Genomic DNA, 72,089 nt, shown 5'->3' on the forward strand with positions numbered 1-72,089 from the left:
TTCAAGAACAAATTGTGCAGGGTCAAACAATTTGATAAGTAATGCAAACAGATCCCAATCTTGGAGATTAAAATATTAGTTCTATAGTAGAGAAACCGATTAAGTATTGTTTTCCTAGTGTTTCTTAAACTTATTGGAATACACACACATACACACATACACACATACACATAAATATATAAACGTGCATATATATAAAAGAATATAGATTAATAACTTGAAAACAGATTTGGAAAGTGTTGGAAAAGGGATTCATTTCTTTACTTATTATTTAAAGTTTACATTATCATAATGCTATTGTTTGAATGTGTCCCTCAAAGCTTACTTGTTGGAAACTTAATCCCCAGTTAACAGTGTTGAGAGGTGGGACCTCGAAGAGGTGATTAGGTCATGAGAGCTAAGCCTCATGAATGCATTAATGCCATTATTGCTGGAGAAGGTCACTTATCTGAAGAGTGCATTTTTGATAAAAGGATGCTTTCATTCACTTTCTTCCCTTCCTCATCCAATGCTCTCTTACCCTCATGGCTTCTGCCATGGTATCCTGCAAGATGGCCTTTGCTAGATGTGGCCCCTTCAACCTAGGACTACCTAGCCCCCAGAAATGTAAGAAATCTCTGTTGTTTACAAATTACCAAGTCTGTGGTATTCTGTTACAGCAGTTGGACTAAGAAACAGAGCATTTAATAAGATTTATGATTTCTGCTAGGCCATATGATTTTGAAATATGACTGCAACAATTAAATTAGACATTTAAAATATAAATGAAACAGAGATTCAAAGTACAATAGAAAGTCCTTGATTTTCTGCACACAATTTTGCTTTTATGATGTTATTCTGCTTTTCCAAAGAGCCTTCAGAGTATGAATTCACTAACTTAAATCCTCCTTAAGTCCTCCGCCATGTGGGCCCATCTGCTTTCTCAACTTGCTTCTTCATCACGTGATCACATTTTAGAATAATCTCTCTCCTTCTTCTTTGATGCGATCTGAATTCTTTTAGAGGTACCTCCACTGGGGTTCTTGTGTCCACCAGACCCTCAAGTGTCCAAAGGCAGGGCCCAAAGCAGCCCCATGTTCCTGCTAACTTAAGACTTGAAAGTCCAGCCATCATGCACCTCCAAAAGGCAGCTGTTTGATGGAAAGGCTGTCTTTGCTCATTATCCTGAGCATGGCTGACTCATGGTGTTCCATGCATTGTTCCCTGGCTTTTGTTCCTTGGCCTGTGACTCACCTCCTCCATGCTTTCTCCACCTTCAGCTTCATTTCTCCCAGCTGTGACCTGTGTTCCTGGTTTCATTGCTGGTTTCCAAGTCAGGTTTTTTTTTTTTTAAGACTTTTTCCATTTTCCTGCTTCTGACTTATTGCTGATACATCTTTCATGCTTTGCCCTCTGTCTTTGGCCATGACTCTGATTAACTGGAAATTGCTGATCAAAGGCTAGTGACCACCACGTTGAGCCTCTGACTATTACAGCCCCTGTACCATGATGACCTCATTTGTGCTGCTACAGCACTAACATTTTCCTTTTCTGGATTACTACTGCATGCGTGCCCTGTTCTCATTACTTGCTATTTATCAAATTGTGCTTTCTATGGTGAACAAGTCCTCTATAATATAAAAATAAATAAATAAATAAATAATAAATAAATAAGGTTTAAGGGATTTTGCTGAAAGAAAACTCAGATATGCACAAACATTGTTACTAACAGTGAATGCTGGGTTGTTTCCAAATATTCTTGGGTCCTTTGTTAAATTACATCACCAGTCACTCATAGTCTCTGGTGTAGGTGTTACTGGTCCCAGGTGGGCAGATTATAAGATATTAGAAGATAAGAGGTGAATATTTATCGTAAGGGAGTAGGAATTGCTGGTATTGCAAAATGGTTATGTTGGCCAAGGTGTAGTAAAGGAGAATGATGACAAGAGATGGAAAAATGCAAATAAGAAAGGACATGTCTCTCCTTCCTTGTATATTTTTTTCTTTTTTCCTTTCAATACTACACAGTTTAAATGAGCAAAAACAGGATAAAGATACTTAGGTGAGAAATGAACAAGTAATACCTCCAGGAAATTTTCTTGTTTGCTTCATGTGCTGTGTATGTTATGAGATAATGGACAGGGAAAGGTAAGAAAGGGTATTTATTAATAAGTTAATTTACATTAAATCAATCCAAGGAAATCGCGAGCACATCTGTGTTTCTCCACTATAAATAGTGGAGCTAGATCTACGTAGGGAAGGAGAGCAGAAAGCTGAAGGTGAAGACTAAAGCTGTGATTGTTCTAAGCTCTGTCTTCACTGATCTTTCTCTTGATGTTCTCCTCCTGACCCTCGGGTGGGAAAGAACCTGTGGCCTGCAACCATACATCTCAAACTATGTTCTTCTGTGAAATTATACAAAGCTTTTGAGCAGAGAAAAGTCTTGTAAGCTTTTGTAGTTGCTGATCTCTGAAAGTCTAATGCAATAAAAACAGAGCAGGATCTCTAGTTCACAAAGGGTAAGAGGCAGGCATAGTTTATATGCCAGACTGTGGTGGAAACAAACTAGAGCAAAAACATATATAATCCTTCCTATAGAAGTGATTTATACAAGAACAGACAGATCACGCCATTATACTTAGCCCATTTTATCCCTGAAATCATTGTTCAATCTTTCTATTTTCTGCCACTTTCTAGACTTTTGTGTAGTGGACATGATGTGAGTCAAATGGTCTAATGCATAATGTTTCATTTCATGAAATATTTATCTAGCATAATAGCTTTCAGACTTTGGTTCTAGTGGGCTGTCTTCTTAGAACACCTTCTTATTCCTTCTGGTCATGGACCATGACAAGCTCATTCTGCCTGTCTCTCACTCTCCTGTAGGTCCCCTGTCTACCTGCCATGCAGACCTTGCCAGAAAAAATATTAGTACAGGAGTTTCCATATGTCCCAAGTAGGGCCAACCGGAGTAATTTTTTTCAGTTAACATATCAACATGGGCCAGGCACGGTGGCTCATGCCTGTAATCCCAGCACTTTGGGAGGCCAATGTGGGTGGATCACTTGAGGTCAGGGGTTCGAAACCACCCTGGCCAACATGGCGAAACCCCGTCTTCACTAAAACTACAAAAAAATTAACCGGGCGTGGTGGCAGGCAACTGTAATCCCAGCTACTCAGGAGGCTGAGGCAGGAGAATCGCTTGAACCCGGGAGGTGGAGGTTGTAGTGAGCTGAGATCGTGCCACTGCACTCCAGCCTGGACGACAGAGCAAGACTCCATTTCAAAACAAAACAAAACAAAAAACATATCAACATGTGGAGAGAAAGATGTTTCTTTTATTTGGGAGGATGCAAAACTTAGTTGCTGGCAAACATGTTTCCTGCTAGGTGGAGAGAAGCCTCCCACAGAAAGAAGCCAGTTGAATAGAGAGCTGGGAGGTGGATAATGACCAGAATATTGGTTCCCATAGCTTTTCCTTCCATCTCATGAGTTATACCAATACTATTCCCAGCGCCATGAGTTACAGATTTCCTTTTAAAACTGTTAATTCAAACAGGACTTCCATTACTCACAATATATATAATTTAAAGCTTTTTAGTAGTTACATTTGTGAGATAATTTTTTAAAAAATTGGTAAAATTAATTTTAATAATAAAATTTATTCATCTAATTATTGAAGATATGATTATTTTAGTATTTAATATAAAATTATCAATAAGATATTTTATATTCATTTTTCACATTAAGTCTTTGAAATCTGGCATGCACTATAGCATATCTCTTCTCTCACTGGGACCAGCCATATTTCAAGCATTTACTAGTTGCATGTGTTAGTGGCTACCATGTTGGACAGCTCAGGTATAGACCATAAATATTAAAAATTATTTTTCCCACTAGTAAAGCATAACCACTATTAACATATTGATTATATATTTCTAAGCTTTTTAATAGAGATGCATATCTCCATTAAACATGTGTAATATTATTTTTAAACCAAACGTTCATATTATAAGACATATTTTGAGCTTGCCTTTTTCATTTCATCTTGTCAGTACATCACAAATGTCTTATTTTTATTCAGTTCCTCAATTGATGAAATAGTTTTTCAGTTTTTTTGTAGGGGGAGATCACATGGGTAGTATTATTCCTGCATGTGTAAGAATACTGTTCAGTTTCCCTAGCAGTTAAATCTTAGGTTGATTGGGCATGAAGGTATTGAAGCTCAAAGTCTAGCAATTTTGCTCTGCTATCTTCTGAAATTTGATATTTGTGGAAAAGAAACACATTCGCTTTTCCCCCATCTATTATCTCCTCTTTATAAAAATATTTAAATATTTTCCAGTATAATTATGTTTCTACTACCATAACATGTTTTTAACATTTAATGTTTCTTCAGTTCAGAGAAATTCTCAACTATTATTTTATTGATTATTATCTCTCCTTTGTCTATTATATCTCCTTCTGAAATTTCTAATATATTGTTTTGAGAATTAGGCTATTTTTTAGATTGCTTCTCTTTTTGTCTAGTATTTTCGCCTCCTTGCTCTTCATGTTCTAAATTTTAAGAGAACTTCTTGAAACAACCTTCAGTGGAGCTATAGCATACAGTGAGTCTGTAGTATACAATTTTTGGTAACTTCTTAGTATTTGAAAATTTTATAGTCTTACTTTAATCTTAAAGCAATATTTTATGTTGTTAGATTATTACCACATGATAGTTACCACACAATGGCATATATAAATGCTAAACTGAGAGTGAATCTGTTTTTTTTTTTTTTTTGGTGTTGTTTAATGGAATAAGTAAGCATGTTAAGTCTAATTTTCTATCTTCTAGTTCAGTTACATAATCACCTAACATTTGACAGGAATACCTAAATCATATTTGGGGAAACTTGGTTTTATATGAGCAGAATAATTTCCCAAAGATGTATCATTCATGGTAACTTTTACAGGTTTTCTTCTTGTGTCAGAGATTTTAATTGCACCCATTATCCATATTTCCCATATTCCTTAGTAAAAGAATCCTGATGTTATTCCAGGCAACAATGTACTCATTTCCTTGCCTTTCCTGCTATGTGAGGCTATGTCACTAAGTTCTGTTCAGTGAAATGTAAGCAAAAATTGAATCTCAGAAATAGCAAATGGCTTGGCTCAGGTTATCTTTATTGCAGTGGTTAGAAATCATGACTCACTTTTTTTCCTAATGACTATTTTTCCTAATGACTTTTAGCTGCATAAGAATAAAGCCATGTCTTAGAATGATGTTCAATAAATAGTTGCTCACTGCCTAACTAATCAATAAATGTTAGCGTGCTGGGCAGGGAAAGGAAAGAGAAGAATTAGGTTGATGTAATTCATTTATTATCTGGAAGCTCAATAGGGAATGTGACATGAATGAATTTAAGCAAGTCTGGGCATATTGGGAGACAATTCTCCATGTATGTCTTGCAAATAAAGGCATCGATGATGATCACTCTATCTTTTCGAGGATGTTGGTAGAGCAAACAGCTTTTGAAGATGGAGATGATTTCTCTCTCTGAAGCAAAAGGTGTTTGTCTACTTTCCAGTCTAATAAATACAATGTCTTCATCTGGGGCAGACGTTGGGTTTCTTTTCTGCAGTTCTTTATTAGAAACTAGGGTTTTGCCAGCAAGGGGTTGCTCATCTATGATGCAAACCCACTGTGTGTGCTGCGTCCACCTGGAAAAATATGAAGATAAGAATGCTCATTGTGCCTTCAGTAATAAAGTCTTTTCTCTTTCATCTAGGAGTCCAGTATCTTCAGCCCATCCCCTTGAAGCTGTGGGGGCTAATATGTTAGCTTGCAAGTAGGTTAATATCTCATAGTCTTCATTCTTTATAAAGCTTCCCTAGTTTCTCATGGGAGAAGAGCCTACTGGGATTATGGAGTCAGAGAAAGTGATGCACAGAGTTAGTCATTGGAAGCTGTACACATTCTAAATCCAGCAATCACTGTCCTGAGTGAACAAGAAGTTCTGCAATTACTAGTGATCACAAAGGTCCTCAAAGCTAACAGTACTCATGAGCATGGTGTCAGTTACATTGGCTGACAAGCTCCAGCCATGGACACAATTCCTTCTAGAAGTAAAATTTATCTCTAGACTCCTCCTGTGTTTTAATTTAGCCACTTTTCTAGGGCCTACAATTTTAGATTTCCACAGGGCTCTTGAAACTTCTTGAACCTCATCAGTAACATGTCCATTAGTGGCATGACCCAAGAGTTCTAGAACATCCATTCAGCAAGTGTGTATCTGGTAAGTGAATATTCCTTCTCTGTGTTCCTTTTTGCATCAAACTACACACTGTCATTCCTCCTTTATCTCCAAAAGCTTGAAAATTCCTCACTGTATCCCATTCTTCCTTTCTTAGAAAACTGATCACCTCTGATGAATTAGAACAGAATGACCAAGCTTTGGGAGAGGCAAAAGAATCTCGGTGTTAAAGACTCAGAGTTTAAGAAGCAACAGAAAGATTATACAGATGTGAATATGTGACCTTCCTCCACCAGGGCACATTGCCTTGGAGTAAGACAGTCTAAGCACACACTGCATAGCCTGAGAACAATTTTGGAAGTCTTTGCTTTATGGATATTTACATAAAGCAAATATGGATATTGACATAAAGGCTGGACCAAGGCCTAATTCCTGTAGAGCCCCTTGATCATGAGCACCATTCCTGTCATGATTCTCAAGATCTTCCTGCTGTTCTCATTAGCACCATTTTCAATTTGCTGTGCTGTGGCCTTTTTCGGTGGTACAACTGCTGTTTTTGCTACAGGCTTTAAAATAATAAGAGTTTTTCTCCTTGAGAAACATTACATCTTACCCCACCTGTCTTAAGAAATTTAGCCCAGGTTTTTCTTTACTGGATGGGAGGACATTTAGGTAGTACCACATAGAGCCACACTGAAAGCCAGGGTGGGTACCCTATGTCCTATGGGTCGAATACAGCTCACTGTTTTTGTATGGCTCACACACCAGAGACAGTTTTTACCTTTGAATCTCATTAGGTGACACATTATCCACCCTATAAAGAATTCAGCTTTTCTCATTAGTAGACCTATATTACAAAAAAAGTACTCAATTATCATTGTATTTTGAATTTCATCAACGAAAACATTCTGAGAATTTGTTTTCTCACTTGTTTTAAAAGTATATAGTATAACTTGTTTCTTGTCCCTAGAAACTAAAAATTTTTTCTGTCTTTTTACAGAAAAAATTTGCCTGCTCTGCCCAGGACCATCACTCTGCCTGCCTGGGTTGGAACTCGATATTTTCCCCCGGATTCTCTTCTTGTTGGGAGTGAGTGCAATGCCTTCCATCTATCCCTGGCTACAAGCTGAAAGGCTGGGCACAGTTGAAAGGTTCTGCTTTGCTTCAGGGTGTAAATCTGGGTCTATACAGGTGAGAAATTTTATTCTGCTTCTCTGAACAAAATATTCACCTAAAAATATTTCCCTCATCAGCCATTTTCACTTTCTCCCTATGGTATCATAGGTGAGTTGTTGAAGATTCTTGGGCTGAATTCAGTTCTCTCACTTGCACAATGTCCAGGTGGTATAAATTCTCTAAGAGTCCATGAATATATGTATTAGCTACTCTGTTCTAAGAAAGAGTAGAGTTGAAATAACATAATCCAGCAGGTTGAACTACAATATCACTATTTAAAATATGATTATTGGGCCAGGTGTGGTGGCTCACGCCTGTAATCCCAGCACTTTGGGAGGCCGAGGCAGGCGGGTCATGAAGTCAGGAGTTCAAGACCAGCCTGGCCAACATAGTGAAACCCTGTCTCTACTAAAAATACAAAAATTAGCTGGGCATGGTGGCATGTGCCTGTAGTCCCAGCTACTTGGGAGGCTGAGGGAGGAGAATCACTTGAACCCAGGAGCTAGAGGTTGTAGTGAGCTGAGATTGCACCACTGCACTCCAGGCTGGGCAACAGAGCGAGACTCTGTCTCAAAAAAAAAAAATCATTACCAAAATATGAAGTTATTGTAATATATAATTTTAAAAGCCCCCACTTTCACTTTTTCTTTCCTTCGGGGCCATTTTTTTTAGGTGATATAGTGATACAGAAGAACCTGTAAACACTGTGGGTAGAAGAAGGTGACTTTGGCATGTTTTTATTAAAACTACTCTAACATTTACTTAAACATTTTTTAAAAGCCCAAACATTGGAGCTTGGAAAATGAAGAGTTGTATATATTATTCTTTCCAGGAAGTTAAATAATTATAAAGACACTAAAAATAGCAGCTGTTTTAAAAGAATAGCTTGCCCATAATTTGTCCTAAATTTCCTGGAATTAAGAATTATGATATGGTTTCATCCTGCTGTGACTGCAGTAAGAGAAAAAACGAAGCTCCTTTTACGTCAAGGAAAGTGTTTTTGAGGGAAATGAAGACTTTTGTTTCTCCTGCTTCTCTGTTGACTGTTGTGATTTCCCAAAAATGGGTCTTTTACTGGGAATAAGAAAATACTCATCCCCAAGGTAGTTTGCTTTCCCTATTTCATAAATACAAATTACTCTCTTTTATTTCCCCACTACATTTGGTGTTAGCAGAACTGGCTGGTACTGTTCTCTGGAATATCCTTGCTAAATTTGCATTTTTTCTTGGCAAATTGATGTTTAGCTTTTGTTATAGTCACTTCCTCAACTCTAAAGAGAAGAGGCCATTGTCTTCCTTCTTACTCTCATCCAAAGTCCGTATAGATTGATCCAGGAAAAATGTTACGTATACATTATTTAAATTGTGTATTACTCTGTTCTTACACGACTAATAATGACCTATCTGAGACTGGGTAATTTATAAAGAAATGAAGCTTTATTGGCACACAGTTCCACATGGTTGGCTAGGCCTCTCAACTATGGTGGAAGGTGAATGAGAGCAAAGTCACGTCTTACATGGCAGCAGGCAAGAGAGCTTGTGCAGGGGAACACCCACTTATAAAACCATCAGATACCATGAGACTTATTCAGTACCACAAGAACAATATGGGGGAAACCACCCTCATGATTCAATTATCTCCACCTGGCCCTGCCCTTGACACATAGGGATTATTATAGTTCAATGTGAGATTTGGGTGAGGACACAGCCAAACCATATCAAATGGCATCACATATAAAACAGACTATTGACAAATCTTGTTAGTATAAACAGCCAAAACAGTTTGGCTGTTGTTAGTGATTTCTACAAATAGCATATATTTTTTTTTCCCAATGTACAGCATTATATCAGGGAATGAAGGTTGTAGGTATTTAGTCTTGGTCAGGGAGGCCCAGAGACCAGCTCAGGGTCCTTGCATGTCCTGTTTATTTGCCTGAGCACTTTTGTTTTTTCACTGTGTTTGACATTGCTATCTCATTTTCAGATTCATGTCTCCTCACATCTCTTCCTATGGAGAGCTTCTCCTATTTTATCATCCTTAATTATCATGTTATTTGTGCTTCTTGCTTGCCATCTTCTTCACCTCTGAGATGTAGGTTTCCTGAAAGTGTGACTTTGTCTCATTCTGTTATATCCATTTATCCTCCTAATCCCTTACCCCATTATTGACACTATGAGGCACTACTCTTTTAGAGAATTTCAAAAGAAGATGTTTTAAGAACTGCTTCCCCCTAGAAACATCACAGTCAGGCTGCTTGGAGATGAACATGTCCACTGTTTTTAACTCTCCTTCTGTCCTCTCCAGTACTATGAGAGGGATTACAAGTGCAGAAAAGACACTGTCACCTTCAAATTCCAAATGATTTATTGCAACTCCCTGTTATAGTCAACTTTTCTTGAACTCTCCCTGCACTTGGTCCAGATGATATGAAGCTGTTGCTTCTCAAGATGTACAGTAAGTACACTGAAGGGAGCCAGCTTGTGTAGGCAAATACATGATTTAAAGGGAGACCTGGTTAATTCTTGTCCATTATTAAAATGATTGGGATTTCCTTATTGTATATAATGTTTTGGTGTTGAAATGTATGTGTCAGAAAATGATAACATTCATGATGTGTTAATGTAAAAATATATGACAAATTTATTACTTAACATGGATGAGTTTATTGGGCATTTTTTTTCTGTGAGTCAATTTGAACAAGAAGTTAGGAATCATAAGGACCTCAGACATTCTGGACATTCCTAAGGAGGGGAAAAAAAGAGGTAAAGGTGTTTGAGATGAGCATTTTCTGCTTTCCAGCCCCACTTGGGACTCTAGGGTTACATTTTTGGCAAGTTATTTCTGGAGACAATGTTTTTTTTTTTATTTTCAGTGTTTTATGCATTAATTATCTCTCTAGCTTTTAATATAAGCATTGTGGATTTTAACAAGTGGGATATATGTTCTGTAAATTTCATGCATGCAATGCAGAAAAAAGTGCATTGCTTGAGAGGGAAATGTTGGCTAGGAAAGTTAGTGTAGAATAAGAGACAGAATGCTTCTTTGGGGGCCATAGCTTTAGCAAATTATGAACCCAAGAGATAGCAGATTTGGAAAATGGTAATGGAAGTTGCAATTGGTTATAATAATCAATGAAAAGAACCCACAAACTTTGTATATGGTCCTTTTCAGTCACTGATGCTATTTTCTAATTTTAGAAATCAACCATGTTTTTCTTTGGTACTTGCCATCGTCTTTCCTGTGCATCCTGTGTCTACTCCCTCCTCTCCTGCAGGCCTCATTTCCCAGAGCCCCCTTGCCATACATACTTGCTTGTTAAGAAAGGTCTTACAAAATGCTTCTGCTTTTACTCTTCCTTTATGGTAATGAAAATATATCTACTTGTATCCAAATCTCTGAGAATTTAGATGGTTGAAAGTGGTGAAAGGTGATAAGCTAATTAGGGTAGCTAATGTGTTTTCTACCCAGACAAGTTAATTCCCTAAATAGATTAATATGATTTTACCACTTTTCTGAAGCCTTTGGAGGAATGACCTCCAATGAAATATTATAAAATATAGACCACTTGGAGAAATGCTTTGTATCGGAAGTAGTTTTGTGACACTCTTAAATTAGCTTTCAGAAAGTGACTCCTTTTTTAGGTCTATGAATGGGGCTGATTTTCTGCCTCAAACTCATTTTTGAGATCTATACTGCTATAAACATGTTCTTAGAGGACATCTCTACATGGATGGCCCTCTAACATCTTTAAAGCAACACATAAAAAGTTTAACTCGGCCGGGCGCAGTGGCTTATGCCTGTAATCCTGGCACTTTGGGAGGCCAAGGTGGGTGGATCACAAGGTCAGGAGTTCAAAACCAGCCTGGCCAAGATGGTGAAACCCCATCTCTACTAAAAATATAAAAATTAGCTTGGCATGGTGGCAGGTGCCTGTAATCCCAGCTACTTGGGAGGCTGAGGCAGAGAATTGCTTGAACCCGGGAGGTGGAGGTTGCAGTGAGCCGAGATTGCACCACTGCACTCCAGCCTGGGCGACAGAGTGAGACTCCATCCCCACTGCCAAAAAAAAAAAGTTAACTCATCAGCCTCCTACAAACCTGCTCCTTTCTCTGTATTAAAGGAATCTTCACCTGCCCACGTTTCCATAGAAGAGGCCACCAATTATCTTACACCCTGTGCCCTATTTCAGCCTATACTTTTAGTCCATTGTCCAAACTTGTGAATTATTACAATTTACTCTGGCTCCAATTCCCTTCTGAATAAAATCCAAGCTTGTAGGCATCACAAGTAAAGTGGCACTTCCTGTCTGCCTCTCCAGGGATTTTCTACTTGCCACCCTTTTTTAAATGTATTGAACTATTTTCAGTTCAAATGTATTGAACTATTTTCAGTTCCTCAAATACAATTTACTTCTTAACACTATGTTTTGATCATGATGCTATCATTGTATCCAATGACGACTCTCCTCCCCACATACCTAATTAACTCTTACTTACTATTCTACTTATCCTTCAAAACCAAGGTCAGATGTTATTTCTCCTCCCCAAGAACCCCCACCCAGTGGGTTAAGTACCCTTATCTATGCTTCTTTAGTATCCCATACACACATTTGTTTTATACCGCTTTTTCCACTTATTAGTGACTGTGGTTTTGCTGGTCTACCTCCCTCAAAGAGAATAAACGCTGAGGTTAGGAATTTTGTGTCATTAATCACTGAATAGTACCATTTCTTCAATGAATGTGTGAGTACATGAGTAGATGAATATTGAGAAAACACATAAAGAGTGACACTTGAAATTGCTGTTTAATGGTTCAAGATATTATTAATAGTAAAATGTCCTTTGAATAATATTATTTAGGTAAAAAAAGATTGTGTAGTCCAGAAATTCATATAAAATCCAGTGAAACTGAGCTTTATTCCCAAGGTCATGCAGTCATTGAACTTTTCAGATTTCTCTTTGCTTATCCAGATGTATATTGATTTTGTTTTTAATTGCAAAGATGAAGCAAAATGTATTTTTTTTAACTTTGCAAAGGGGACAAGCTATTTACATGGGGGAATCCTTTGACTTTGAGGATGATGTGGAATTGAAAGCACATAGATTGTCCAGAATTCCACAGGTGTGTGCCATATGAGCTCCAGTTGATTTGGTTGTGAAGTCTGGGTTGACAGTTCTGTATCCACAGTGCATTAATCTTGAGATACATAAGCATCTGTAATCAATTTAAGTAGCTTTTAGTTTTGGCTTTGGAGACAGGCAATTTCTCATATATTTCATGGAGAAGAAGAGAAGTTGGGGTAAATTCCTAGACTATGTGTCCATAGTACACAAAACAGTAGGAATTTGTTGACCATCACTCATTTGATCAATTCTGATAACCAGCATCTATTTCTTTGCCTGAATTAATAAGCTTAGTGGCCTACATTGATCAAATTTACTGGAAAATTCCTAAATTGCAATTTCAATTTTTTTGTATAAAAATGCCAATAGAAGGCACAATTAAAACAGATCTTCACATAATTAACAAAATAGGCCTTCATCAATTACTTGTGAATTTGGGGCAGAGTAAGCAACCAATGCTGAAATTTAAAAACCTTGTAAATAAGTCTCTCATGTGTCTTTCATTAGAGAGGAACAGAAAACTATATTAGGCATGTGACCTTTTAATATATATTAAATATGTGTTCTGCTTTTAAAAACATTTGAAATGAAAAGTTATTTATATAACTATGTATATACTTATTTATATGTATCTATATATTTCTATGATGAGCTGTATAAGAAAAAATATAAATTGGTTGAGTTTCCCATTTCTATTTCTTCGTTAAAAAAAAAGCCCATGTAGAAATTGTAATTATTGAAGGGCTTTTATATAGGTAGATCTGTGCATATAGATTCTGGCTAACGCACATAGATTTGGAAAGTCAAGTGGTTTAATGAGCTAGAGGCTTCTTGGGAGCCTCAGACTCTTTTTCAGACAATTTAAAAATTAAATCTTCTATGAGGCTCAAGTGGGTCCAATAAAGAGAACTGTATTAAACTGCCTAAGTTCTGAACCAAGTAAGAAGATAAAAGATAAAAAAGAAGTGGAGCAAATTACTACATTTTTTTTAACCTAGTAAATCTGCTTTTGGAGAGTATGATCGCCAATTACAGCAGTCCTTGAAAACTACAAGTTTCCTCAACAGAGACAAGATCCTTTACAACATGGAGCAAAATGGCACATATGAAAATTCATGCTACTTGCAAGCCTTACACTTCCTAGGTTAAGGAACTAGGAAGAGGCTGGGAAACATTTGTTCAGTTTCCCCTTCCAAACTCAATACTCAGTTTGTGCCCTGCTACTCCTTGAGGAATGAGTGCGGACACCGCAGAGCCCCTGCACTGAAGTGAGCATTACTGGTGCCCCCTTCAAATGTAAAAGGACTAGAGTAGTCATTTACCCTTTACTGTGATAGGTTTAGTTAAATTTACTCATTAAGTATATTGTGGTACATAAAATAAGATTAGTTGTCTTAGTAGTGTGTTAGTACTTATACAATGATAAGTTTTTGGCTATGTTGAATTACTCAAATGTCTTTTCCAAATCCTCTTCTTTTTGCAAACATACTCAATTGCAACAGACAAGACACATTTCTCAGGGTTTCTGTGCTAAATATTTTCCTAAAGGGATAGTAACATTATCAAAATTATTATTCACAACTCAGGGCACATAGTTAAGAAAACTAAGATCATGGTTTTTATGGAAAACTTCCAAATGAAAACTAAAAACACCAATATACAGATATGTTTGTATATGCAGACACTCAGTATTTTGGGAATTAAAGATCCAGATATTTGGGACAGGGCACAGTGGCACATGCCTGTAATCCTAGCACTTTGGGAGGCTGAGGTGGATCACGCGAGCCCCTGAGTTTGAGACCAGCCTGAGCAACATAGTGAGACCTCGTGTCTACAAAAAATAAAAAAAAATTAGCTGTGTATGGTGATACAAGTCTGTAGTCCCAGCTACTTGGGAGGTTCAGGTGGGAGGACCACGTGAGCCCAGAAGATCAAGGCTGCAGTGAGCTATGATTGCACCACTGCACTCCAGCCTGGACAACAGAGCAAGACCCTGTTTAAAAAAATGAGTATTTGCTAAATTTTTCTAGCTTTTGTCTGTGTGCATACCATGAGAACTTGACTATTTACATCATGTGTCTTAAATGAATAAGTATCTTCACCAATATCTATGTGCATTTTATCAAGACTTTGTAAATTAGTTTTGTTTATGAGGCACTTTTATATTTAAATTGAATATATAAGGAGTTACACTGTGAGCATAACACCTAAGTCTCCTTCTGTGTATGTGTTCTCTGATTGCAGACTTAGAAGCTAGGAGATTTGGAGGGTCATAAGTGAGTGGCTCATGAAGGCCAAAGGTACATTACTGAATCAACTTGCAAACTGTGAGAAAAGCTCGTTAGTTTAGAAGTAGTTTTAAAGATAAAACACTAATGATTAGCCACATGATTTTTGTTAATAAGACTTGCCCTTTTGAATTTCCACCAAACAAATAATTCTAGGATTAAGATTTTATCTTAAACATGCTTTCAGCTAATAAGCATTTATCAATTGACCTTTCTAGATACATTTTATTTCCTTGGTGCACAGGATAGATAAGAAAATCCAAAGAAGTATGAATGAAAACAGTTACTGATTACATTTCAAAATGAAGAAATTAAATTGTGTTTAATTTCTTTTATCCTTTGCCACTATTTTCATAGCTTTCATTATTTAAAGGGCCCAGCAAAAAATACTGCTTGTATGAATTAGCAGTAAACTTTATCACTTGTTCACTGGCTATAGCTTTAAGCAATACATGTTTAATCAGAAACAGGCTAATTCTTTTTCAGATTTGTGTTGTGGTCTCTTGGCTTCCCGAGGAGGCATAAATAAAACCACTAAGCCACATCATAAAATACTTTATTTGCTTTGAGGTATCGGTTATTATTATTATGAGTGATATACATTCAGAAGAATGGACACACTAAAAGACAACTGCCTCTTATGTTTCTTAACTGAGTGTAAATTTCTGGTTGTCCTACAGAACAATAAACTTTTGAAGACTGAGTTTATGCAGTTTCAAGGCAAAAGTTAGACATCTAAGTCGAGTTGAATGGTATAGAGGTCAAGTAGTGGAGACATGGGAGTATTATTCTGGGGTGATTTGGGGCTGTCTTTCTGAATATATGTGAATTGAGTCATTAGCTGTTATTTGAACTTGAAACCAAAATCTGAATGCATGGTACTTAGGATTGATGTGACCTCAATTTCCTTTTAAAAGTGTTGAAACTGGGGCCTCTGGTCATCAGACTTTGTCATCTTCTATCTATACCCAACTTGAATGTGTAAATAAAGCAATGAATATGACTTTGTGCCTCTATTGTTGATATAGGTGTTTATACACTCACAACTTCCTCTTGTTGAAGAGGTTGAAAAATTATTTGTACACTCACAACTTTCCTCTAGTTGAAGAGTTTGAAAAATTATTAATTATATTTCCCGGATATGCTTGCAGCCGTGGTTTAGAAGAAATGACAATCCACCAATTAGACTGATTTCCATGAAATCTGAAAGGCGGGTGTGAGGGAGAAGTCATCCTTTTGTAGCTTTTAGCTGTTGCTGCTGGCCAGTAAGATCATGAAGATAGGAGGTCTCCTTAATTCAGCGCTCCACTGTCCATTCTCAAGCTTCCATGGTGTCAGGAAGCAGGGGCAGAGGTGCTGGCGTTATGATCTGGCTTTCCAGTCTCAGAATCACAGCTCCCAGTATTCATTCTCTTAGCTTTTTGGACGTGAGAAGGAGCCTGGAACCATGTCAGTGGAACGTCTCCCTTCCATCACAGCTCCAGTGACCCCCTTAGTGAGTCAGTTTTGTTTTTGAAGTCATTCCACGAGGTCCAGCATAGAAGCTGTTCTTCTAGCCTTTTCAATAATTTTGTCAGAAACAAATTTCCTATGTTAATCTGTCCCTGCTTAAAACCTTCAGTGTGGTTTCTGTGTCCTGCACTGACTTGAATTCCTTCTAACACATTAGGCAAGCAAATAAAGATGTGAGTGTTGAAAGCACAAAATTTGATTTCACTTTTAATAGGGATTGATATCATCAATGTGAAGTTATACCTCCACTTTTATTTCCATTAAATAGTGGAGGGCTGATGTGCCCAAATCCGAATTTACAAAAATCAGAGAGTAACTTTTCACAGTAAAACATGGTTTTTCATTTCATAACACTCTGGACTGTTAAGAAAAGTAAGGGTTAATTTATATTTGGCTATTTAGGATATAAGTCATTGATATTCTTAAAATGGTTTTAAAAAGCAGATACAAAATTTCAAGTTCCAGATATATTATGGTAAGAGAGGAATGTAGCTGTATTTTTAAAAAGAATAAAATAATACTAAATAAATTTAATAATAACAGTGCAATGTTGATTTTTTTCCTGTCTGGATAGACAAAGGGTTTATGAAGTCTGGATGAGCAGACAGTTCTATAGACATAAGTTCTCCATGGAAAACTCTTTGGAGCCTATTCAAAGTAAGTACTGTCTGAGCCTGGTTAAAGTGATGGCTCAAACGATAGCCAGCCATGGAGCAAAGCACTGGCCTGGATACCAAGAACGTTGACTGACACAGGGAAGGCCTCATGACAACCATTGGACCTAAAATAAAGTACACGTACTCTATCTTCGGGTTTGGTTTCCATGGAAATTTGTGTTGATGGGGAAGCCTTAGATTGTGTCTTCCTGACCAAAATATCTAGGCAGTTCAATCAGTTCAGCCATTCACAGAGTTCAGCTGGCTGGACTTTTTTGTCTTTATGGCTGGCATGAAGTGCTGATAGGATTGGTCAGATGAAAAGTCAGACTCTGTACTTTTTGCAGGCTGATGGTTAGCAAATTTGGCTCATGGTTGTTTGATGGGGTCATCCATGTCTGGAAGGGAACAGATGGTTTTAGCAATAGTTGGCATGTGCATTGAGAACTGAGTGGACTAGACAGGCCATGGGTGAATTAGGATATTTCCTAATCCAAATTTTTTATAGTTATTTAATAATACGCTTTTAATTTTTTTGTCCCCCTGAGAGAACAGGCAGATAACTCACCGGATTGGTATGGCTGTTTCATCATGTTTATGTTACATTTCTAGAGTAGAAATGAAGGACATGCAATATTGAGACTTTCTCTCTTGAGGAAGCAGTTTATAATGCATTTCCAGGGCATTTCAAATCAATTCAGTTCAATGTACAATCATTTATTGCATACCAAATCTGTATAGCTTACCATGCCAGATGTTAGACATAAGGTTCAGGACAACAGGTATCTCTGTCCTTAAGAAGCTCATGGCCTAGTGTTATGGTTCTTGATCATGGCTGTGTGGTAGAATTACCTGGGAAGCTCTTTTAAAAATATATTTTTGCTTGGGCTTCCCTGCAGACCACTTATTATGTAATCAGAGTTAAGAACAACGTTTGGTGGAATAGGTATACATACACATAGAATGTGATGAATGCTGTAATGTATAGCTACAATTAGATGGGTATAGAGCTTTTAAGCACACTAACATTTTAAAAACCATCTTTTATAAGCGTGTAGACAGAGTATGTGCCCTAAGTCCCCGGTAGCATTTGCTGCCATGGCAATTTGTATTTAGCCTTTCATAATACACATAATCACATCTGAAATGACATGTCATGCTTCATCTTCCTGGGTAGATGGAAACTCAGTGGGAGTAAAGATCTTCTTGCTCTATTATCTAACACAGTGCTGTGCACATAGTAAATGATCAACAGATAATTTTTAATTAAATGAATAAATAACTTTGCAAAAGGTAAATTACTGTACTCATGTAAATCATTATTCATTACTAATGAGATTCTCACCTATATTCTGGGGTCATGGATTTTTCCTAAACAATGCTGTCAAAAGTATAAGTCATAGATCTGCTATGAATGCTGGGATTCAGAACTACTTTTGTACATTTTGCTTCAGGCAAGCTGGCCTTTCTCCTGCACTGAGGAAACTAAGAATGTTTTTGTGCTTAGAGATTTTATTTTCTACTCTTCATTTTCACTTAAACATTTTTAATTATTCTTTTATATTTTTTCAACATCATAGTAGAAGATATTATCTCAATTATCTGCCAAGTCAAAAATGTAATTTTCTTAATTAAACTTTAATTGCTCCATTATCAAACTGCTGTTGTCATTCTTTTGGCAACATTCTATAATTTGATTTGTATTATATTAAACAACTCATCATTTCTTACTCATTGGTTAGAGGGAGACAGAATTTTGTGAGCCCTGTGACTCTTACAGCTAACAGTAAAAAACCAGCTAACTCAGAAGCGGGAAATAATCAGCCAATTCACGCATTATACTTCTGTTTAGACTTCAACTCTAAAGACTACAGGTTAACATAATGCTTTATCTTTTCATCAAAAGTGTTTCCATTAAAAAAAATGTGGTCAGAGTTTGGCTCAGTGTTCAAAATACAAAACATTCAAAATCCCAGAACTTTTCCTCCAGAAAATCAAACCAACATCTCTGTGAAGACAGAGTAATCTATTAACAAAAAAACGTGTTTGAATTTTAAACAGAAGATACTCATTTCCAGACACAAATATGCATATGTAGGACAATGGAAAAATTAAACTTATAACAATTAATAATATATACACAGATGTATAACTGGCTAAGAATAAGGAAAATCAAATTTGCCATATATATATCTATATATCTATATATAGATATCTATATATATATATATCTCCAAGCAGGCTTGACATGTGTTTGGCTTTGCCAAGTGGAATACTGGCTAATAGTAGACTACCTTCTAATAATTCAAAAAGGCTCCCAGAACAAACAGAGGTCACCATGACCAACTGTGTAGACACCTGCTCTGGAAACAAAGGGAGTTAAAATAGGGCTGACATCCAGGGAACCCACGAATGTTCTATGACTCATGGAAATCAAAGACGTGGATATTTCAGGGTGAAGGAAAAAACATTCTGTGACATTAAAATAAAAATGCTCACCCTTATGCTGCACCTTTATGTCTTTAAAGAAGATAACAAAATTGAAATTATTAAGTTGAAAATTCTAATTAAATGTTTGGTGATAGTGTAATAGGAAGAAATTAGAGTAGTTAGAAAATTCCCACCACACATAATTTTACAACTTTTAACTATTTGATTATAAAAAGACAGGTTGGAATAGTGGATAAGAATCCAGACTCCAGAGCTGGACTGTCTAGGTTCAAATCCCTCCCTGTGTCTTACCCACTTTGAGTCTGTAGACACCACACCTAACTTCTCTAGACTTCAGCTTCCCTATCTGTAAAATGGGGATAATGACAATACTCACCTTGGAGGGTACTTCTGGGGGTTAAATTAATTGATATTCACAAAGTGCTCAAAGAGTTATGGCCCATAGTAGGAGAACTATGTGTGATTATTTTATTAGATAAATAAACTGCTGGATATACACAATATGTATCTTTGCCTTAGGGAAACATCTGAAAATCCTCTTGGTTTTTTGACAGAGCCAGCTGTGTGGTCAGGCCAGGGCAGCTCACAGAGCACACAGATTCCTTCCATACTTTCCCAGAAAAAAATATTTCCTGGAAGCAAGAACTACACGGCTTGCTCTCCAGCATGACATCAATAAAAAAGCTGGGCCTTGATAAGGAGAATCCCATCACTGTGGCAAAAGTAAAGATATAAGAAATAAGACACTTCCAGACATGCCTTAGAACCTCCTATTTCTGTGTTGTTTCTTCTACCCATTGGGATTCCCATCCCTTACCTGTTCAAGTGCATCCGCAGTGAAAATCCTCCTACCCACACCTCCTTCACAGGACAGAGCCAGCGATCATCTTCTTCTGGCCCAATGCCAGCCTGAAGTTCATACCTCTGGAGACCAGATTTAACACACTGCATTAGGGTCATCTGCTGTCACTAGCTGTGAATTCAAAACGGTTCTCTTTGGAGCCTTAGTCATTCTCTCATCCCCCTATCTATAATTCCTCACGTGGTTATTGAAGCCGTCGCCACTCCATCTCCCTGTCTAGCTCTGTGTTTGCTTTCACCAGAGAATAAAGGCTATTGGAAGCAAATGTTTTTAACTTTCTGGCTTTTCTTCACACCCATCTTCTCCTGCCCCTTTGTTCACTCTGCCTCAGCAGAGAGGTGTCCATCACTATTCAAGTTCATGCCATCGTTGTGTTCTACCTCACACTTCTCTTCACCTCTTTGAAGAACTTGGTCCAGAAATTATTCTTTCTTTGTGTATCTTCTACTTTTTACTCTTCATTGATGTTATCTTCGGTCTTGGTAAAGTTTTCTTTATTCATCTTTAAGATGAAACCCTCCTAGACTCAGTTTCCCCATGGAGCTACTGTCTAGATGTCTCTATTCCTTCTCTTCTGTTGACATTAATAATCATTGTACTTTGGCCTCACACACCACTACTCTGTTAAAATTTTTCTAGCAACCATCATCGAAGCCCTTCAAGGTGTTATAACTAAAAAGAAAATTGTTCCTCTTTTTACCTGACCCTTTTTATGACATTTTATATTGTTTACCACTTTATGCTCCAACTTTCATTTTTACATGAATTCTTTTCTATTTCTCTGGCCAATTCTCAGTGTACTTTGTAGCTCTACTTCCTCCATCTATACCTTACAGATGGAGATTCTCCAGAATTTCATTCTTTTTTTTCCATTTTAAAATAACCAAGGATTATTAATGGATATGGTGAGGTTTACCCTCCAAAAGATGTGTAAAAAATTGCATGAAAGTAAAAATAAATAAAGCTGTTGTAAAGCAGCCTTGTTTACATTGTAGCTCAGAATGAAACAAACATGAACTTATTTCTTTTTTCTTGCTACTCTGCAAGGGTAATTTCATTTTCTTACTTGCCTTCATCTGCGCTCGGTTGCTGATGAGTTTCAAATTTATTTCTCCAACCAGATTCTTCCATTGCTTTTCAAATAAAAACATTGATTCCACCTGGATATCTTCACTTGTTGTTTCACTACTAAACTCATATTCTCCTCAGATTTACTCCTCTACCGTCCTCTCTGTGATCCTAGACATTATCCAAGATGCCTCCCCTCACCTTACATCCAGCACCCACTCAAACCATCATCAAGTCCTGTTAACATTGCCACCAAATATCTTCTCCACTGACTCTGTTGTAGCATCAGCTCGTCAACGCATGCCATCTCTTGCTTCAAGTGCTGTATAATTTTCTCTGCTTTTAATATCATTCTTCACCAGTCAGTTCTCTGCTTTATGCCAGAAATCTTTCTCACCAGTAAATATAAAACAGCCTCTGATTGCCCACAGGATAGAGTAAAAGATATTTAGTTGGACTATGCTAACCTGTCTATACTCATCTTTCAATATTTAATCTCCTAACACCTTCATAAACATTCCTTCATAAATACCTGCACACCTGCACACACACACACACACACACACACACACACACACACACACACACCACTGAATTACTCATATCAGCTGGGCAGGCTGCCCCCTCTATTGCTTACAGTCTGCTTCCTCTACGTAGAATGTCTATGCCCAGCAAATGCATACTTATGACTCCAGTTGCCATTTTTAAGTTCTTTTTTTCCTATGACTTCTCCCTTGAGTGAGTGTGTATGTGTGTGTGTGTGTGTGTGTGTGTGTGTGTGTGTGTGTGTGTTGGGGGGTAGATCTGGATGTTTCTCTTGTTATCTCACAGCACTTCATACAGCTTTCCATGATAGCATCTCTCTCATCACATTGTAATTTTTGTCCACACAGGTGCTCTCCACTGTATCGTAGGCTACTTGAGGGACCATGAGCTTTCTTCTCCATTTTCTCAACTTTGGCCAGAAACACAGCCAGGTAAGAGGAAGACTGGGAGAACCATTTGCAATATTTTAGAGATAGCATAAACTTTCCCTCATAGGAAAGAGAAGACAACCCTGAAAAAATTGTTATATAGAAAGCCAAAGAGTGATTTTGCCCACATAGTTCCATCCATAGCACAAGGTCAGTGATAACACATAAGAAATTTAAACCATGTAGCAGGAGAAAAAATAGAAGGGATAGGGTTTCTCTAACAAAAAGACAAAGACTGTGGTGATCATAGTGCTGGAGGTGGTTGCTGTAAATGGAGGTGCGTTGATCAATCCAGCTTTTAGAAATATGTTAAACCCAACAAGGCCATTTGTTCTGTAAGGCATAGGGATCAGGGAAAGGAAAGAAGAGGGAAAATGAATATTGGGAAAGCATGTCGTCTTAGAAACCCTTAGAGAACATGAGAACTTGATTAAGTAGTCAATCAACCAGATATTTTTAAAAAACCTAGGACATTGTTAGATACAGTGGGGATAAAATGTGGGCAAAACTAACAAGTAAACCCAAACCCAAACCAACCAACCAACCAACCAATAAAACAAAGCACCCAAACATTGCCTCTCATAGGGAAAGACTAAAATCAATTAAAAAGCATATGAAACCATAAAGCATGACTTCAATAAATGTTAGGAAAAGGAGTTCTGTGGCACTGGGAAGGCACAGGCAATGAGGACTCTGTCTGCAGCTGGTTAATACAAAACTCCATTACAAACACAGGTTCCCATGTAAACCAAAAAAAAAAAAAAAAAAAAAAAAGGGGAAACTGGTGAGGCTGAGCATATTTAATTTCTTGTAGGTTCAGGATATAATTTCCATCTGGCCCACCCTGAATTCTTTCAGCCCCTGGGCATGTGGGATTGGGAGAGTTTATTTTATGGCCAGTGTTACCACGAGTTACAAGTGATTGTTTAGGAGAGAAACTATTTTCTGGATCATTTATTGTGTATCTCCTATAGTGGGTGCTGCAGTAACTCTAGCAGTGGGAATAAATACCTTCAGAACAAAAAGTGATTGAAGCCAGTGAAGGGAGAGCTACTTATATCAAGGCCCACAACCTCAGCGAGAGAAGCACATGATGCCACCAGAAATTGATAAAATCTTGTATAACTTCTCTCCCTCAGTGGATCAAAGTATTTCATGCATCATTATTAATTCTTACACTAATAATATATGTATTAATATTGATTGTCAATGCATACTTTGAAATTCTTATTTGGGAAAAACGCAAACAGAAGATAGGTGGCTTATGGCATTGTGGGACTGACCTTACTAGGTCCGAGTTTTGGAATTTTATTTGGTAACTAGAAATGAATATGCAGATATAACCAGATTATGAAAACACTGAGGTCACAGGTGTTGAAAGTGGATGCAGTGACAAATTATAATAACATCGAACATTTATTGGGCAGTAGATATGTGTCAATCAGTTTGAAAATTTCTCTACTTATCAAAGGCATTAGTTTTGATTTCTTTTTTTAATTTTTAATTTTGTGGGTACATAGTAGGTGTATATATTTATGGGGTACATAAGATATTTTGATATAGGCGTACAATTCATACTAATCACATCAGGGCAAATGAAATATTCATTACCTCAAGCATCATTTTTCTTTTTAGTACAAACAATCCAATTTTATTCTTTAGTTATTTTAAAATGTAGAATAAATTATTGTTGATTATAGTCACCCTATTTTGCTATCAAATACTACATCTTATTCATTCCACCTAACTATGTTTTTGTCCACATTAACCATTCTCTTTCCCCTCCACCACAACCCTTCATAGCCTCTGGTAACCATCATTCTACTCTCTATCTCCATGAGTTCAATCCTTTTAATTTTTAACTCCCACAAATGACAGAGAACATACCAAGTTTGTGTTTCTGTGCCTAGCTTATTTCGTTTAACATAATGACCTTCAGTTTCATCCATATTGTTGTAAATGACAGGATCTCATTCTTATTTGTGGCTGAATAGTACTCCACTGGGTATACACACCACATTTTCTTTATCTGTTCATCTGTTTATGGACACTTAGTTGCTTCCAAATCTTGGCTATTGTGAACAGTGCTGTAATAAACATAGGAGGCTGGGTGTTGTGGCTCTGGCCTGTAATCCTAGTACTTTAGGAGGCCAAGGCAGGCAGATTGCTTGAGCCCAGGAGTTCAAGACCAACTTAGGTAATGTGGTAAGACTTCGTCTCTACTAAAAATATAAAATATTAGCTAAGTGTGGTAGTGCCAGCCTGTAGTCCCAGCTACTCAGGAGGCTGAGGTGAGAGGATCACCTGAGTCCGGGTGGTTGAGTCTGCAGTGAGCTGAGATCACACCACTGCCCTTCAACCTGGGCTATGGGAGTGAAACCCCATCTTAAACAAACAAATGAAACCCATAGGAGTGCAGGTATGTCTTCGATATACGGATTTCCTTTTTTTGGGGTATATACCTAGCAGTAGGGTAGTTCTATTTTTAGTTTCTTAAAGAAGCTACAAACTGTTCTCCGTAGTAGTTCCATGGGAACATCAACAGTATTTGAGGGTTCCCTTTTATCCACATTCTCACCGGCAGTCATTATTGCCTGTCTTTTGGATAAAAGCCATTTTTACTGGGGTGAGATGATACTTCATTGTACTTTTGACTTGCATTTCTCTGATGATCAATGATGTTGGGCATGTTTTTATATGCCTGTTAGCCATTTGTATATTTTCATTTCTTGTGCAGCCACTTCCCACTCCTATGGTATATCTGAAAAATGCCACGAACACTATCCCTGTGCATTTTATTTATATTTGCTAACTGCAAAGAGTGCAAAGTGCAACATTACACATGGATAATCTCATCTGGTTTTGAAACATGGGTTTTTCTCACTCCACTCAAAATTAACTTGTAGAGTAAAAGAGTAACATTTTAGCTAAAAAATCACTAAAGTGAAAATTAAAACATTCCAAAACAAACATAAAAACTTCTTGAAGTATATTAAGAGTCAAGAAATACTAGTTTTATTTGATAGGAGATGGAAATATTTACATGAAGTACTGGAAAATGGTAAGAATCTATCCGTATTCGTCAGCATGAAGAGCAGGTTACTTAATTCAAATGCCCCAAATGGTCTTTAGTAGAAAGAATCAGTAGCACAATTCCTCAACATGGCAAGGATTCATGATATGCAGCCTAGCTGAAAATAAAGAATTCACACTGCTTCCTCTTGTGTTGGAACAGAGATTATTTTCTATAAAGGAAGAATTTATTAGTTGTATCAATGCTGGGTTAAGCAGACACAGAAATCTTTGGTTGACTATGGGCACACAGGGAAAGTTAGTGAACATTATCTTTAAATTTCCATTCTCTCTTCAGAATGAAATGTGGAATTGGTATTTTTCTTCCATTTGAAGTCACTTGTGACATAACACTCCTGTTCTCTCCACCTCCACTTAAAAAAAAAATCTCTATTTTTGTTAATGTGATTCTCGGCCAGGAAAAATGACATTAGGAAAAACATATTGTACAGGTTATGGAAAGGGCAGAAATAAAAGTCTCCAAGTGAAATATTCTTAAAGAAAAAAAGTTATTTCATAGCTCTTTGATGATAAGAAATACCACCCAATTTTTTGAAAACTTTTGTATTTAATTTTACTCCCCACCACCTTTTAGGGGAGTTGGAATACAGATTTCTTTGATGGACAGATTTAACTACAAATTACTGTTACTCAGATCTAGGAAATGTGTTCCCTATATTAGAGAACCCAAATGTGTTCATAATGAACACATTTTTAGATATGAAGAAGAGGAGTAGATCAATTTTCTTTTTCTTTTGCCAGTAAATATTTGGTTACCCTTGCTTCTCAAATGAAAAAGTACTTTAAAACATTTAAAATCATTTTCCACCTATGATGTCTGAAATGTGTCCACGTATGTACAGACTAAGGGTGTCTAGCATATGTTGACACATAGGCTTCATCTCATTTTCCTCCCCAAATAATTAAGGGTCACTTCAGAAGGAATGAAATATATATTCTTTTGAAATTTCATCTGCCCTGACATGCCAAAAAAAAAAAAATCCCCAAACCTTTTCAAAGTACGGTTGTAGCTAAACCATTTGGTATTAGTTATAATGATGCTTATTAAATTGAATTTCAGTTCCCAAGTTATTCTTAAGTATTTAAAAATTCAGATTGAGGATAGAGACATATTTTTAATAATTTGTTTAGTCTAGTAATTATCATCAACTTTTAACATGGGCCGAACCAGCTCTCTCTGTGATTGGTGTCCTTATTATCTGTTATTACATTGTTATTAAACAGACATGTTCTCATAGGAAATGCTAGGGCAAGTTACCCCGGCTCTTTGAATCAGGATGTCTGTTTAACGGTTTAGTCATGTAACTGGATCTGAGGTTGCTTGGCAAAGTCCAACTTTTTATCTGGCCCTTTTGGAGTGGATAATGGTGAGGGTTCTTGTGAAAAAAAAAAAAAAAAAAAAAGGGGTCACTTAGAACATTCCAGAGCTGTCTTCTCCTTTTCTGAAAGGGGCAAAGACTTGTGAAATAAGCTGTCAGCTTTTTGGGGCTTCTCTATTGCTGACTAGCTCTCTAGTCTAGATGTGTATCCAATCACTTCTCTTGAACTCTAAAGACCTCTGATGAAGTCTGTGGGTCCCAGCTCTTGGTGCCTCGGTTCTACCAAATAGCTACAAATGTCCAGTCTGGGCAAGGTATTTTTCTAAAAGCAATAGGAAGTTGTGACCTCAGCTATCTTACTGTTGGGAGATGGTGGGGGGAAGGAGTGGGCAAAAGCACATTCAAAACCACTGTAATAACAGATCTCTATCTACTAAGTACCATCTGCGAAGTGGAACCTGAGGAAGAGTTTAATGGAGGAATTGACACTGGAGAAGGATTTTGACAAAGACCAAGTAGGAAGTCTTCTAGGCAGAGCCAACATTTGGTTTTAGTTTCCTACCAACTGGCTCCAGGTTACATTTCCAGTATTTGTATTTACTATTTAACCTTTCATTTAGTCCAAACTTATGCACATACATGGGTTAAGTATTATTTAGTTCTAGGGGAAATGCGATTGTCACGTAAGAAGCTTACAGTCTAACAGAGGAGAAAATCCTGATTTCAATGGGAAATTCTTAGAGAATAAGCTTTAAATTGGGAGATCTCCATTGTGAACTGAGGTATTGTTTCAAGTATTGAAAGTACTGGATTTGAGATGAGTGGAGATGGACATGCCAAGAAATCAGTTACACACCTAAGACTAGAGAACTCACCAGAGAGGCAGACCTGGCAACTGCCTGGCTTGCTTTATTCATGGTCTCATTGAACAAAGAGGTTTTGATTAAGTGTGGTGGGTTACAAATTATGCTAGGCATTGGAAGCAGAGGAAAGAGACAAATAGTGACTGTCTTTTTAAAGTATTCACAACCTGAAAGAAACAGGAGACTAAACTTCCAAAATCAACTCTTAAAACAGAAGGAAGAGGAGCATTTGCCTAAAAATAGGGAGGTAGGAAATACTTACTAAGGACTTTAGCAGAGTCTTGGAAGACTAGCAGATGTTAAAAAGTCTCACAGGATAGGAAGGTCATTCCAGGTGGAGGGAAGTACATGCAACAAGTCTGTGCAATCAATGTGAGAGAACATGAATTAACCAGCAGATTTTTAACTATGGGAACTGCACATAGGCCAGATGGTTGAGAGTGGCTGGTGCATGTGAGACGGCTGTCACATTTGAGAGGAGAAGAGATGGTGGGGATAGAACATGCAGGGTTAATGTGAGGGCGCTGCACATTCCTATGAGAATGGGCCAGCAGCATAGAAAAGCAACATTTGATAAGGGGTAGTCAAGGCTTGGAGTATAGCAGAAAATATATGGAAAGAGGGTCTGAGGAACAGACCTTTTGAGTTGAGTAATGCACAGAGATGTTTCTGGGGAAGAAAATGAGGAAAAGTAACTAGAAGTGGTTAGAAAACATAGAGAAACCAAGGCAAAAGATTAAGACTGTAGGTAAGAAAAAATGTTAAGAGAAAGTGTCAAATGCACTGAAGATGTCCTGTAGAATAAAACACAAAAGAAGAGAGAAGGTCACCTGTTTTGGCAATAATATAGTCATTAGTGAACTTTGCAAGCATGCACTTGGCACATTGTTGGAAATGGAAAGCAAATTACATGGGGTAAAGGGGAAAGTAGGTGGAGAGGAAACAGATGTAATGGGTGTAGAAAATTCATTTGAGAAATCTGGCAGAGCTCTTGCCTGGAAGTGAATGGCCAACGAGATGACAGTTGATAGCTAAATGAGGAAGCATGTTGTCATTTACTTTTATACATAATCCATGTGTCTCAGCCCGAATTGCCTAATCTCAGTCCCTGAACATGTATTTGGCATTTCCTCTAACACACTTCTGTTCAACTCTCTAAATTATTTTTGCTCCTCTTTTCTTTTTAATCCAAATATATCACCCATTTCATTTAAGACCGTGTTGTGAATATATAGTAAGCATCCAACGTATTTAATTAGTCAAAAACCTTCCTCTCTTTCATTGTTTTTAGAGATACTGCTAATATAAGTCTGTTGCAACAGAAAAAGAATAAAATGGATTGATGGCCTCAGGAAAATATAGGCATTTAAGATCTCTCGTAAAAGAAATATCAAATCTTATCACAGTGAAGGCATAAAATAATTCTTTTCTGCTAGTGTCTATGGGAGACACTCAAGTAAGAACTGTGGTTTTAGGTTGACTATCCATTCAACAAGGGATCAAAAACAAACAACTCACCCTCCCCTCAACTCATCATCTAAAGGGGCTAAATTCACATTTTGAGTACAAAGCTGTCTTGGGGTGACAGTTTGTAGATTAAGACATGCAAAGACCTAATATTTTTTCTTCTATTCCTTCTGTAGAAATATCTATAATTAAAAAAATTATAACCCTCCAACCAGAAAAACAAATATTAATTTTGCATTTATTATAGAACAGACATCGTGCTAGGAGCTTTCATGTATGTGATTTCATTTCCCTTCTCACATCAACCCAGAGAGAGAAGGGGAACATTAACATAAATTCAAAGACGAGTAAATTGAAGCTCAGAGATACCTGGAAACAGGTCTCAGGTGACCTTTAATATACAGTGCTTCAAGAGTAGAATGATGGTTTCCATGGGCTGGGGTGTAGAGAAATGAGGAGATATTGGTCAAAGAATACAAATGTCCAGTCTTAAGATGTATGCATTCTGGGGGTCTAAAGTACAGCATGGTGACTGTAGTTAACAATATTACGTGGTGGTTCATGCCTGTAATCCCAGCACTTTGGGAGGCCGAGCTGGGTGCATCACCTGAGGTCAGGAGTTCAAGACAAGTCTAACTAACATGGTGAAACCCCGTCTCTACTAAAAATACTAAAATTAGCCGGGCATGGTGATGTGCACCTGTAATCCCAGCTGCTCAGGAGGCTGAATCACTTGAACCTGGGAGGTGGAGTTTGCAGTGATCGGAGATCACGCCACTGCACTCCAGCCTTGGCAAGAGAGCAAAACTCCATCTCAAAAAAAAAAAAAAAAAAAAAGGAAAAAGAAAGAAATTTGCTAAAAGAGCAGATTTCAAGTGTCTTATCCCCTCCTCCACCCTGCTACACATACAAATGATAACTATAGGTTGTGATGGATGTGTTAATTATTTTGACAGTGGTAGTCAGTACACAATATATACAATATATCAAGTCATCACGTTGTGTACTTTGAATATATACAACTTTTATTTATCAATGAAATATTTTTTTAAAAGACAGTGCTTCAACATTGGTATTATTGTTACATTGCATAACCATTTTGTCCCAAAGTTTATAGAAGGAGTCACTGAAAACTTGAAAAGACTACTTACTATAAGCACTGGAAGGGCTTAAAATTAAAAAAAAAAAGAAAGCTATTTGTGATATTTAAAAAAAAGACTCAGCTATTTCTGATACATGTTACAGAAAATATTAGAAATATCGACATCAAAGATAATAGACCTGCTATTGGTGATTCCACTACATTTCATTCTATCACATAGTACTTCAACTTTTTAATAAATGAATGTTTTCCTGTATGTGTTCCCATGCAGTTTGGGGAACTGAGTACCGGAAAATCCAGAATCTTACTGAAGTGTTTTTAATTAGTACCTTCTGGTTTGGAAAATGCACTGAACAATGTCTGCTTGAAAAGTTTGAACATAACAAAGTGTTTCTTTCTACTAAGATTGGCCAGCCCTGAACATGCAAAAATATCAGAAGAAGAGTACAAATGGAAAATAAAACTACATATTATAGCAAGAGCTGGCCCTGTGAGTTTGGAATGAGGCTTGAGGGTCCCCGGCTCTGGAACACAGATGTCAAGCATAGCTGACTAGCTCTGGAAATTTTCAGAAATTTCTGGCTGGTTTGCTGGGGCCTGGCTGGCTGTCCTGGAGGGGCTGTTCTTTGGGTTCTCCCTGGTCCTGAGAATAGTCAGCATAGCCAGCTGGCTTCTACATCTAGTCAAGCTGGCAGACAAATTGATTCTACATTTGGGGGACCAACAGTCGACGAGGTCTGTGATCAGCCAACCCACGAGCAAGGAAGAAGGTGATAAATTAGCTGAGGGATTCCAGTCACAAGTGGAGAACTGAGTAGCATGAACGGATGCCTGTCTTCACCAGTACTGACTCAGGTACCACTGAACTTGCATATTAATGCACTTGGTAACTGAGGCCCAACAGAGAATGAATGGGCTTAAAGTGTCATAACATGGACATGACAAACATTCTTCCTTTGACCAAACTCTAGGTAGTCTCCACTGGGCCTTCCTCTTGGCTATAAAAACTCTTGATTTTGGCCTATAAAAACTCTCAGCATAGATGATTTTGTCTGTCACATCCTCCCATATTAAAAGGCTGAAACAAACACTAGCATAGTTTCTAGCATTTCAAGGTTGCATCTCTAGGATGATCCCAGTCCCCTTACAGAGCCTGCCTGAGAAAGCTCAAGGCTGCCAAAAGAATTGACTGTTTGTCATAGCCAACACCTGATTATAGAGCTCTGACAACTCTTTTCAAGCATTTTCTAAAAACTTCATGATTGTGAATCTTTCATTTATCCCTTTGAGATGTATATGTATCTCCTACAACACAGAAGTGTGTTTTTCAAGGACTTGAAAGCCATTCCTTTAATATGTAACAATTAGGAAGGAAAGGGTCTCTGACTCCCAGTCTCTGTGACAGGAGAGAATTCTAACTTGGACAATTTGCAGCCAACAGATACAGCTGGTTTGATTGACATTTACTGACCAAGCCTCAGTAATTTTTCACTTCTGACTCTACTGATAGGCTACTAGACCCCTTGTCAACCTTCCCATTCTCCCTTTAAAATGCTCAGTTATCTCTGCACAAATCAAAGTTGAGTTCAGCCTACACTGGACACTCTTCTGTATAGCAACAGTCTATTACCGATTACAAATTTGTCTTTACCACTGTAGTGTCTGGCTTTGTTTATCTCTGATAGACATACACATTAGTCTTTAGGAAATTAGCTTTAAAATGATCCAATACCAAAGTATAAGCACCATGACTTCCTTAGGAAATTTAATTTAGGAGGAGAGTTTTCCCAGGTGACTACAGCAGGCAGTCTCTAAGGTGGTCTGTGACATTTCCTACCTTCTGGTGTTTGTGACTTTGTAGAATTCCTACTTGTTGTATATGGGCTAGGGTATGTTACCTGATATGGTTTGGCTGTGTCCCCACCCAAATCTCACCTTGAATTGCAGCTCCCGTAATTCCAACATGTCATGGGAGGGACCCAGTGGGAGATAACTGAATCATGGGGGCGTTTCTCCCATACTGTTCTTGTGGTAGTAAATAAGCCTCACAAGATCTGATGATTTTACAAGGGATTCGCCCTTTCACTTGGTTCTCATTCTCCCTTCGCTGCCACCATGTAAGATGTGCCTTTTGTCTTCTGCCATGATTGTGAGGCCTCCCAAGCCACACAGAACTGTGAGTCCATTAAACTTCTTTTACTTTATAAACTACCCAGTCTTGGTTATGTCTTTATTAGCAGCAAGGAAATGGACTAATACATTACCTCACTACTAATACATAGAGTTGACCCTTGAACAACATGGGAGTTAGAGATGTTGATCCCCTGCACAGTCAAAAAATCTTGAAAGGAATTCATTGCCCAGGCTGGATGATACTTTTTCTGCCTCACAGTTGCTCCGGTAGTGGGATACAGTGCCACCTACTCTTTTTCTCACCTGACGGGGTTTCACTGTGTTAGCCAGGATGGTCTCGATCTCCTGACCTTGTGATCTGCCTGCCTCGGCCTCCCAGAGTGCTAGGATTACAGGCGTGAGCCACCGCACCCGGCCATCTTTGTATAATATTTGACTTCCCCAACAGTTAACTAATACAGCCTACTGTTGAGTGGAAGCCTTACTGATAACATAAACAGTTGGTTAGCACCTGTTTTGTATGTCATATGTATTATATATCATATTCTTACAATAAAGTAAGTTACAGAAAAGAAAATGCTAAGAAAATCACAAGGAAGAGAACATACATTTACTATTTATTAAGTGGAAGTGGAGCATCATAAAGGTCTTCATCCTTGTCATCTTCGCATTGAGTAGGCTGAGGAGGAGAATGAAAAGGAAGAGTTGGTCTTCTTGTCTCAGGAGTGATAGAGGCAGGAGAAAATCCATGTATAAGTGAATCCATGCAGTTCAAACTCATATTGTTCAAGAATAAACTGTAGAATGTGGTAACAGTGATGGGTGTCACTTCTGAAATTAAGTTATTTAAAAAAACCTGTGGCTTCCATCGTGAGTGTGCTTTTGCCATCTCTTGCATGGTTCTCTTTGGAGAAAGTCAGTGTCCATGTTATGGGACAGTCATGTTGAGAAGCCCAGGAAAGAGCTCAGAAGCAAATCTTCTGAGTTCAGTTCTCCCAACAACTATGTGAGTGAGTTCAGAAGTGGACCCTTTGTCACTTGAGCCTTGACATGACTGCAGCTGCTCTAGCTGACACCTTGATTGCAGAGTCATGAGAAGCTACCTAGTTAGGTTGCTTCCATATTCTTAATCCATAGAAACCGTGAGATAAAATATGTTTGTTGATTTAAGCCACTAAGTTTTGGGGGCAATTTGTTATGTAGCAATAGGTAACGAAGAGAGTGACCTACCTCTACCAAAGTGGCTTAGCCAAGTTTAGAATAAAATATTCCTATCCTTGCAAGCAGATCTTACAATTAATTTATTGTTTCTATAGACTGTTATCATGTCTAACGAAGATATTTGAAAGGAATTATCGGGCTTTTGTTTAGAGCAGAAGTTCTTTGCTACGATAAGACGGACGGATATGTCTAGTTTTATTTCTTCCAGAGAGTTTCCATCTGCTTGGATGTATGCCATGGATATCCATATTCAAATAAAATCCAGAATTCCTGGACATTGGGGTCAGAACATACTTTGGGATATCACTCATTCACATTACAAAATAATTTCCTAAAGCCATGTAAGTTTTGACTGAATCCACTTTTAAATGTCTTGTGTGATTTATGTTAATTCTTCTATTTCACCTGAGAGGTCAAGTACACATGATAGCTACTACTTCTGTGTGACTTTTCATTTTACATTTAATCTATGTATAGATTGTCTTTTCACCATGCCAGCAGGGCCTGCTGTGGCTAAATCTATTTTTGTGTGTACAGGATTCTTCTGTGTTTGTCTTATCTCACTCCTTTAATCACATCTTAGCCAGAGTGGCTACCACTTTCAACTTAATTTCATTTAGACTGCAACCAAGTGTCCAAAATAAAATACATCATCCATGTGAGCCCTTTCCATGCAGTTGAGAGGCATTTTGCCTAGAGGTTGGAATATTAATTTTAGCATCAACATGCTCAGTAGCTTCCAAATTGGGAGAGTATTTTAACCAAAGCAAAATGCCAGTCCACAATTGTAATAGAGATTAATGCCCCTCCCTCCCCAAGGTGTCCATGAGCTAATCCCCTACACTTGTAAATATGTTACCTTGCATGGCAAAAGGGATTTTGCAGATGTAATTAAGGATCTTGAGATGGAAAGATTATCTTGGATTATCCAAGTGAGCCCAGTGCAATCACAAGGCTGTTATAAGAGAGAGGCAGGAGGGTCAGAGTCTGAAAGAGACTGGAAGATGCTATGCTGCTGGCTTTGAAGATGGAGGATCTTCAAGGAATGAAGGTCAAATGAACCATTTAAGGAATGCAGAAAAGAATGGGAACAAATTCTCCCTCAGAGCCTTTGAAAGGAACCAGCCCTACTGACATCTTGGTTTTAGTCCAGTGAAACCCATTTTGGATTTCTGACTTGTAGAACTACAAGTTGATAAATGTCTATTGTTTTAAGCCACTAAGTTTGCAGTGGTTGGTACCCACAGCAATAGGAAACTAATATGACCATCTAAATGGGGCAATCTAAGAATGAATTTTTCCATGTTTAATATTTAAAAAGCAAAATCTGTCTCTGGTGACATTCTTGGGATTTCTCATCTCTTTTATCTCACACTATGCCTCACTTTTCTCATGACTATTTCTTTACCCATTAATTAAATTGTAATAATGACACGTGGACAGTTGCTTTTAAAAAACGTTCCATAATTCCATCTTTCCAGTGCACTACACCCACACGGAGTCTAGTATCGGTGGAATATTGATGCATCTTGTTTTATGGATCTGATTTATCACTATTTTCCATATTGGATATTTTATTACTAATTTTTCTGGAAAAATAATAATGCAAAATAAACCAAGATTTCATCTAAGAAATGACTGCCCTTTTGTTCTTTGTTCCTGTTTTTTTAAAAAAGATTTAATTTAAATTTATTTAAATTATGTAAGATGACTCTCATACCAAAACTATTACAGACTGTAAGAAATACGTTTTGAGAGAAAAATAACAAACAGATACTCCTTTTCTCTTGATATTTAAGAAAGAAACATGAATTTGTTTCTGTCCAAAATTTTTGTATTCATAAAAATTAGTTGCAAACCCTTAAGCCTGACTCCACCTCCCCACAGGCCTGTGCTTTTCTGTATATTTCTATATCCTAACTTTATCCCTTTTCTGTGTGTCATTTATTTAGACAGCCTGAGCAGTGATGTTCATCTAAGTTGTATGCAAGCATGGTGTGCTATAAGGATATATCTAATAAGTACTTTTGTTTTCCACTGAGATTTAAACTGCTTTTAAAAGATGGCATGGTGATCTCCTAACATAATTATTCTAAAAAAAAAAGTGTTTGTCCTGAATAATTAGCTTTTAAAATTCATTTTTCAAACTTCCAAGTAAAATAATATATATTGATGGCATACAACATGATTTTTTTGATATATGTATACATAATGGAAAGGCTAAGTGAAGATATTTCACACATGCATTGTCTCACATACTTATTTTGTTGTGGTGAGAATACTTAAAATCTACTCTCAGGAATTTTTACATATACGATGTATTGTTATTAACTGTAATTCCTATGATGTACAATAGATTTCTTGAACTTATTTATCCTGTATAACTGAAATTCCATGTGCTTTGACCAATACTTTCCCAGCTCCCCTAACCCCCAGCCTCTGGCAACCACTTTACTCTGTTTCTGTGAATTCTACTTTTTAAATATTCCACATAAGTGAGATACTGTGGTCTTTCTCTGTCTGAGCTTGGCTTATTAATTAGTTTTTTGTAATTGGTTAGAGACAATCCTAACCTTTAGAAAAAGTTGTTGACATTGGAAATGAGTTGGCATTTTCCTTTATAAAAGTAAAATGACTCATGGTATTCTGTATCATGCTCATATAAATGTTTTACACTCTGAGGGTGAGGTTTATCTAAAAACAGGAGCTGTTTCTTCATCTGTAACTAGCTGTGACTTGGCAAAATAATCTAAATAATTAGTTTACCATCTATGCTGTCTTAACAAGCAACTAAAATTTTTAATCTTTTTAAAAAATATTAATTTGGCAACCTATGGTTGTGATTTTTTTTATTTTTTATTTTTATTTTTTGAGACGGAGTCTCGCTCTGCCGCCCAGGCTGGAGTGCAGTAGCGCGATCTCGGCTCACTGGAAGCTCCGCCTCCCAGGTGGACGCCATTCTCCTGCCTCAGCCTCCTCAGTAGCTGGGACTACGGGCGCCCGCCACCGCCATGCCTGGCTAATTTTTTGTATGTTTTAGTAGAGACGGGGTTTCACCGTGTTGGCCAGGATGGTCTGGATCTCCTGACCTCGTGATCCGCCCGCCTCGGCTTTCCAAAGTGCTGGGATTACAGGCGTGAGCCACCGCGCCCGGCTGTGATTTTTATCTAGAAAAAACAATGAGACTTTTTCGGTGTCAGCCTTGACACCTTGCTTGGGCTCTTTGTACTATTCTCACTCAGAGGCTGTGGGCCCTCAGAGGCTGTGGGTATGTCAAGCTCACTCTGCTCTGCAGCTGAGCTATTTTACATTAAGAAGCAGATGGGGTGGAAGCCTGGCGCAGGCCTTTCGGTCCAAACGGCACTCTGATTCAGAACCTGCAGAAAAGGTGCGGTGAGTTTTGGGGATTAAGAAGCAAACTATACTTCGTATTTCCAACAGCTATTCTGAGTTACATAGGTGCTGTGATAAAAAGTAATGAAATGTAACTTAAGATATTTAAAATATTACAGTGTAGATGCAGGTAAAATAGTTTAACCAAGTAGAAGTAAAAATATTGTTTAGCTTTTGTAAGAAATTTATGCGATAATAACATGGTGGGTTTTTTTGTGAATTATAAACTGTGAGTAAGAGATTGCCAGTATGTTCTATTGTGCGAATAGCCCAGCCTGCCCAGAAATGCTAGGAATATTTTCTAATGTGGAAATATGTGGAGGAGAGGTACAGAATAAGAAGAAGAATAGCTAGGCCTCCTCTCACTAAGATTATGGGTAAAGTTGCTGGTCCTTTGTGGGACTCAAGAGGAAAATGTGAAGTCTGAGGGGTTCCGCATTTTAGGGAACAGCAACTCCCTTCTTTGCACCTCTCCCCTCCCAATAAAATCAGGTCCAAATGGTCATCCTGGCTCTTTTAATCTGACCAGTGACTGCTCTGCTCAGGAGAATGAGCTAACAAAGGGTCAAATATGGCATGAGTAGGTGTGTCTTTGCTTCTTTAGGTTAAGAGAGAAACAAGAGGAAGAAGCCCATGGTGCTTATCTTTGGTCATGGCCATTTTATGTGCCACAGGTGTGTTTAGAGGGCTGAGTGGAATAGCCTCAAGGATCTCAGATTAATTATTACCTGTTGAACAACAGAAGTTAAAATACTTTAGTTTATTTAGCAGCTACAAGAAAAGTATGGAGATGAAGCAACTCAATGGAGGGCTCCAGAAAATTTTGCTCATAAGTGGGTCAGAGTAAGTTTAAATTTCTATTTTGAAGACATATATTGTATAATTTATTGGTTTATAGGGATTAAGTTCATGGTATTTATCAAGTTTTGAGATGACTTATCCTCTTTATCTATCTATATAGCTACCTATCACCAATCTATCACCCACCTATCTCAATAAACAGCCATACAATCAGGCTTTTACTGTAAAATCTGAGTGGAGTTTGTTTAGATTTTCTCTTATCTCTTGGTTACACAAACAAGAATTACTAAGGCATTTTGAGAAGTATACCACTCTCCAGAGTATTCCAAATATAATTTTTTTAATTTAAGAATTTGAAAGTTATTTTGGGTTCTCTTTTTTTAAATACAGCCAAATTGAAATATAAGGTATGCTATTTGTTATGTAATTTTTAATCCATTTGAAATATTTCAGATAAATATCTTACATTTAATTTAGTTTTAAATATTTTTCTTTTAATATTAGTTTTACTTTCTTCTGAATTTAGAAAATTATCCAGTTTTTCCCTTCTTAGCACAATCATACATTCAAATATGAATATTTATTTGTTTAATAGATTGGTTAAATGTAACCTACATCTTACAAAAATTCACTTGTACATTCTATGAAATAAATGAGGTCAAGAAATATTTGTGTAACAATGGTGAAATGAATGATGTAATGGTCAACTTGCAACCCAGCCTTTGCTTCTTTTATTTATATTACCTAATTCTGGAGAAATAATTTTGGAGAATTTTATTAAAAGTCATATTAACCACAAAGGTATTAAGCGAAACATGTCTGTCCTCAGACCACAGCACTGATGAAAGTTTTTTGGCTTTGTGGAGGACCCCACAGAAACCTGAATTGCCTGAGATTGTTTTATTTGAATGCTGTGCTTCAGAGTTTTTAGTTTTCTGGTGCTTAAACTTTTGCTGCAAAGGGAGAAATAAATCATTGTACAGATAATGTTTGGTAGCCCATCACATATATATCTTTTTAGCATATTCTAAAGCAAATTTTAAATATAATAGGATTCTGTATTAGTCTGTTCTCACACTGCTAATAAAGACATACCCGAGACTGGGTAGTTTATAAAGGAAAGGAGTTTAATTGACTCACAGTTCCACATGTCTAGGGAGGCCTCACAATCAAGGCAAATGAGGAGCAAAGTCACCTCTTACATGGCAGCACGCAAGAGAGCTTGTGTAGGGGATCTCTCATTTATAAAACTATCAGATCTCCTGAGACTGATTCCATATCATGAGAACAGCATGGGAAAGACACAACCCCATGATTCAATTACCTCCCACAGGGTCCCTCCCATGACACATGGGAATTCTGGGAGCTACAATTCAAGATGAGATTTGGGTGGGGACAGAGTCAAACCACATCAGATTCTAAGACACTGTATTAGTCTATTTTCATGCTGCTGATAAAGACATGCCCAAGACTGGGAAGATAAAAGGTTTAATGGACTTAAAGTTCCATGTGCTGGGGACACCTCACAATCATGGTGGAAGGTGAAAGGCACATCTCATGTGGTGGCAGACAAGAGAAGAGAGCTTGTGCAGGGAAACTCCCCTTTATATAATCATCAGATCTCATGAGACTTATTCACTATCCTGAGAACAGCATGGGAGAGACCTGCCTCCATGATTCAATTATCTCCCACCTGGTCCCTCCCACAACGTGGGAATTCAAGATGAGATTTGGGTGGGGACATAGCCAAACCATATCAGATATCTCATTATGGTAGATGGGATGATTTATTGTCCACTCCAACAAGTATGTGTGTCATCCAGTAGTGGTTTGTCTGAACCAAGTAGGAAACTTAATATTGGAGTAAAATTTTAGTTTTCTCTTTATTATATAGTCAAATTCTCTCTCAGTAAGAAACAGCAGGGCTCTGAACAAACAAGGGCATTTTTTAAAAGCTTAAAGTTTTTAACTCCCACTGTCACAGGTGAGTTCTTATAAAAAGAAATAATATATTTTTAAAGGGATTAGAGAACTACTGTGAATAAAAAAGATTTTTTAATGAAATTACCAATATAACAAGATAATTTTCACAAAATGAAAAATAATGCAAACTCTGATCTCAAGCCATTTATGCACAATGTCAGTAAGAAAAGAACAATACTTAACAACTTGAATTTGATAAAATCTAATTATAAATTTTCTCAAAAAATTATGGTCTTAGTTTTGTGTTGGATCTAAGCATGATCCCATATGCATGAAATATGATGTTCTTTTATGACAGTTTTATAATAAGGTTTCTGAAACTTCTATGTTTAATAGTTTTTTTCTGGTGGAAAAGGAGAGAGATGAAGTAAATGAACTCTATCATGGGATAGGACTATAGCTATATACTTTTCAAATAGATTTTCAAATCTTGAGTTTATTTATTTCTTAGGTTTTATAACTTTGATTAACTGTATTTAGAAACTATATGTCAAGTACTTCATAGTCTGTAATTTGCAAAGCCTCCTGGAGTTGAGAGATGGTTTCTATTCATGCCTCTAACTCATGGCCCAGTTTTTAAGGCAAAAAAAAAAAAAAATGAGAGTGAGCAAGATAGATCATGTTCCATCTTTAGCAGATGGAAGAGGGGACTATGAAATATCAATAGACACATGCTGTGGTGATGAGACTCAACCCTGCTTTCTTGGCTCTTGTGTAGTGAGCAACAGTCAGGAATGTCAGAGGACACAGATTACCTGTGAAGCTCGGTAACAGGAAGCTTCATCTTGTACTATTCTCATAGCTGCAATAGTCCCATAGCCAGAGTATTTCCTAAATGGCTAAATATTTTTTTACATTTTAATTTTAGTATATATCTCATGTACCTATGCAGTATTTATCCTCAACCATTTGTTAAGAAAATCTAATTTTCAGCGGCTTATTTTTTTTTTTTTCCTGCTTTCAGAAAGTGTGATGACATTGGCTGAGTCTCTTACAGGTACTCCTTAAACTCAGGTAAATGCCTGTCTTTCATGGCTTTGGATAGTCTCACTTGGTAATGGTCTATAGACTGTGTGATCTTCTCTTTCCTTTCCTTACCCCCGTTTTGTCTTTGCATTCTGAAATCTCTTGGCTTCTCTTTGTTTTCAGTTCTGTTTTCTCATTTTAACCCATCATCCCTCCTGCACCTAGTTCTTTGCTTTTGGCTTCTGTCTTCTGGCTATACACTTTTCATGCTCTTCCCACACTAACTACAATTTCATAGAAATCCATCACCTATACAGTATGGCATTAGATCAGATATCCTTCACCAAGTTGTCAGAAATGAAGATTCCTTGAATTTCCTTCATACTCCCCCAGCTCACCTTTGCTAATTGTGCTATTATCCGAATGACCTGCATACCTTAGCCAAATAAACTGGTCTTTTATATGCCAGTCTTTCAGGCAATTAACCTGCATCCATCGTAAATGACAGAGGGATTCTCCCCCCTCTTTAGTTGTCAAAGCAGGACAATCTAGCACCTTGAATTTTTTTCCTCCATAAAAAATTTCGAAAAGATAGGTGGCTGTTTATCTTGTGAATAAGACTTTCAAATTTAGAAAAAAAACAACAACTAGGTAGTACAGGAATCTATACTTTTAGTTCCTGTTGCTTTTGCCCTTCTATTAATTTATTTATTTGAAAAAAAACTGAGAGGAAAAATTTGCCCTTGCTTCAAATCCTCAGGTAAATCTTGTTTGTTCAACAACTGTTGCTGTTACTGGAATAGTGATTATTCTCATTGCTTTAAGAAACATCCCTTAGATCAAAGCTTGGCTTGGTGACAGCATATGTTTTCTACTAATCAAATGAGGTCAAAGGGTAGACAATATTTACAATGATTTCATGGATTAGGACTGTGACAGAATGAAATCTGATAAGGTTAGGAAAAACAGAGTGGATAGAGCAAATGTGGTGCATCTGCGAAACCTGACAATTATCCATTAAATAGTCTTATTTAGACACTCACTTGAGCCTGTTTGGCTGCTAGGCATATTGCTGTGGAAGTCAAAATACCCAGCTCCTTTCCTGAGGATGGTAAAGAATGTCACAACTTTTAATAAAATTAAAGATAGAATGTCAAGCAATCATGAACATAAAACAAGATAATCTAAAAAAAAATATGTACTGATTAGGAAAATACAATAATTATTAGAAATGGGCTTGTGCCATTTTTTATGCTATAATCTGTCTAATTAACATCCACAAGACCATAATGGTTGTCATCCTAAGTGTCAGGTTCCAGCCCAAGCTGGGGACCGAGGGCAGTGGGTAGACAAATGGCAGGGAACTAGAAAAACACTTGAGGAATCACAGACAGTTTTGACATGGTTCTTACTCTATCTCAGCACAAGCGAGCCCGGGCATGAGCCATGGGTGCAAGCCACAAGCCCGGGCACAAGCCTGGGCGTGGGCCTGGGCATGAGCTGCAAGCCATATGTACAGCATTAGCAGGGTAATTATACCTTTTGCAGACAATAGTGGCTTCAAGACAAGCACAAGCTCATGTGAGTGATCACCTAATGTGCCTCACACAGTGTTGGTTACATAACATGTGAAGTTGTGCACCTACTCTCCAAACCTACTGAGTCATGCTGCACTGGGAGGCTTCCTCAACCTACTCCAGAATAACATGCAGCCATTTCCCTTACACTCCACCCCATAGGCTGAGGGCATCCTCTGTGCAGGGACATGTGCCCAAAGGGTGGATCCCTGAATCCATAACCCACAACAACAATAACAGGCTAACTTTCCATCCCTGGATAACAATGCAGCCACCAAGGGCTTCTGCCCTGGCTGATGATACCACACCTTCCAGCTCCCCATGGTTCCTTTGGGTCTTGTGTCTGTGCCAAAGTCACAGGGGAGCTCATAATAGGCAACACAGATAGTACATATGCCCCCAAGAGGAGGGTTCATCCTCTGGCTGTTTCCCTATGAACAGTCAACCATGAGGGGCACGCATTGAACAGCCAAGGAGTGACAGCCAAGTCATACTGTAGGCCCTTCTCCCAGGGAGCTATGATGGCCAACCACAGTCAGTTGGGGGTTTGGACGGTCCATGGCCACAGCCAAGTTTTCCATTCCTCTGACTTCAGGGGCATCAGGACAGGCAACAATACGTTACTGTTCATCCCTATACCTGGTCAGAGAAGGTCATTCTTCCTCCTATAGATCTTGCCACATGGCTTGGCCTACATGGGCCAGTGAACAACTAGCTAATTTTGTAACTTCCAGGTAGTTAACCACAAGGTTAAGCCTCGATAAACTTCCCAGCTATTAGTGCAGATTTCTATAGGTGTCACCTCCTTGGTGATCACCATTCATACTGCTCTAAGTTCAGCCCATTGGCTACTTTGCCGACACCCGGTTTCAAACCATATGGTGTCAGTACTAGGTTGGATTGCAACAGTGGTCCAGGCAGCAGTAGCACCTCAGCTAGACCCATTTGTGTACCATGCCCCATCGGGAATTGAGGGGTGCCCTTTAAATGGTAAAGGCTCAGGGTCTAGGGGTGCCTCAGGCCCCATGGCCTTATCTTGCATAGGACTACAGCTCCCAAGACCTCTAAGGGACTTGTACTCAGTATACTCTGCTGCTCCAAGTAGGCACTCCACTTTGCCAAAGTGGATGTCTCCCCCATCCCAGTCCAGGGGGTCATTATCCATGAATGCACTCATCCTGCTATTGGGTAAGTCATCTGCACGAAGATTGTAACCAATCCTGCCAAGCTCTCATGAGCCTGAAGGGCAGCACATGCAGTTACTAACTGCTGCTCTATCAAGTAATACCAGAGCTCAGCTCCCTTTCATAGTTGGGATCAAAAGCCTACCGGTGTTCTCAAGCACTTCGTGCGCTGCCACAGGCCCCAACTGAAACTATCTGTGGTCACATGCACATCCAGCTCAAATGGGAGCCCCTGCTCAACTATCCACAGGGCTTATTCCTGCTGAATAGCCCACTTGGCTGCCAGGAAGGTGGTCTCAGCTGCACCATTGCAATCTCAGGCAAGAGGAGCACTGCCGCTTCAAAATCTGCAAGAGAATTAGAGGTTAGCATGATAGCATTAAAAAGACCACGGATAATATCATTAACAAGACCACGACATATGGTGGGGCTATGCACGTAGCCCTGCAGTAACACTGTGAAAGTCCATTGTCACCTTCCCATGAAGACAAATTTTTCCTGAGTCTCTGTAAAAAAAAGTGCATTAGTCAAGTCCACCCCATATTGGTACTGTCTCAATTCTGTTGTGAAGTAGTCCATCAAATATGTGATAGATGAGACAGCTGTCAAACTGTGTAAAGTGTCCACCCCCAGAATGTATACAGGTATGGGAGAGACATACACAGTGCATAACCACGGGCCAGGTGGCTGATGCCAAGGCGCAGAGATACAGATTCCACTTTCATTGACCATAGACACTTCATAGCTGTCTATGCAGCCTTGTCTGGAAACTTATCTGGGTGCAGGGACCAGTGGATTGTCAATTTCACATGTGGCTTCTGGTTGCCCAGTGTCCCCTCAAGCTGGGCACCTTGGCCAGTTCCATCATAAACAGAGAAGGCTTTACATCCCTGCCTGGCTGCAGTACATAGTCTTTGAGCTGGAACACCCCAGGCGGGACCAGATCACGCACCAATGTCCTTCTCCCCTTCTTCCTCTTGGGCATTTTCTGGAATTGCTGCTCCAGAGACAACTGTCTCCACAAAGTTAAGAGTACTTCATTGGGCTGCTTATCAATTTTCTGTCGGTCAGCCCTGGTCAAAATCAAATCTATCCACATCTTTGAGTGTGTTACTGGTTGGGGTCCCCTATTTTCCGGTGAGCATCTTCCCCTTCTTTACTGCATGGACCCCTCGGTCCCACCAACGGCCTCCAGACCTGCATTCACAGCAGCCTCTAATTCCTTTTTCAAGCTCTGTAGCCAGGCTTCTGGGGGGTGCCTGGAGGCCCCCATTCATGGCAGCTTCTAATTCTTTTTCTGAGCTGTGTAGCCAGGCCTCCAGGTGCCTCACCTATGCCTGGAAAGCCCTTATGTCTGCGGCATCCCTCAGGGACTGGGTGTGAACTCCAAGCGCAGTAAAAAATGCCCATCCAATTCTGCCAGCAAAGGCTCCTTCCTTCTCAGTGCTCTGTGCTTCCAGCAACTTCAGGGCCTTCTCCATGCTCACAAGGGACCCACCTACCACCACCCAGTCTCCACCAGAGCCCATCCTCGCAGCACAGCTGCAGTCCGGTATCACAACCCATGTTGTGGCCACAGGGCCAACCAAGAATCAGCAGGGACCAAAGGCTCACCCACCTTGGGATCCTGTTCGTGATGCCAATTTTCATGCCAAGTGTCAGGTTCCAGCCCAAACTGAGGACTGAGGGGAGTGGATAGACCAATGGCAGGTAGCTGGAAAAATACTTGAAGAATTGTACACAGTTTTGACATGGCTTTTACTGTCTCTCTGGGCGTGAGTGAGCCTGGGTGTCAGCCGCAGGTGCAAACCGCAAGCTGTATGTACAGCCTTAGTAGGGTAATTATACCTTTATAGACAATAGTGGCTCTGAGCCAAGTACGAGCTCAGATGAGTGATCACCTAATGCACCTCACGTGGCATGGTTACATAACAAGCGGAGTTGTGCGCCTGCATTCCAAACCCGCTAAGTCATGCTGCACCAGGCAGCCACCTCAGACTACTACTGAGTAAAGCGCAGCCATTTCCTTCACGGTGGTATGTAACAATGAAAATTTATTTTTGTTTGTGAACTTAGGACTGGGTTGGTGGTTCTGCTGATCTGGGCCAACCTCAGCTGATCTTGGTTAAGCTCACTCTTGCATCTGTGGTCAGTTGGTGGGTCAGCCGGGAGCCGGTTGAAGTTGTCTTCAGCCAAGAGCATTGGTCTCTGTTCCATGTGGTTTCTCATCTTCCAGAAAGCTGTCTAGGGTTTGTTCTCCTAGCAAAGGTGGCATTCTGAGACAGTGAAAGTGTGCAAAGGGCTTTTTGAGGCCTACCCTCAGAAGTGGTTAGCTGCTACCTTCACCAGATGCTATTGGTACAAAGGTACAAAGCCAGCTCTATATTAAAGACTTGGAGGACAGGCTTCATATCTTGGTGGAAAGCACTGCAAAGTCACATGGCAAAGGGAGGTCATTAATTGGGGCCAAAAAGCCATCTACAGCAGTACTTATGCCATAATCAGCTGCAAAGTAAAAGTCACTGAAGAAAAATACACCCCTAAAGCCAAATAGGACCAAAGTAAATTAGAAAATAGAGCAAAACATATATCACTAGAAAGTAAGGCAGAGGGACTCTGACCTCAGTGAGTCATCTGGAGCTCAGAGTCTCTCCACTAGAGCTGGTTCCTTTATTACATTGCTTAACCAACGTGCACAAGCTCACAGTTTCTGCTAAGCCAGGAGTTATCTATCAGTCACAGCTGGGTTAAGTGCGGTCCTTCCTGATGCTGGTTGGGAATTGGTGGTAACACTGACCTCACACTGCCAGGCGTTCTAGTTCTGAGTAAAACTGAGGAATTAACCTGAAGGATTTTTCCACACAAAATAAGAACACTAGAAAGGAACAAAATAGTGGCCCAAATTATTAGGAATATGTTCTTTGAAGCACAAGAAATAGGCTGTCCATGTTTCTTTATATTATTGTATCTCAGAAGAAGAAAGATAGGCAGGCTATTTTTTAAAATGTAAAAAAGTAAATACATGAAACATTCGAATAATTTATGCTGGGATGATGAGGCATCTGTGGACATGAGAGATCAGTGGGTTTATTCCAGAAAGGCAAACAAAAGGCATGTGATACAAATATGTAAAGGAAGGTTTGAGAAAAGACAAACACTCATTTCCTCTTAAGGGAAGAAGTAAAAGAGAGGCTTAATTTGAAATAAGGAAAATGATGAGTAATGGAAAATGCTGTAATTAAAACCAATTGAACAATGAAATCCGTAGCTAAAGGTAATTTGCGAGATTCTTGCCAAAGAGAATTAAGGACTAGGCTCAAACTATCTACAGAGATTAGTAGAGAGAGCACAATTTGCGTATTAGGTTGTTAACAATAATCTCATTTAACTGGTTTAGTGACTTTTAACTTTCAGGTTTTGGGGTACATGTGCAGGTTTGTTATATAGATAAACTTGTGTCATGGGGGTTTGTTGTACAGATCATTTCATCACCCAGATGCTAAGCCTAGTACCCAATATTTATATTTTTCTGCTCCTCTGCTTCCTCTCATCCTCCACCCTCAAGTAGGGCTAAGTATCCACTGTGCCTGTCTTTGTGTCTGTGAGTTCTCATCATTTAGCTTCTACTTCTAAGTGAGAACATGCAGTGTATTAGTCTGTTTTCACACTGCTGATAAAGACATACTTGAGACTGGGAAATTTACAAAAGAAAGAGGTATAATTGGACTTACAGTTCTACATGGCTGGGGAGGCCTCATAGTCATGGCAGAAGACAAGGAAGAGCAAGTCATATCTTACGTGGATGGCAGCAGGCAAAAAGAGAGCTTGTGCAGGGAGACTCCCATTTTTAAAACCATCAGATCTTGTGAGACCCATTCACTATCATGAGAAAAGCATGGGAAATATCCACTCCCATGACTCAGTCATCTCCCACTGGGTCCCTCCTACAACATGTGGGAATTATGGGAGCTACAAGATGAGATTTGGGTGAGGACACGAAGCCAAACCATATCATGAGGTATTTTGTTTTCTGTTTCTGCGTTAGTTTGCCAAGGATAATGGTCTCCAGCTCCATCCATGAGCCTGCAAGAGACATGATTTCATTCTTTTTGATGTCTGCAGAGTACTCCATAGTGTATATATACCACTTTTTCTTTATCTGTTGACTTTTGTGTATTTATATTGTAGCCATTCTTATTGTTTTTTAACCTTAGTAGAGACACTTTCTTGTTCATCAAAATACCTTCATGGCTGACTTTTAATTCTTTGGACAGTTCCTTGCTTCTAGATTTCTAGAACAACCAGCTAGTAATATTCTAAGGTCTGCTTTTAAATTTTTCTGTAGGAGGCTTTTATAAAACTGAAATGAAAGCCTTAGTATTGGAGAGAACATTTTGATGCCACAGACCTATTATTTATGGTCATTCAGGCAGGAGTTAGATTCCTGGATCAGAATTCCAGCTTTCCTGACAAGGTTTCTGTATTTGTGAAATGGCAATGAAAATAAATATATTTACTTATACAAATTAGATACTGTAGCAGAAGAGAGAGAGAAAAAAACACCTCAATGGCTTAAAAATAAGAATAGTAACTATGGTCCATAATAGGAAGTCCTAAGTCAAGGATGCCCCAGTCTCATGATGTCAGAAAGGTTCTAGATTCTGTCAATTGTTCTGTCATCTACAGGGACATTTCCTGTTAGATATCACACCCAGCAGAGACAATGTTTAAATGATGAAGATTTTTTTTCTGTGTGTGTTTTTTTAAACATGTTATAGGCTGAGTCATGTCCCCTCCAAATTCATCAGTTCTAACCCCATGTACCTCAGAATGTGACCTAATTTGGGGATACTGGTAATTACAGTTAAATAAGGTCACTGGGGTAGGTTCTCATTCAATATAACCAGTGTCCTTCAAAGAAGAGGACAGATAGACAAAGAGAAAAGACCAAGGAGAAAGACCTTAGAAGAAATCAACATTGCCAACATCTTGATCTTGGACTTCTAGCCTCCAGAACTATGAGAACATAAATTTCTGCCGTTTAAGCCACCCAATCTGTGGTAGTTTGTAATGGCAGCTCTAACAAACTAATACAATGTGTGAAGAAACTATATTCTAGAAACCCCCTCAGTAGCTTTCTTCAAGTGTCATTGGCCACAATTGTGTTCCATGTCTATTCCTGATCCACTCACCAGCAAAGGGGTTAGGATTATCATCACTGACTTAATGAAGCCCCAGCTTTTTGTAAGATGACCAGACACCAGAAAATAAGGAATGTTTTTTTTTTTTTTTTTTGGAAAGGAAGAGATGTTATGGCAAGGAAGAATCAGCATTCAGAGAAGTCTGTTATGCTATCTTGTAAGTCATCATGAGGATTAAACCAGATAATGTGTGAAACAGTATGGTGCATGGCACACTCAATTTACTATTGTTATTAAGCTTCATTTAGCTGGAGTTTACAGGATTCGTGCCTAGCAATTCTTTAGAGGAAAATGTTTGTTATTTCAGTAACACTTCTCATATGTTCTTTTAGGATCATGTATTATACAACACTGCTTGTACTTCGAGCAATGTTATAGTATAATTCCATCATAGTTCTAATAATAAATAGTAACTGGATTATTAGCTTTATGATCTCATTTGAAGAATGTATTACATAATAGCTGATAATTTATATCCAAGCTTAGACCCTTTATTATGAAATGACCTTTTGAAGCCAGGCGTGGTGGCTCATGCCTGTAATCCCAGCACTTTGGGAGGCTGGTGCAGGTGGATCACTAGAGGTTTGGAGTTCAAGACTGGCCTGGCTAACATGGTGAAACCCATCTCTACTAATAATACAAAAACAATCAACCAGGCATGGTGGTATGCGCCTGTAATCCCAGCTACTCAGGAGGCACAAGAATCACTTGAACTGGGGAGGAGGCGGTTGCAGTGAGCTGAGATCGCCCCACTGCACTGCAGCCTGGGCAATAGAATGAAACTGTGTCTCAAAAAAGAAAAAAAGAAATGATTTTTTGAATTGAAATGCAAACTCTGTAGTGGGTTTAATGATGGTCTCCAAAAAGCTTTGTTCATGTTTCAATGCTTGTAACCTATAAATGTTGCCTTTTTTGGAAAAGGAGTCTTTGCAGATGCAATTAAGTTAAGGATCTTGAGATGAGGAGAACCTCTTGACTTATCTCAGTTTGTCCTAAACCCAATAACAAGTGGCCTCCCAAGTCACCCATTGAGGAGTAGAGAGGCACACAAGAAAGGCAATTTGAAGATGGAGCAAAGAGGTTGTGGCCACAAGCCAAGGAATCAAGAAGCTGGGGAAGACAAGGGAGCATCCTTCCCTAGAGTCTCCAGAGGGAATGCAGCCCTGCTGATGCCTTGATTTTGACTTCTGGCCTCCAGAGCTGCGAATGAATACATTTCTGTCATTTTAAACCACCAAGTTTATAGTAATTTGTCACAGCAGCCTTAGGGAATGAGGACAAACCTCATGCCTGTTGACCTCAATTATTTCAATCGATTATTTGGCACATATAATTCCTGAATTATTTATTATGATTTTTAAAAAACAGCCTTCTGTATGGAATTTATTTAGGAATAAGCAAAAGAGGAAGCCAGGTTGAGATACTGTGTGAGTAGAAATCTGAGTGTCTAATTTGCCAAAACTTTTTCATCTCTTCCAAGGCTGCCCACCCAGAGAATGAGGATTTCTTTTAAATGCCAAAGATTTCACAGATGAACACATACTAGTTATTTACTTTTTATATCTGTGAGTAGGAAAATACATTTTTACCCCAAGACACTTTGCAAGAATTATTAACTTCCTTTTGTTAACTTTAAGCTTCCAAGGGCCTGTATTTCACTGAACCACTTGCAATTATAACCACTCAACTCCATTTCTGCATTTCTGAGAGGACAGGAAAGGAGAGGAGAAGCATGGGAGAAGCGAGGCAAGGTGATAAAAGGGAGAAAAGGAGAGGAGAGGAGAGGAGATTGAGCTGCTCTTTAAAAAACAGCTATAGCATTATGCCCTTAAATATAATTTATTCTATTAATCTTTATCTTTTCTTTCACATAAGTTTTGTCTTTTATCACATACAACAACAAAAAAAATGAAATTCACTAAATAATTGGGTGATGCTTATATGTGGCTTCCTGTACCTGTACCTATGTACCTAACCAAGTATGAATAATTCTGATATTATCACAACAAAGCTTGATATTTGGGGAAAAAAAATCCCTGAACTTTTAAATCAGATCAGGTACATACTGGCAAGATGGCAGACTGAGTACTGTGACTACTAAGACATAACCATCTGTTTCTAGAGATTCACACACACGCACACACACACAAACTAGAAAAAAGAACTGACATTTCTAGAATTAATGTTGAATTGTATACCAAATCCTTCGGATTTTTAGTTTTGACTTTATATTGTTGACTTTTATCCTTTGTCAGTTTAAATTTATTCTAAAGTGGGAAATAGGAGTCTTCTGTGATTGAAATCTGGCTTGCCTTTGGCTGTTTCTTGGTATTCATGCCAATGTTCTACAGGCTATGAGCAAACTGTGTCTGTAATCAAGTGACAACTTCAACCTAAAAAGAATAATAGAGTTCTCCTAAGAGTGTAGGGATAGTTTGTAATGGTTAGCTGGAGGGCCCAAAACACTTAGAATGTAACAACCTCAGGAAATTCCTGCCATTACATGGACTTTCACTTTTCTCTAAAGAAAACAAGGAAAACAAAAAATAATTAATCCCTCTCCGGCATTAAACCCAAGATAATTCACATATTAAAAGCTTTATTTCATTACTTTCATTTGGTTTTGTTAAGGAGTAGTGTATTCTGGCCCATAGTATTATTTTGGTATTTATTCTCATTTCTAAAGGAGGAGATGGTTCTGAGGATGCAGATGTCTAAGCAGTTAACATCACAACCTTCTTCAGTTGCCAAGGAAATAGGAAAACTTAAACTCTTCTGCAAAACTAATTTGCCAGCTGTGTGTTTCTGTTTTGATTGTAACCACTTACTTTCAGTTATTGCTTTTGTCTTCACTGTGCCCACATTTCTATTTTGTTTGTTTTCAGATGTTTTATTCTTTGTCATTGATACATCTGGCTGTTATAGTTCTACTGCTGTACTGTTTGTTCTTCCTGTAATTTTTAAATATATTTTTAATTGCTATCGGTACATAATAGTTGTATATATTTATGGAGTACAAGTAATGTTTTGATACAGACATACAATGTGTAATGATCAGAACAGGGTAACTTGAGTATCCATCACCTTAAGCATTTATCATTTCTTGGAGCTAAAAAATAAATTGAACTCATGAAGACAGAGAACAGAATAAAGGTTACCACAGCCTGGGAATGGTAGCTGGGAGAGGGTGATAAAGTGAAGATGGTTAATGGGTACAAAACTATAGGTATGTATTAATAGAATGAATAACATCTAGTATTTGGTAGCAGAATAGGGTGAGTATGTTTAACAATAATTTATTGTACACCTACATCTTTTTCTGATTCAGTTTATACCCCTTGGTCTTGAATGGGATTGTAATAAGAAAGGTTTGCAAGATACCATCTCTAATGATTTTACTTGAGTTAATCGTTTACTTGCAATAATCAAGCTTGGGAGAAAATGTGTAAGAAAATTTTGTTATGACTTGGATTTTAGTTTACAGAAGACAGGCATTTTTTTCCCAATACATTTGTGTCTATACAGTTGAGTGCTGTGTGAAAACTTATGGTGAAGTAGATGACATTTTTAAAGCTCCTTTTCAATATTCAATTTGCCTCCTCAGTTCCCTAGTGGAAATAAGACCTTTATATGGCTTAATGGGTGACCTTATTTATTAAATTAGCAAACACCTATGGCCCATCTCTGATGTATACTTATGCTATGGAAACTGCTGTGAAAAATGCAAAGAAACATGAAGGTAGTACCCTGTTGGGTGATAAGAAATGTATACTCACATAAAATGTAACTCAAGATATGATAACTCAAGATAAGATAATATCTAGGGTATGCAACTAGATAAATGAGAAAACCTACTTTTTTTTTGGTACGGATCTCGCTGTCCCAGGTGGGAGGGCCACGGCTCAATGCAACCCGGTTCACCTATTCTCTCAGGGTTTCACCGTGGTCTCGATCTCCTGACCTCGTGATCCGCCCGCCTCGGCCTCCCAGAGTGCTGGGATTACAAGTCTGAGCCACCGCGCCCGCCCTTGAAACCCTATTTCTAACTAGAGTAAACATGGATTTTTAAAATTGTGCCTTTAAAAATAGTTAGGATTTTATTTAGTAATATGAAGGTAAGGAATCTGGAAGAGGGCGTCTAAGAGTGTGGAAGGGGAGCTTCAAATTTATGTGGATGGAAAAGGTATTATTTAGGAATACAGGAATATTATTTAGGAATTCCTATTATTTAGGAATACAGACAAAATTAGTAAGATTGGTTTAGAAAGTCTGGCTTGACATGTCCTAGGTCTAGGACATGTCATAGGAGACTCTAAGTACTCTAAGTACTTATCAATTATTAATCAAGCAAGCAGCATGAGTTAGTTTTCCTTTTAGGGGATTAATGTGACACCACACATAGACTATAGTAGAGCAAACCTTTTACATTCTTATCCTATTACATTGTAACCTTTTACATTGTTACATGTAAATTGTTTACATTGTTAACCTTTTACATTGTAGATTCACAGCCTGCTTGCATCAGAATCACTTGAGGATGCTTACTAAATGTGCAGATTGTGTATACTGTTGGTTTATTTGGGGAGGGCAATACTCTGGAAGTGATTCTTATCCACGAAAAAGCTTAGGAATGGAGGATAAGGTGCTAGAAAATCAGAAAACCTATTAAGAAGTAACTATAATGGTCAGAGGGGATCATAAAAAATCCCAACTCGTGTAGCTGAAAGACAGAACAGGCACTGGGTTGTGATAAGCTAGATTCAACTCCATCTGTACCATTTTGAACTTTGCATGGGCAAAGTTTCTCTAAACTTCTGTTTCTTCATCTATAACATAACATTAACTTTACAAACTCACAGTATTTAAAACATTCATCACACATGGTAATATCCTGTACAGAACATATAAAACAGGTCCTTAAAATATGGTTTCTTTATTTCACAAATTAGGGTGATAAGTTCATGGCTATAGGAGATCCTTTAACCACAAAAAATTAAGAGGACCTTGGAGATCTTGCCTTCACCCTTGGCTTAAGTTATTACCACGTCCAGTTGTCTTAAAGTTTACTTCTTTAGATCTAATTTCTCTTCTAGGATCCATACTGCCTATTTGTGTCTTTTAGATAACTCAAAACTCCGGCAGCTTAACATATGTTACAACATGAACTAATGATCTTTCTTATAAACATAATTTTCTACTATTTTCTGGTTTGGTAAAGATTTTCACTATTCATGAAGGTACACAAGCCAGAAACTTAGACGTCATCCTCGACATCTTAATTTCTTCACTCCTCGTATAAAATAACATTTTCTTTTTCCTGTATCATCAATATTTCCTCTCTTCTGGGCATTTTCTTCTATATACAAACATTCTGGAACCTTCCATGTTTTTAAAAAAAGTCCTTCCTTGGTTCTACTTTTCTGTCCAGTTGTTGGGCACATTTCTCAGCTTTTTTTTTTTTTTTGAAAAAAAGTCTTGACAGTGGTTATATTTTCTCACCAACTCTGTTTCTTTTTCTCCCTTTCTCTCAAGCCTACATTAGTTTGGTTGTTTTTTTTTCTCCAAACTTCTACCCAAATTGTCGTGAGTAAGGCCTGATGACCTCCATGTTGTCAAATCCAATAGTCAATTTTCAATCTTGATCTTACTCCACAGTTGATCAAACACTCACTTCTTTTGAAACATTTCCTTCACTTAGCTTTTAAAGCCCATCCCCTTGGTTGTTCTCCTATCTCAAGGGTCTTCTTTCAGTTTCATTTGTGAATTCCATTCCTCTTCCTGATTGCTCAATGTTGGAGTAGTCCAAGCCTCAGTGGTCTACTTTTTTTCTCCATATCTACCATCACTCCCTAATAATCTCACCTAGTCCCATTGCTTTATAGACCATCAATATCTGGTAACTTCCCCAACTACATCTCTAGCATACATCTCAATGGTGAAATCCAAGATTGATTTACTCAGCATACTAGTCAGTTTCTCCACTTGGATATTGAATGGACAAAAGTATCCAGTAACAAATAATAATTAGTTGTTTTCCTCTCCAAATTTGCTTCTCTTTAGTCTTCCACATCTAAAAAAATGGCACAATTTCTCAAGTGATTAAACTCTTTGTTTTATTTTATGAAAAAATTATTGAAACATGCTTTTACTGTATATCTACTTTTACCTAACTCACAATTATAAGAGTCTTAGTTTTATTTTTTGGATCAATAGCAGATAAGAAACAGAAAAGTAAAAATATAAAAGGGTTTCCAAAGACATAATTTCCATAAGGAAAAACCAGAAGAAAGAGCTGAATACAAAAGAGGAGAAGGGCTGATTTAATATAAAGAAAAACCATAAGTTGATATTCAAAACAACATTGTCAAATCATCAATAAAAGGATAACTCATGTTAACTAAACACTGTCCACAGAAATGTTGAATTAAACACTTCCATCAGAAAAGCTAGGAAGTAATAACACTTGGCCTTGGAATGGTAAGCGTCAGGTTAGAAAATCATTCAATTTCAGGGAATAGCATCTTATTCTTTGACAATGCCCTCAAAATAAAAATGTCAATTTTTTTCTTCATTTTACATCTCGTTTGTGACTATCTACAAGATAGACAATGATGTAAGTTACTTAATAGAAAATAATCCAATATCATTTTCCACCTTCCATGGTTTTTGCTGGTCCTTTCTATGCCTCTTCGTATGACGTGGGATCACAGCTTCAGTGCAAGTGGGCTTGATCCTCTTGAAAAAGTAATAGTTTTATTTCACATTTTAAGTAAGAATTACTGCCTGTGGAATATCAACTTTCTTTTTTGTTAGTGTTGAGTTTCTCTTTTGCTCTGGGTTTGTAAACCTGTGTTGATTTTCCAGAATGATCTAAACTCTCAATCAATGTACAGTTATTTTTTTTGTTTGTTTGTGTTAGAATTTCTTCCAGCTTTATTGTGGGATAATTAACAAATAAAAATTGTATATATTTAAGGTGAAATATTTTGTTTATATACATTGTGAAATAATCGCCACAATCAAGCTTACTAACATATCTATCACCTTATATAGTTACTTCTTTTTTGGTGAGAACATTTAAGATCTAATCTCTTAGCAAATTTCAAATATGTAATACAGTATTAATAGCTATAGTAACCATGCTGTACATTAGATCTCCAGAATTTATTCATACTGCAAAACTGAAAATTTCATGCAGTTATTTTTATACATATTTTGAACATGATAATAACCTTTTTCTACTTATTTTGAATGGTATGCAGCATTACAAAAGGACAAATTTGAGTTTTATGGTGGAAGTCATCTTAGTTGTTTAGTGCTAATTGGATCATGGGGATAGTTTGCTTTTTAAAATGTGCCATCTGGCATGTTCACAATGCACTTAAAATAAACCACCCCATATAATCTTGTTTACTATATGTTTATTGAGCAACTAATAGCTCTGCCAAAAGCAATGGGAGATACAAAGTAAATGTGTCTGTAGTGTTAAAAAAAATTATTCCTCACAGTATCTCAGTATACCAAAGTGTAAATAACTGAGGCATTGAATGCATTTGGATCTTTCAATGTCTTATTTTTAAATATGATCATTGATGATATTGTCATTTTTATAATTTGGACAGATTTAATTTCTGAAACAGCTAAAAAATATTTCACTAGAAATAGTGAATAAGGTGAGTTGGGGGAAAAATGTAGTCAGATTATAAAGCGCCGTACTGATTTTAGGGTGATTACATTCAAAGATCATCTCACCTTTTTAATTATGAAATCTACTGTTTATTGAGTGCTGGTTATAAACCAGGCTCTGTGTATTAGCCCATCTAGTTCTTATAACAATTTTGTGAGGTTGTTCTCATTATCTCCATTTTACAGGAGAAAAAAATGAAAAAGAATAAGTAACTAGTGGGAGAGATAAGTAGGATTCCAACCCAGGTCTGTTCTTGTTTTAAATATCATCCTCTTAATTGTTATGATATAATGTCTTCAAATTGCAGTTAGAACACTTAAAGATTTGCTAAATAAGTTGCAAATTAGTACAAAATATAGTCAGTCTTGTTATTTGTCCTCAAATAGACCAAACACACAGGTGGTAGGATTTTTTATCTTCCCAAATGATTGTATTAGCATTATGTAGAATCAGATTCTTAGCTATGTACCCATACACAGCACACACACTGACACACCCACACACAAACGCACATAGTTACATACACACACATATACACAAATATATGGATGAAGAAATTACCAAAGAGTATGAAAAGAGCACTTGTAAAAGTTGTTTCCAGGGTTGCAATTAAGTCAGCTGGAGTTGACGTCATAAAAAGAAACAGTAATTTGGAAGATGGTTAGAAAAAGATAGTATAAAGCACACTGGACTGAGTTGCAAAGCCTGAATATTGGTCCTAATGTTCCCACTTAGCACTCTGTGACTTGGACAATTCATTTGATCATATTTAACTGCTTTTCAGCCCTTGTACAAATGGCTTAATAATACTTACGATTCCTGGATTACAGGGTTTAGAATTAAGCTAGCTTCTAAAAAGAGGTACTCTGTCTTATCTATCTTACATCTCAAAAACTAGTTCATTGCCTAGTAATGACAGGTACTCAAAAAATGGGAATGAAAGCAACTTATAAACTGTAAAATATTAACATTTTTCCCTTATTCATCCAAAAAAACATTTTTTCAGGTATCTGCTATACTGCCTGTTTTTATATGACTATGGTGTTTTGGATAATAACACATTATTTCAGCCCTTCTGAATACAACTCAACTAGTCATCTTGATGTGGTGCATTTAGATCATACATGAGTCATCTGCTTCTCTTGCTCACACTGGCTAAAATGTCAGTACCCTCAGTGAATGCGTGTGATTAAATTAGTAAAATGCAAATAGTGTTGTAGAAATACACATGGTTTTCACTAAGTTATTAGTCTTTTTAAATGAGGCCTGTTATTATGTCATCGGATCTAAAACTCATCTAATGTCTGAATAGTGGGCTTCTATGAAGCATGGTAATGTTTATTCCCTAATGATTTTACATCTGGTCTGGTCAAATGCAGTCTTCTAAAGTTTATCTTGTACTAATTGCTCTAATGATCTCTAACTTGCATTTTCTGGAAAACAGAAACTATCTAAAATTAGATTGTGATTATTAAATAAATCTGATTCAAATAAGGAATTGTGTTACATATGCAAATGTGTTCTGTTTCTTTTAAGCATTTTAGTATTTTCCATATGAAAGAAAACCTTCCAGATCTCCTAATTTTCAGGGGAAGGACTGAAAAGTTATCAGAAAGTCAAAAGTGCCTGACTCAACCGAGTTTATCCTGTGTTCTTAATATCTGCCAGTTAACTCCATGCAAAACTCTGCAACACAGACATTTCTACAGAGTTCTTCTAGACAGCTGTCCCAAAAGGAGATTTAGCAGCAGAAAGCTGACTTCCGATGCCCAAGATTCAGGAAGGCAGACAACCGTGCTTTAATCATGGACAATTATATTTTGGTTAGGATACAAGGTGCAGGGCTAGAAAACAGATGCTTTTTTAGCAAAACCTCATGGGATAATTAGCAGAAATCACAATTTTCATTCTCCTGGGTGTCAAGATTTTAAATTGACACCAAGAATTCTCATTTCTAACCAAAGTTCACATTATTTCACTCTGTCAGTGTTTTGAAAGGAAATACCTGTTACAGATTGGAAAGGTGCTGAAAAATAGGAAAGACTCTTAATTGGGACACTAATTTATTCAATAACAGTTTGTTGCCATCCAGTGAACTATGACAACAATGCCTTGGTTACATCTTTGGACATTTATTGATAAAGGTAACTATGGCAACAAAAGAAGAGGTCAGGAGAATCCTAGCCAGTGTGTTCCTGACTGCTTTGTTTAGATCAGCCTTGGCACTTAAGTCAGGCCTCTGTTAGGGTTATGAGGCATCTTACCTGAGTGACGGCATAGTTGCTTCAGATAATGCTCAGATGAGTTCTGACGGCATGCAACAGTGGTCTTAACACTCTCATCTTCTGTAAGAATACAAATTTCTACTTTTCTAGAAAGATATTTAGCACCATTGTCAAGATTTCTTAAAACGTTTTTTATACCCAAGCCATTTACCTTTATATCTAAGCATCTATCCTAAGAAAAGAATTAGAGATATGTGAAAGATTTATGTGTAAATGTTCACAGGCATTTTTAAAAATAAAAATAAAAATGTGCTAAAGACGTAAACATTCAAATAAAGGGAATTATAATACTAATAAAGTTTTGATGTATTTTGGCACCATTAATCATCATGTGTTTGATTGAAAACAAAGTAAATGCTAGTCTATAGAGGAATGTTTAATTATAGCAAACTCACATCTAGAATATAACCCAACCGCTAAAGAAGAGTGGATTTAAGCTATACCAGTTGACTCAGGGTTTCTGTGAGATATAGGTGAGTGGAAAGCAAGATTCAGAAAGTATTTATGGTATGATTCAATTTAGGTAAAACAATATATGGACAAAAATCCAAGCCCTATATATCTGTATACAGGTATGCATCTATGTACATAAATAAGACTAGGCACAGGAAAAATATTGAAGATCACTACTGCATTGCAATGTGGACTACCTTGTGGCAGAGGAGAGCTGATATTGAATGAAAGGTAGAAAAAATAAGGAAAAGAAAAAGATTTAAAGTAGAATATAAATATTTTTGATTAAACAAAATTATGCATGAAAAACATTGAAACATAATTGTATAAAGAAAATAAATACAGTATTTTAAGTCATTCCTTTGCTGACATTTAATATGGCGGGCATGCCTAGGCTGTGTTGCTGCGTAGGAAAATGATACAAAATCTTATTTGGCCTCCAGTTCTCATCCTTTCACAAAGATTTTCCTATCAAGGTCATCCATAACTTCTGTGCTTTCAAATTCAATGGATTCACCTTTTAAATTATTATAGGTACTTTATTATCTCAGCACTGAACAGAGTGGCCCCTTTGTTGAAACATCTTCCTCTCCTGGCTTGCCTGATTCTACACTTTCCTGAATTTCCTTCTGCTTTACTTATCTATTCTTCTCCTCTTTCACAGTTTCCTATTCCTTTTTTGTGTGATCTGGAAAGGCTGACATGCCCCAGGGGGAATGCTGGGATTTCTTCTCTCCCAGTTTTGTACACTCTCCCTCAGAGTTCTCATTCCATCCTGTGGTTTGAAATTTGTTCTAAATTGCTGTTTCTGAATCTCCTCAAAACTTTTCAAGGTATATTCAGCCAATTGCGTATCTAGCATCTTCTCTCCATCCATTTGTCCTCTCCTGTTTGCCCCCCAACTTTCTGCTTTCTGATCTTGTTAATTGGTACCCCTGCAGTCACTTGTACCCAACAATAATCCAAGTGTTACCCTTGATACTTATCTTTCCCACACATCTAACCTGGTGGCAGGTTCTGTTAAGCATACCCCAAAGATGTATCTTCCCCTAATCCTCTGCAGCTCTACTTCTTTTTCTTAAGTAGTCCTTGTTTCTCCTCTAAACATGAACACAATGACCTCCTGATATGTCTCCTCCTTTGGCTTTTAGTCGTTAGCAGTCTTTTCTTCACCCAGTAGTCAGAGGGATCTTTGAAAAATACAAATCAGATTATTTTAGTGGCCTGCTTACAGCACTCCAGTGCTGCCCAATTTCATTTGGACTAATACCCATGCTACTTTGTCTGGCTTACCAAGCCCTATGTGATCTGGCCACTCTGACTTCCCTGGTACCACTCTTCCCCTCATCCACTGAAAACCCTTAGCTGGACTAAACATTCCCTGGGTTCCTTGGACGTGTCACTTGCGTCATACTCTTCCTAAGTCCTTTACTCTGGCTGTTGACCTTTCCTGGAATAGCCCTCATCTTAATCTTCACATGGCTGCCTGATTCCTTCTTCCTACCTCTTTGATGAAGCATTTTGACAATCTAACCTAAGCTAGCCACCCAGATACCTTTATAAAACCATGCCGTTTTTTTTTTCTGAATTGCACTCATCTTTATATGATATCTGTATTTACTTTTTTGTTTATTATTTGCCTTTCTTTGCTAGAAGATTGTGTAGGATCATTTGCCTTGCAATTCAACCATACCTTGCCACACAGTAGAGGCTCAGTAAGTATCAGTTGAATGAACAAGCACTGTATCTTATAAATAGTTTATTTATCTGTAATTTATGGTTAATAATAGCACCTATATCCTTGAAGGAGGTAACATTTATTGAATGACAACTATGTGTTCTGCGGCATGCTTTGAATTTTATTTGTTTGTATTCATTGAACTTTTCAAAATAATTGTGTGACCCAAGTATAGTCCTCTCTAATTTACACAGAAAGAACCATGAAGCTCAAAGAGTTTCAAGATTCAAAGTCTTCCAGGCCAATATTCAAACACTGGTATATTTGCTTCCAAAGTCTATGTATTTTCTAAAACATAAAGCAACCTCCTTAATATTTTACTGCTCTTCACTCAAGATCCAGTCTTGGATAATATCACAATTTAAAAAATATATTTCCCTGCTCCTTTCCTTTGTGGTTTCAGATGCTTTTCAGGGACTAATAAAGCTATCTTGATCAGCTCTTCTACTAACTTGTGCTATATCTCTTACGTGGGTACTTATTGTTTTTCCAAAATATTTTTTCTCATTTTGTGTTTACTTTTTTCCTCTTTCAAATTCTATTCCCTAAAATTCTTTCCTCCTGCTTCTGTTTTAAGAAGCTCTCTGAATTCTGCTGCTACTCCCTCCCTATCTGTGATATATTAGTTTTCATGAATCTGCAGAAGTTTAGGGCATTGCTTCAGTGATCAGGTTGCTGTGGATGATATCCAACTTGTTGTTACCTGCTTGAATAGCTCCTGTAAATTCTAATTTTCAGCTGCCTTTTCTATATTTCTTTCTTTTTTGAGAAAGAGTCTAGCTCTGTCACCCAGGCTGGAGTGAAGTGGTGTGATCTCGACTCACTACAACCTCTGCCTCCCTGATTCAAGCGATTCTCCTTCCTCAGCCTCCCAAGTAGCTGGAACTACAGGTGTATGCCATCACACCTGACTAATTTTTTGTATTTTTGGTAGAAACAGGGTTTCGCTATGTTGACCAGGCTGTTCTTAAACTTCTGGCTTCAAGTGATCTGCCTGCCTCGGTCTCCCAAAGTGCTGGTGTTACCAGTGGAGGGTGTCCAGGTTCTTGGTGTCTTGAACAAAGAGTTGGACAAAATGCACAAACAAAGCAAGGAAAGAATGAAGCAACAAAAGCAGAGATTTATTGAAAATGAAAGTACACTCCACAGTGCGGGAGCAGGCCTGAGAATAGGGGCTCAAGGGCCCTGTTACAGATTTTTTTGGGGGTTTAAATACCCTCTAGAAGTTTCCATTGGTTACTTGGTGTACACCCTATGTAAATGAAAAGGATGAAGTAAAGTTACAAAGTCATGTATTCAGCCTATTCCCTATGTAAATTGAGAGGATATTTCCTGTCATAGCTGTAATGTTTCCATGTGATTTAGTTCTAGGAAGTCCTTATGTTCCCTGTCTCCAAACCCTATTCTCATGCCTCACTGGGATTATAGGGGTGAGCCACAAAAGGTGGCTACCTTTGTGTATTTCTATGTGGGCATTCTTAACACAAACCAAACGAAAGTCAGCATTTCTTCTCTTGAAACGGTCTCTGCCTTGTGGCACTTCTCTCTCTCTCTCTGTCTCTCAAATGCTATTATGAATTTTTGTTATCATTCTTCAGTTAACCAGAGGTTTCAATGTTGACTTTGGCAGAACTCTCCTTTCCAATCGGTCTCAAATTCTTATGCATTCTACCTTTGTTTCACTGATTTTGAAAATTAAACATTTTCACTAAATGCAACTAGAAAATGTTAATTTTTAACCTCTTCACTCTGACATTATGTTATTTACCTGTTTTGGGGAGCAGAGCAAAATTTTCTTCCTCATAATTTTGGATGGAGGGACGTTAGTTAAAACGATCAGAAGATGACGTTTTTAGTTATAAGAACCAGGGATTCATGGTTAGTTCTGGAACTTCCTGTGTTCATTTTCTGTTAATGAATTTTTTAAGCTTTATCGCTAAAACTATGCAACTTTGACCTTTTGCTTCTTTAGGCTAATAATTACCTAATTAACTTTGAAGGAATGTCTCATGCCACAGCTTATTACTTTTCCACAAAGGCATTTGGATTAACATGATTTCTACCTTTTCCTACCTTTGTATGCAGAATTCACATCTCAATCTGCCAATACAAACATCCTTCACGTTTTTAGATTAGCCTGTGGACAGAGGCTGAGGAAATGCCTGAAAACATAGAACTTACTTGCACTACACTGAAAGAATTTATTTCTGATGACTAAACTAACAAGTGTTCATTGTAGAACTATTTCAAAACACCAGAAACCCCACATACACAAAAGATATTGCCTCGGACAGGTCACATCACTGGACCCCTTGCAAACATTCCCCAGCACCAGCCTGGAGTGTTGCAGCTTCACTGGGTAGCTAGACCCAGAGGAGCAACAGCACTCACAGTACTCTAGAGGAGGGAGAAGTGCACCACATGAAGGGAACACCATGTGGGACAAAAGAATCTGGGTGGCAGGCCTTGAGCACTAGGTCTTTCTGCTGGTGGAAAGCTTTTTTCGGCAGTGGCACAGTCAAAGTGTTTGGGTTGAGCAGGAAAAGTCTTCAGCTCTACCCCAACAGTTAGAAAGCCCTGGTGCATGTGAAGGGTCTTAAGAAGAGGAAGTCTTTCCCACCTTGTCCACCATCATAGGTATCAAAACCTTTGGGATACAGCAAAAGCACTGCCAAGAGGAAAGTTTATAGTGCTAAATGCCTACATCAAAAAGTCTGAAAGAACACAAATTGACAACCTAATGTCATCCTCAAGGAACTGGAGAAACAAAAACAAATTAAAACAAAAGCTAGAAGAAGAAAAGAAATAACAAAGATCACAGCAGAACTAAATGAAATTCAAACAACAACAATTAAAAAAACCCCAAAAGAGCCATGAAAGAAAAAACTGTTTTTTTGAAAAAATAAACAAATGTGATAGACAATTAGCTAAATTAACAATGAAAAGAACAGAGAAGATCCAAATAAACTCAATTGGAAATGAAACTGGAGACATTACAGTCAACACCACAGAAATACAAAAGATCGTTTGAGACCACTATGGAACACCTTTTTTCATACAAACTAGAAAACCTAGAGGAAATGGACAAATTCCTGGAAATATACAACCCTCTCAGATTAAATCAGGAATAAATAGAAACTTTGAACAGATCAATAAGAGGCAGCAAGCTTGAGTCAGTAATTTAAAAATTGCCGATTAATAAAAGCCCAGGACCAGATAAATTCACAGGTGAATTCTACCAGACATTTAAAGAATTGGTAGCAATCCTACTGAAACTATTCCAAAAGATTGAGAAAGAAGACATCATCCCTAAACCATTTTATGAAGCTAATGTCACTCTGATACTAAAACCAGGAAGGACACAAAAAGTAAACAAAACTACAGACCAATTTCTGTGATGAACATAGAGGCAAACAACCTCAACAAAATATTAGCTAACTGAATCCAGCAGCACATCAAAAAGATAATTCAAAATCATCTAGTGGGTTTTGTCCAAGGGATGCAGAGATGATTTAATATATGCAAGTTAAAAAATGTGATACATCATGTCATCAGAATTAAAAACAAAAACCATATGATCATCTCAGTAGGTGCAGAAGAAGTGAATGACAAATTTTAGCTATCCTTTATGAAAAAAACTCTCAACAAACTAGACATAGAAGGAACCTATCTTAAAATAATAAACTCCATATATGACAAACCCACAGTCAACATCATACTGAATGGGAAAAATTGAAAGCATTTTCTCTGAGAACCAGAAAAGACAAAAATACCCACTTTTACCATTTCTATTCAACATCATTCTGGAAGTACTAAAAAGAGCAATTAAGCAAGAAAAAAATATAGGGCATCCAAATTGAAAAATAGAAAGTCAAACTACTGCCATTTGTAGATAATATGAGTGTAGTACATCTAGAAAATTCTAAAGACTCCTCCAAAAGATTCTTAGATTTGAAAAACAAATTTAATAGAGTCTCAGGTTACACAATCAACGTACACAAATTAGTAACACTGCTATATATCAACAGCAACCAAGCTGAGAAGAAAATCAAGAACTCAATAAATTTTACTACAACTGTAAGGAATATAAAATACCTAGAAATTGCCAAACAGGTGAAAGATCTCTAAGAAGAGAGCTAAAAAAAAAAAAATAAATCACAGATGGCACAAACAGATGAAATGGCATTCCTTGCTCATGGATTGGAAGAAACAGTATTGTGAAAATGACCATACTACCCAAAGCAATTTACAGATTTAATGCAATTCCCATCAAAATACCAACATTAGTAGCCACAGAATTAGAAAATCCTAAAATTTATATGAAACAAAAAAAGAGCTGGAATAACCAAAACAATCAAAAGCAATAAGTACAAATCTAGAGGCATCACATTACCTGACTTCAAGTTATATTACAAGGCTATAGTTACCAAAACAGAATGGTACTGGCATAAAAATGGACTCATAGACCAATGGAACAGAATAGACAATGGAGAAATAAAGCCAAATACATACAACCAATTGATCTTTGACAAAGCATATGAAAACAGAAATTGGAGAAGGGACACTCTATTTAATAAATGGTGCTGGGATAAGTGGCAAGCCACATATAGAAGAATAAAACTGTATCCTTATTTCTCACTATATAAAAAAATTTAAGATGGATCAAAGACTTAAATATAAGGTCTGAAACCATAAAATTTCTAGAAGACAATGTTGGAAAAAGTATTTTAGACGTCAGCCTAGGTAAAGAATTCATGACTAAACGCCTCAAAGTAAATGCAACAAAAACAAAAAGAAATAAATGAGACCTAATTAAATGAAAAAGCTTCTGCACAGCAGAAGAAATACTCACCATAGTAAACAGACAACCCACAGAATATGAGACAATATTTGCAATCTATGCATCTGACAAAGAACTAGTATCCAGAATCTGTAAGGAACTCAAACACCAAGAAAAAAATATCAAATAATTCCTTTAAAAAGTGAGCATAGGAAATGAATAGACATTTCTCAAAAGAAGATACACAAATGACCAACAAACATATGAAAAAAAAGCTCAACATCACTAATCATTAGGGAAATGCAAATTAAAGCAACAGTGAGATACCACCTTACTCCTGCAGGTAGCACAATTATTAAACAGTCAAAAAACAATGGATGTTGCCATGGATGCAGGAAAAAGCGAATACTTACAAACTGCTGGCGGGAGTGTAAATTAGTATAACCTTTATGGAAAACAGCATGGAGATTCCTTAAAGAGCTATAAGTAGATCTACCATTCAATCCAGCAATCCCACTACTGAGTATCTACTCAAAGGAAAAGAAGTCATTATATGAAAAAGACATTTGCAAATGCAGCACAATTCACAATTACAAAGATGTGGAACCAAGTTCGGTGCCCATTGACTAATGAGTGGGTAAAAAATGTGTTATATACACACATGGACTACTACTTGGCCATTAAAAGAAATGAAATAATGTCTTTTGCAGCAACTTCAATGGAGCTGGAGGCCATTATTCTAAATGAAGTAACACAGGAGTAGAAACCAAAATACTGTATTTTCTCACTTATAAGTGGGAACTAAGCTATGATTATGCAGAGGCATACAGAGTGATATGATGGATTTTAGAGACTAAGAGGGGGGATAAGGATAAAAAACTTCACATTAGCTACAGTCTACCCTACCTGGGTGATGGGTGAACTACAATCTCAAAATTCACCACTAAAAATTTCATCCATGTAACAAAAGCCACTCATACCCCAAGAGCTATTGAAATAAAAAAAAATCTTAATTAAAAAAAAGCTCATCATGGAAATTAAATTTTCAATAAAAATATAGAAATTATGTAATAAAACCCATCATAAATATGCATCACAAAAAAGTAGGAGGATGAAGTTAAAGTTATAGCATTTTTATTAGTATTTTGCTTGTTTGTTATTTCATTTGTTGATTTATGCAATCAGTGTTAAGCTGTTATCAGTTTAAAATAATAAGTTATACAATTTTATTTGCAAGCTCCATGGTAACTGCAAATCAAATAACACACAACAGATAAAAAATAATAAACAAGAAATTAAAATAGTCTGCTGGAGAAAATCACTTTTACTAAAAGGAAAACAGGAAGAAAAGTCAGAAGGAAGAGAACACACACACAAAACACCCAGAAAACCAACAACAAAACAAAACAAAAAAAGTCTTACAGGAGTAAGACTTTACTTATCAAGAATAACATTAAATATAAATGAACTAAACTCTTCAGTTAAAAGACATCGACTCACTGAATGGATAAGAAAACAAGCCCAGGTGTGGTGGCTCACGCATGTAGTCCCTGCACTTTGGGAGGCCGAGGCATGTGGATCACCTGAGGTCAGGAGTTTGAGACCACCCTGGCCAACATGATGAAACCCATCTCTACTAAAAATACAAAATTAGCCAGGTGTGGTGGTGAGTGCCTGTAGTCCCAGCTACTCTGGAGGCTGAGGCAGGAGAATTGCTTAGAGCTCAGGAGGCAGAGGTTGCAGTGAGCTGAGATCATGCTCTGCACTCCACCCAGGGTGACAGAGGGAGACTCTGTCTTAAAAAAAAAAAAGAAAAGAAAAGAAAAGAAAAAAGAAAACAAGACCCAATGATCTATAGTCTAGAAGAAATGCACTTCACCTGTAAAGACACAAGTAGACTGAAAATAAAGAGATGGAAAAATACATTCCATGCCAATGGGAACCACAAAAGAGCGAGTCACTATACTTATATCAGACAAAATAGATTTTAAGACAAAAACTGTAAAAAAAACAAAGATGGCCATTATATAATGATAACAGGATAAAATTACCAAGAGGATACAATAATTGTAAATGTGTATGCACCCAACAGAGGAACATCTAGATATATGAAGCAAATATTGTCAGAGCTAAAGAGAGTGATCAACCTTAACACAATAATAGCTAAAGACCTCAACACTCAACTTTCACATTTCACAGATCATCAAGACAGAAAATCAACAAAGAAATTTGCACTTAATCCACACTGCAGACCAAATGGACCTAATAAATATTTACAGAAAATATCGTCCAACAGCTGCAGAATGCACATTCTCCTCCTTGGCACATGGAGCATTTTCAATGATAGATATTAGGCCAAAAAAACCAAGTCTTTAAAAATTAAAAAAAAATCAAGTACCTTCTCTGACCAAATGAAATAAAAAGTAATAAATAATAAAAATAATAAAACGATAACGAGGAATTTTAGAAACTATACAAATACGTGAAAATTAAACATTATGCTCCTGAATGACCTATGGGTCAGTGAAGAAATTAAGGAGGAAATTGAAACATTTTTACAAACAATAATTGAAACACAGCATGCTAAAACCTATGGTATGCAGTAAAAGCAATACTAAGAGGAAAGTTTATAGCTATAAGGGCCTACATAAAAAAGCAGAAAAACTGTAAACATCCTAATTATGCATCTTAAAAAGCTAGAAAAGCCATAGCTGACCAAACCCAACATTAGTAGTAGAAAAGAAACAGTAAAGATCAGAACATAAATAAATGAAATTAAAATGAAGAAAACAATACAAAAGATTAATAAAATGAATCAAAGTTGGTTTTCTGAAAAGTTAAACAAAATTGACAAACCTTTAGCCAGACTAAGATAAAGAGAGAAGACCCAAATAAATAAAATTAGAGATGAAAAAGGAGACATTACAACCAATAGTACAGAAATTTAAAGGATTATTAGAGGCCACTTTGAGCAACTATATACCCATAAATTGTAATATCTAGAAGGAATGGATAAATTTTTAGACACATACAGTCTACCAACATTGAACCGTGAAGAAATTTACAATTTGAACAGACCAATAATAAGTGATGAGATCAAAATGATAATAAAACATCTCCCAGGAAAGACAAGCCTGAGATATAATGACTTCATTGCTGAATTTTACCTAACATTTAAAGAATACCAATCCTACTCAAACTAGAGTAACAGAAGAAGAGGGAATATTTTCAAACTCATTTTATGAGCCCAGAATTACTTTGATACCAAAACCAGACGGACACATTAAAAAAAAAAAAAAACCACAGGCCAATATCCCTGATGAACCTTGATTCACAAATGCTTCACAAAACACTAGCAAACTGAACTCAACAACACATCAAAAAGATGATTTATCATGGCCAAGTGGGATTTATCTCAGAGGTGCAAGGATGATCCAATGTATGCAAATCAATCAATTTGATGTATCAAGAGAATGAAAACAAAAACAATATGATAATTTCAACTAATGCTGGAGAAGCATTTGATATAATTCAACATCCCTTCATAATAAAAACCCTAAAATACAGTATAGAAAGGACATATCTCAACATAATAAAAGCCATATATGACAGACCCACAGCTAGTATCATACTGAATGGGGAAAAACTGAAAACCTTTTCTCTAAGATTGAGAACATGACAAAGATGCCCAGTTTCACTGCTGTTACTCAGCATAGTACTGGAAGTTCTAGCTGGAGCAATCAGACAAGATAAAGAAATAATGAGCATCCAAATTGGAAAGGAAGGAGTCAAATTATCCTTATATGCATATATAATCTTCTATTTGGAAAAAATAAAGACTGCAGCAAATAAAAAATGATGAGAACTAATAAATTCAGTAAATCATGGGATACAACATCAATATACAGATATTAGTAGTATTTTTATATGCCAAAAGTGATTAATCTGAAAAAGAAATAAAAAAGTAACACACAAAAATGGAAAGATATTCTATGTTCATGAATTTCAAGAATCAATATTGTTAAAAAGTCCATATTACCCAAAGCAATCTACAGATTCAATGCAATCCCTTTCAAAATACCAATGACATTCTTCACAGAAACAGAAAAAATAATCCTAAAATTTATATGGAACCACAAAAGACTCAGAATAGCCAAAGCTATTCTGAGCAGACAGAACAAAACTAGAGGACTCCTATTACCTGACATCAAATAATATTACAGAGTTATGGTGACCAAAACAGCATTAATATTGGCATGAAGACAGACACATAGACCCAGTGCAGTGGCTCATGCCTACTGTTATCCCAAGAATTTGGGAGCCCAAGGCTGGTGGATCACTTGAGGCCAACAGTTCGAGACCAGTCTGGCCGACGTGGCGAAACGGCATCTCTACTAAAATACAAAAATTAGCCAGGTTTGGTGGCACATGCCTGTAACCCCAGCTACTTGTAAGGCTGAGGCACAAGAATTGCTTGAACTTTGGATGCAGAGTTTGCAGCTAGTTGAGATTTTGCCATTGCACTCTAGGCTGGGTAACAGAGCAAAACTGTCTCCAAAAACAGACAAACAAACGAATAAACAAAGACAGACACACAGACAAATAGAACAGAATAGAGAACCCAAAACAAACTCATTTTAAACAAAGACACCAAGAACATACGATGGAAAAATAAATGTCTCATCAATAAATGGTGCTGGGAAATCTGGATATCCATATGCAGAAGAATGAAACTAGACCTCTATCTCTTGCCATATAAAAAAAAATCAAAATGGATTAAACACTTAAATTTCAGACCTCAATCTATGAAACGACTACAAGAAAACATTTGAGAAACTCTCCAGGACATTGCACTAAGTAAAGATTTTGAGTAATGCCCCACAAATAGTTTGCAAAGCAAAAATAGACAAATGGCATATCATCAAATTAAAAAGCTTCTCCACAGCAATAGATACAGTCAATAAAGTGAAGAGATAACCCTATCGCATGGTAGAAAATATTTGTAAACTATCCACGTGTCCAATTGTTAGTTACCAGAATACATAAATAGCTCAAACAACTCTATAGGAAAAAATTAATAATCTGATTAAGATATGGACAAAAGATCTGAGTAGGCATTTACAAAAGAATATGTACAAATAAAAATCAGGTGAATGAAAAGGTGCTCAACATCACTGATCATTAGAGAAATGCAAATCAAAACTACAGTGAGATATCATCTCATCCCAGTAAAAATGGCTTTTATCCAAAAAAAAAAATGGGCAGAAAGAAATGCTAGTAAGAAGGTGGAGACCTTGTACGTAGTTAGTGGGAATGTAAATTAGTACAACCACTACTGGAACAGTTGAAAGTTTCCTGAAAAAAGTAAAAATAGAGCTACTGTATGATCCCACAATCCCACAGCTAGGTATATACCCAAAAGAAATGAAATTAATGTATTGAATAGATATCTGCACTCCCATGTTTATTATAGCACTATTCACAGTAACCATGATTTAGAAGCAAACTAAGTGTCCTGAAACAGATGAATAAATAAGGAAAATGTGGTATATATATACAGAGGAGTACTATTCAGCTATTAAAACAAATAAGATCCTGTCATCTGCAGCAGCATGAATGGAACATGTCATTAACATAATGACTTGGAAGTCATTACGTCAAGTGAAATAAGCCAGGCACAGAAAGTCAAATTTTGCATGTTCTCACGTATTTATGGGAGCTAGAAATTAAAAGAATTGTATTCATGGGTATAGAGAGTGGAAGGATGGTTACCAGAGGCTGGGAAGGGTAGTGATTGGTGATGGGGTAAAAGTAGGTATGGTTAATGTGTACAAAAATTAGGAAGTATAAATAAGACCTTGTATTTGATAGCCCAAGAGGGTGACTAAAGGCAATAATAATTTAATTTTCTATTTTAAAATAACTAAAAGTGTATAACTGGATTATTTATAACACAAAGACACAATGTTTGGGGTGATGAATATCACCTGTCTATCTTGATGTGGTTATTAAGCATGTATTCCTATATCAAAATATCTCATGTACCCCATAAATATATATACCTGCTATATACTCACAAAAATTGACAACTAAGAAGGAAAAAAAAAACAGTCATGTAAACTGACACCTAAAGTACCAATAATGTATCTTTGTGATGGAGGATAGTTGATAAGAACATGAGCAAAGCAGGCATAGGGTTTTTAGCACACAACTAGTCACCACAGCTGCTCACCTGACTGCATAGATCAGAGTGAGCAGATAAAAATCCCAGTTCCCAGCTCCTCTTTGGGGATTGAAAGAGTTGACTTAGAGCACCCAATAATCCAACCTTTTCAGGGACTTCCTGAAGAACTGGTTTTATTTTTCTTGTCTTGGAGTATTGATGGCATCTGGCATATTCTAGATGCCTGTGGTGGTTGGGGGGTGAGTATAATAAAGAAAGTGGGTTGAAAAAACTTACAGGTTCGAGAGGTCTTCATAATCTCTGGCCAGGCTGATTAGTGAGAACTTCTCTTAG

Source organism: Hylobates moloch, unplaced genomic scaffold (assembly GCF_009828535.3).
Source record: "Hylobates moloch isolate HMO894 unplaced genomic scaffold, HMol_V3 SCAFFOLD_14, whole genome shotgun sequence".
NCBI lineage: Eukaryota > Metazoa > Chordata > Mammalia > Primates > Hylobatidae > Hylobates > Hylobates moloch.